Source organism: Lycorma delicatula, chromosome 3 (genome assembly GCF_047948215.1).
Source record: "Lycorma delicatula isolate Av1 chromosome 3, ASM4794821v1, whole genome shotgun sequence".
In the NCBI taxonomy this organism is placed as follows: domain Eukaryota; kingdom Metazoa; phylum Arthropoda; class Insecta; order Hemiptera; family Fulgoridae; genus Lycorma; species Lycorma delicatula.
In genome coordinates this window covers 203,808,586-203,866,363 of record NC_134457.1, presented here as the reverse complement: position 1 = coordinate 203,866,363, position 57,778 = coordinate 203,808,586, and the positions used below count along the sequence as shown (strand labels likewise).

General features: G+C 31.0%; 1 long non-coding RNA gene across 1 annotated transcript; it reads right to left on the bottom strand.

Moving 5' to 3' along the window:
- Positions 1-6,589: 6,589 nt before the first annotated feature.
- Positions 6,590-33,383, bottom strand: LOC142321070 (uncharacterized). The gene is made up of 3 exons (XR_012755565.1): positions 33,227-33,383; positions 21,035-21,093; positions 6,590-6,838 (listed from the first exon to the last, which is right to left on the bottom strand). It is a non-coding gene; the product is annotated as an uncharacterized LOC142321070 (long non-coding RNA).
- Between the last annotated feature and the right edge of the window lie 24,395 nt (positions 33,384-57,778).

Genomic DNA, 57,778 nt, shown 5'->3' with positions numbered 1-57,778 from the left:
TCTGATGTCTATTATTGAATTATTATTTATTGTAAAGCATTTTTTTACAATCAGAGGTTAATAATTATTAATAAATCAATATATTTAACCTGAAAAAAGGGGAGATGAAGTCGGATTTGAACCGATGTGCCTTTCTCTTGTAAGATCCAAATATTTCAATAATTAAAATTTTATTTGACTATAACTTTGGAACCAATGAAAATAAGTACCACTTATGATATATCGTTGAAAAGCTCCCAATGAGAGCTTATTATTGCAGAAAAAGCCCAAAATCCAAAGACTTTGGATTTTGGGATTTTTTTGGTCATTTTTGGTCCAGTCAATTGCAATCAAAAGGGGAGGTGCACAACTAGATGTTACATCCAAAATTTCAACATCCTACGGCTAATAGTATTTCAGTTATGGGATCGAGATACATACGCACATACGTTCGTACATACAGACGTAACGACAAAAGTATACAAAATGGATTCAGGGATGTTAAACATGGATACTTCCGTTGAAATCTGAAAACCGAAATTTTATTTATTAATTTTCTTTCTTAAAATTGTTTAAAATGTTTGGTTTTTATTAAACAAATCTCACTCACTTGGGGAAACACATATTTTTCGTTGGACTCGATTCCGTTCATGAATTTTTAAGCTTAAAAGTTAATTTCTATAAATATTTACTCTCAAAAATTTTTTAAATACTAAATGAAAATTCTCATTTTTATTTATTTTCTTGAATTGAATCTCAATGATGATTAAAAAACAATAAATCTCGTTTTCAATTCGTATTTAAAACAATTCTATCAACTCTATTCTATTGAAAATTTAAACACAAAATTAATATTAGAAGAAACTTTTTGATTCGAAACTTAGAGAATTGTGACTGAACAAGAAGTTCTAGAAGATGAATAAAAAACCAGCGGAGGAGAGACGTATATTAGAAATTAATTATTTAAATGACTTAAAATCTAATATCTACTTATTTGTATTTATTATTATGGAGCACCCTCTCTTTTTCTGTTTGGCCTCTGGAACTACCGTAAGGTATTACTTCAGAGGATGAATGAAAATGAAATGTATGAATGTAAATGAAGTGTAATCTTGTACAGTCTCAGGTCAACCGTTGCTGAGAAGTATGGTTAATTGAGACCCAACCACCAAAGAACACCGGTATTCACAATCTAGTATTCATATCCGTATAAAAGTAACTGCCTTTACTAGGATTTGAAGCTTAGAACTCTCGACTTCAATTTCAGCTGATTTGCGATGACGAATGAACCACTAGACCGGTTATTAAGGAGACCTGTTGCATAGTATATAACATAGGCCTTTTTTTCAATTCCACTGAAATGATATTACATAAATATGATTTTGCTAGATATTATTAATTCTCTGATGTGTAACTAAAATAAATAAAATAAGAGAAAAGAAAAACTTTAAAAACCTTTTTTAAATTTAATAAAACATTTATTGAAAAATAAAAATGATGAAAGCAGCAGCAAGATAAAAAGAATAACAAGGTGTTTTCAGTGTAACGTCTATGAAATATAAAATTTATTATAACAAACGATTTTCTTTTTCTTTTGGAACTTTCAACAATATTAATTTGGTTTGTTTTGAGTTTCTAAAGTAAAATAAAGAGAACTAGAAAAAGTAAAACATTGTCGGCTACGGGGAGTAAAGTTTCAAATCTTTGAAAGTCAGATCATTCATCCGTGAGCTTAACAACAGCTTTTAACGTATTACAGCAAAAAAACTAATTTTTTTATAAAGATCATATTAAATTGTTGACAAAATATATTTCACTATATTTTAAAAACAATAGAAAGGAATGATAAAATAAATTAAAATACTATTTTAAAAACTTTTAATAGACATGTCAATTTTAGGTAGATTTCATAAGAAAATTAAAAAATATTGTAATGGGTACCATGATTCGACTTCCGGAAAATTTTGATATATCTTCGCGTTTCACATTTCCCAGACCCAAAAACTACCGTCAGTTAAAAAGTTTATATGTGTATTTCACTTTCTTGTAGAGACGATAGCTACTGTAATTTTGCGTCAATCACTTCCAAATTGATACGTAAAATATAACGACCCAAAATCTCGGTCCAGTTCATTAATAAGCAAAATCAGTTCATGGGGTTGGTAATTGGAGGGGGGGTATGTTTTTAGAAAAAACAAAATGTCGCTATTAATTTCTTATTTAAAATATCGAATTCGTTTAAAGGTGCTACTATTATTTGGATAAGGGCCTACAATCTATCTAAGTAAAGATTTTTATATCACCAACCATTGGCCCAGAGGGTGGAAAAAATGGGATTTCGAAGGCAAAAAAATCATACCTCCCTTAATAGGCACAGCATCTAATCGGTTTAAAGTGATCGTTAGTCTCTAAACATTGCCTAAAACGTTTGTCAGAAACAATTTTTGATATAAATAACGCTTACGGCAAGGTATAACCAAAACGAAAAAAAACTGAAAAAACAAAATATCGGTATAACTTTCTTATTAAGTAAGCAATTTTAGACCTCAGATTAATAGTAGAAGGAAGATTGAAGAAACCAACATACTTGCCGTTTATAGACCTAGAAAAGGCATTCGATAATGTAGACTGGAATAAAATGTTCAGCATTTTAAAAAAGTTAGGGTTCAAATACAGAGATAGAAGAACAATTGCTAACATGTACAGGAACCAAACAGCAACAGTAATAATTGAAGAACATAAGAAAGAAGCCGTAATAAGAAAGGGAGTCCGACAAGGATGTTACCTATCACCGTTACTTTTTAATCTTTACATGGATCTAGCAGTTAATGATGATAAAAAACAATTTAGATTCGGAGTAACAGTACAAGGTGAAAAGATAAAGATGCTACGATTTGGTGATGATATAGTAATTCTAGCCGAGAGTAAAAAGGATTTAGAAGAAACAATGAACGGCATAGATGAAGTCCTATGCAAGAACTATCGCGTGAAAATAAACAAGAAGAAAACAAAAGTAATGAAATGTAGTAGAAATAACAAAGATGGACCGCTGAATTTGAAAATAGGAGGAGAAAAGATTATGGAGGTAGAAGAATTTTGTTATTTGGGAAGTAGAATTACAAAAAGATGGACGAAGCAGGAGCGATATAAAATGCCGAATATTCCGAAATACAGTAACGAATAATCTCTTGGCAATAACTGTAATTAAACAAAATGTTTAAAATTTAACTGGGCATCAATGTATTTTCCTTGTATTAAATCGACGAAAAATGGCGAATAAAGTATTTAGAAACCCTTTGCATGTACAAATAGAGAAAATATTTAAACTAAATTGACCGCTGTTGATGTTTTATTCAGTTAGCACTACTATCTTTTCAATATTGTGACTTATTTTGTGAAATCCTCTCCATGAATTTGGTTTTATAAATTGAAATGTTTTAAATCATTTTTAACCAGAACTACCTTACTTGCTTTATTTTCAAAGAGCTGGAACTAACTTTTTATTTTATTATCTGTCTATATTTGTAATATTTTACAAACATTTTATAGAAACAAAACAGCCAGTACATTAAATTTCCATAGTTAAAATACATTCAACTCTACTTTTTATTTAGATGCGAATAACCATGGTCCTGAAGAATTCTCCAAAAACCTAATAGCTGTTCATTAGTTAATCAAGTTTCATCCGTCTATAATGCCAATTATTTCAACACTTTATAAAATAATGCCAGTTTTTTGTTTCAAAATTCTGCTGAATATAGTCTATTTGCTCGTGATCTTTCGAGGACATAATCAGATGTAATCTTTCTCTTATGCATTACATTTGTGGTTAAACCAGAATACCATAGATTGTCCATAATTCCTATATAATCTAGATAAGCTATTGTTAAAAAATCTCATCTTCGTTAACCAATAATTGATTTTTCCATATACAGATAAATAATGCTTCATGGAAGTATACTTTTTTAGACAACATCTGAGAAATGAATGGAATGAAGCTTATCTTAAATCTATAAATAAGATTAGTGTTCTTCGTTTCCTGTCACGTCCCTATCCTATATCCCTAATAACTACTATACAGAGTGTTTCTAAAATGGTGAGCTGGCTATTATTTTTCGGATTCTATTTGTAAAACCAAACAAAAAATATCCTTAGGAAAAATGACAATTTCTCCTTCGTTCTACCACTCTCCGCCATTTTGTTGTTTTTATATAAAAATTCATATCTCAAGTTCGGATAGACGAATAACATTAATATTTGGTAAGCCTTATGGTAATAAAATTTAAAATTATCAAAAAAATCAGGACTTCAATAACTTCACAAATTACAAAATGGCGGCCATGTTTATTTTTCAATCCGTTATATCTTCGTAAATATTAGTTTTGTTAAAATATTAAGCCTTTTATTTTCAAAAAAATGACATTTTATTTTTGAAAATCGGTTAACAAATAGTCGAGTTACGGGAGAAAATTGATGTTGTGTCATAATTATTAGATCTATTATTGTGAGAAAATTATTACTTAATTTGATACTAATTTACAATACTAGAGTCAAAAATAAATGAAAAAAATTAATATTTCATCGAACTGAACGTAATTCAACTCTACTTTTTATTAAACGTGTTGTAAATTGAAAACCAACTTCCAAAGAACACCGGTATCCACAGGCTAGTATTCAAATCCATATAAAAGTAAATGCCTTTAAAAGGACTCGAATCTTACAATTCTCGACTTCGAGAATCAGCTGATTTTGCGATGACGAGTTTAAGCACTAGACTAACCACGCTGGTTTAATTGAAACAGTAAAATTTTAGGAAAATATATTGTTTTAAAGAGTCAGAGGTTTATTATCCCTAATATTTTGATAAATTTTTAAACTGTTCCCGTCCTAGTAATAGCTCATTTAGGAAAAGAAGCTAATTTAAAAAGCGTTAATTTAACAAGCTTAAACAATAAAAAGTTAATATAACTGCTATTTTTTTTCCGGCGGGGGGGAAGAGGTGATGTATTATCTCGTATACAACAACAGAAAATTGCTTGCCTTTTAACGAAATGTTTCGAGAAAAATAGATGTAATAAATGAAAATGCCAGTCTGTAAAATACTTTAACAAAGATAAAAGTAAGTAAAATTTTTAAGGTCGGGAGCTTTTTATAAACTTTTTTTAAAGCTTAGTCAATGTGTAAAAAATATGTTCGTTGATATTATTTTTGATAAAGAGATCTCTCAAGAAATATAACACAAAGTTCAATCACAGTTGTAATTTCCACCTGCCAATGTCTTTTCTATCCCCTTAATAGATGAATTTTTTTTTTAAATCTACCTCTCTAACACATACATAAATTTACTATTTTTATATATAACTGTTCTTGAGATATAAGTTTATTAGAGTCGAGAAGTACATACTTATTCGAACATAAGTGCATACAAAAACGCACACAATTTTATAATGTACTTTTACTGTTATACTTTCCTGTTACTATGCATTACATCCAGGGATATAATGACTGTTGTACTAGATAAAGAATTCACAATCATACCTATGTATCGTAATTACTAGAATCGGCTAAAAATTAGTGATTTATAAAATTAATAAAATTTTAATATTAAAAAAAATCGTTTATTTAAAATACTGTTTCTGTTTTTCCTCAATAGATTTACTGATATTATTCTTATTTTTTTTGTTAGTTATTTTAAATAATGAAATTAAAAAAGATTAATTTAAAAATAAACTTTATAACATCTACAACTATAACTATAACTATAACTTATAACTATACATCTGTATATTTTTTATTCTGCTAAGGGATGGTTTAATGAATTTATTTCATTAACTAACGATATTTAAGGGAAATATATACCTGATATAGGTTAGGGTTAATATTCAAAAGTAAGATTTCAATTGCAATTTATGCATATATTTGGTCGTCGATCACTAGGCAATATAAAACTGAATTCGTTTCAACTATTTGCAATTAACAAGCTGATGATCAAGCATTTTAATTAAATCGTGAACAAGATAAAAAAAAAACTAAAGCGGTTTTGTTGTTACAAATGCTTTGAAGTTATTATAAGGAGATTAACTGTATGTACTAATGAAATATTTTGTTGATATTTTACATTGGCTAGTTGGCAAAGCAAAGCAGTAAACGTGTAAAATATTTGGATTGTGCAGTAGAATTATTATTATAGAGAACAGATAAACTGAATGTAAGCGTAAATAAATGAACACTACTCTCATCGCCACGTTTAAATAATTCTAGTAATATTGGCGCAACCCGACTGAACAAATCGACTAATCTCTGTGTTCTAAAAACTTATTTTTCATATTATTAACGTAATAATTTTTGTAACCTGCAAATTTATTTATATGTATAAATTGTATTTAAATCATATACTTCATAAATTATGACAATTAACTAATAAGTTATGACTAAGCGCTGACTCATAACGCTGATTTTTTCTTGGGAATAGTTTAAACTGAACTGATTATAAATCTGCATTTTAGTAATAATCAATAAAAAACGTAACCGTAAATTGTAATTGATTTTATAAGTAATTTTTCATTACCAGATATTTTTTTACATCAAGAAAATATACCCTTAACTAAAATTCAAAATACGTTCTAATATTTTCCATAACAACACTCTACATTCATGTAAAGCAGTTTGATTTATATTCAGTTCATGAATTTGAACACTAGATCGTAGATACCGGTGTTCTTTGGTGATTGTTTCTTTCAATTAACTACACATTTCAGGATGGTCGACCTGAGACTGTACAAGACTCCACTTCATTTACATTCATACAAATCATCCTCATTCATCCTCTGAAGTAATACCTTACGGTGCCTTCCGGAGGCTAAACAGAAAAAGTAAAAAAAAACTCAATTCATGTATTTTCGTTACAGTCGATCATTTTTAGAAGAAATAAAATAAATTTAAATCATTTAAAAGTAAATAAACTGCCACATCAAGCACTCTAAGCAAACCAAAACTATTTATTTTTAAGTTAAACTACTTACTGTATTACTGTTTTGAATACATAATTTTATTTATTTATTTATTTTTTATACGTCTATTGAAATGATATTATCAAGTAATGTTAAAAGATTATCTAGCATGGCATTTGAAAAATAGTGTTTCAATACTCACGTTATAATTTAAATTTAAAATTTTCCAATTTTAAAATGACAAAAGACTGACTGATAAAGAATGTTCTGATGAACATCAACAGATATTTTTTTTATAAGGGTTAAATGGTTAAATATAGGAATTATTAAAACGAAATTTTAATAAAAGAAAATTTAATTTACGTGAAATAATTAAAAATTAATAATATAATAGAATAATACTTTTTCTGCCCGGCATGCGGCTTATTTTTATTAGAAATGAGTTTGCCATTTTATCAAGCAATTTGTATTTCGTGTCATCACCTGCAGTTTTTTGGTTGTAGTATAATCAATAATAAAATTAAGTTTTACTTACAAATTTTCAGCTGGAAATCTCTCTTTGGTACCTTGTTCTTCCTGTTTTATGGCAATGAATTTCAAATTAGTATCTGGCCAGGGAGGCAATCAGTCTTCCAAACTTTTTTTGCCAGGGAGACTAGATTCAGTGAAAAAAGTGATTTTATATTTCCAGTTAATATTGCGAAAGATGGTAATATTTAACAGAAGTATCATGTAAACAAAAAGACTTTAATATTAGATAGCCTTGCAAACGTTCCGTTTAAAATTTTTTTCAAATTTTCTTGACTGTACAAAGTGCGTATTAATAAAAGATACAAACAATTTTCTTGATATCAGAAGTTTAAAGACATTCAGAAGAGAGAGCTTAAAAATTCAGCATTTGACCGTGTAAAGAACGAATAATTTAGGCAGTTTATAAATTGTGTTTGGATAATGGACTTTTGCATCGTAATGGTTTTCAAATATTTAATTACAACTTTAAATAAATGTTACTTTGACCAAAAATACGTTGTTTTTTTATCAAGATAGATAAAAGCTATAAAAATTCTCTCAAAAAAAATTAAAGTAAATTGTATAATGTATAATGCAATGAAGAGAATGAATTAAACATCCTTTTTTATATAACCAAAGCGATCATTCATTGCAATTAATCATATCGCTTTGATTTTGCTACTTATGTGGAAATTACAATGGTTTTCACACCTATATCTAATCACACGATGTGTTGGAAGAAGTAAGCACAACTACCTCCTGGTATGCAAAAAGCAAAATTATTATACCTCATTGATTCTAGGACGTCACATTCATCAAATAAGGAAAGAAAATTAAATTACAAAATTTAAATAACCCGTCGGGTTAATCCAGTGTTTAAACTCGTCATCGCAAATTCAGCTGATTGTAAAGGCAGTTGCTTTTATATGGATTTGAACGCTAGATTGTGGATACCGGTGTTCTTTGGTGGTTGGGTTTTAATTAACACCACATGTCTCAGGAGTGGTCGACCTGTGGTTTTAATTAACACCACATGTCTCAGGAGTGGTCGACCTGTATCTATTTCAGACTACATATTTACCGGTACACTTACGCCTACATTATACTACATCTGCAGCTACTCGAAACCTGGCAAGCCGGTAGGTAGCAATAATTGCATTTGCCTATAAACACACATCCAGAGTTGGCAGTAGGAAAACTGGTAGAAGACAGACACATATATATATATATATATATATATAAAAGTTTAAATATTTTGAGAGTGGTATATTTCTGTATCACTGCAGGCCTTCTTTTACAAAGACAGCCGGAAATTTAGCCACCTATAATATACAAAATATTATTCGGCAGGTAAGTCACTTTATTATATCCAAATTAAATCTGAAAAAGCTGTACAGCAAGTGGGTAGAAATTAATGTACTACCATTTATAAGTTCTAATTAATTAGTAAGAATCAGCTTAGAATTTGATAATTTTTTTTTTGAAACAGTCTTCTAAGAAATCAGTCAATTATAAAATTACATTACGCGCATTTTCAGTAAAAAAATCTTCAAATGCTATTCAGTAGTACCATGGTGTTATATCTCACCTATTTTGCATAGACCGTCCCTAGTTTACCTTGGTAAAGCTAAAAGACTTTTCAAGTGATTTTTAATTCGCAAAAAAACTCTTAATACTTTTACGAAGTATTCTGCAAAGTTATTTAAAACCTTTTTTTGTTTTTCTTTTGAATTGGATACGAGATGAGAAACTCTACAGCTTTATCAAAGGAAATGAATGACTTGCGAAATAGTTGAATGACTTAAAAACTACTCTCCTATTATATAAATTAACTAGTAATTCCAAATGCTAATTTGTTAAAAGCATACTTCCTCAGTGTGCAGACCCTCAAGCAGACTAATCTTGTATCAAATACCGTTAGATAAAAAAAAAAACCATTACATGAACGAGTGAAGTATGATAGTTTTACTTCATTTGCTGTGTATGAGGCGTTTATTTTATTTTTTTTTTTTTTTTGAGATAACGGTCATCGACTGCTTTGATCATTTTCCGCTATGATAATGAAAATTTGTAGCGTATGAAAAATGTCATGCCTGATCGGGATTCAAATCCAGGACCTCCGGATGAAAGGCTGAGATATTACTACTCCGCCACTGAAATCGGCGGAGAATTTAATTCTTTATTTTATTTGCATGTAATTTTTCTTTTTCTGATGCGTTCTTTTGTTACATATGATATTTTTTTAAATAAATTAAATTAGGTCATTCCTTTGACGAAATTTACTATTCTATTCTATTCTATAATAAAGGTGCTAATATTTTCTAATCTCTCGTGTACCACAGCAGGATATCTAAAAAAAAAAATTTGAATTATAATAGGATATTAAGAATGTGACCTCCAATAAGTGGAAATATATTTTGGCTTAAAAGTTTTATTTGCAGTGCCTAAAGAAACATAACAAAATACTGATCGTATGTTCTCGAAATCATATATTTCTCCAATAAAATTATGATCTAATGATTTAATTTTGTTCATTAATATTTAACAAAAACTAAATAAAATTTTAAATTGTTTAAATTTTAAATTTTAAAATTATATACATAAAATTTAATTAGTCTTTACATAAAATTATTATCCGTATTATTATTATTATTATTATTAAACAACTCTTATTCTAAAGTTATAAAAAATTTATTTTATTCTCTGTCTATTTAATGTACATTTCATAAATAAATATAAAGTAAAGGAGTCGGTTTTCCAGAAGCTATTTTATGAAATACTACAGAGGGTAGACAGAGAATAGCGCAGAGAATTTTAGCTCTACTATATGAAGCTTCAGGGCTTTTAACTAAAGCTCGTTGAAGAAATTAACTTCCTTTAATAACAAGGGGTTGGAAAATTACATGTAAAACCTCATTAAGACATTGTTTTTTCGTCTTAATAAAAGCTCAGAGCATTTCAAAGTAACCTTTTTAAAACTTCTGGATGATTTAATTCCTTCTAGCAAATCAACAGATAGGTGGTAGATTTCCCCTTTATATATTCATAAAGATTACGTATAATTAATTATCTTCTTATATTTATTTGGAAACAAAAAGTAAAGAATCAGATTTTTATGACTTATTTTTTTTTTATGACGGTGAGTATTTAACAAATATTTTAAGTAAAACTCATATTGCAGAAAACGTCAATTGTAGAAGAGTTTATTTTTAAATAAAGTAAAATGGAAAATAAAAATAATCTCAGGCTTTTCATATATATGTATGCAATATGTAAAAATGATTAAAAATTGTTAGTTGGAATTTTGTTAAAATAAAAAAACAAATATATTCTATAAATTTATTCTAAAAATAGTAGTTTTGATCAAAACTACCGATCGACATCCGTAATACAAACATATCGATTTTGTATTTAGGAACCACGGAACGATTTGAACATAATTTTTTAATTCTGATTTTATTGAACACTGAAGATGATTTTGAAAATAAATAATTTAATTAATCTCAATTGCAAATCATCAGCGAGATTAAGCAGAGGAAGAGAGAGAGAGAGAAAGAGGTATGTTTTACGAGACAATATTTCGTATAGTCGTATTTTTTAAAATAGTTAGCTGAATCGCTTACACTTGAGAAATTAAAAAAAAATGATTGAATTTTATTATTGTAATTAATTTACAAAAAAATCCAAGTTAACTTAGATTAAGTTTGTGAAACTAGTTAATTTGGTTAGCCTTTCATCCAAAAGATCGGGAGATTTAATCCCGATCCGGTTTAAAGTATAATTCTAGTTCATGGTTTCATGCATAAGCTTCATGAAGGTGAACACATAGTTACAGAAAACATTCTCTTATGAATATATCAACAAATTTTTATATCGAAATAGTTCAGACTATATAATTTTTAATTTTAATGTAAAAAATAAAACGAACAAGTGGAAGAAATATACATTGTTGCAAGAGATGTAAGGATGCGATTTCCATAATCGAGTGCATAAAAGTGATCCATTTTGAGAAAAGTGATCCAATTTTATATTAATTTTTGAAAGACATGGGGGTGGGCAAAGAAATTACTTCATAGTATGTTTGTATTTGTAAAAATATGCTGCTCATTTTAATAAAAAATTCCTTTTAATCTTTTAAATATCATTATTTAACGTAAATTATATTAAATTTTACAGAACTGTCTTAGGGTCTTAGGGACACCATCACAACTGTTACTGAATAAAACTATTGATTAATTTTATTCATAGAACTACTCATGTGTGTAAGTATGTATATATAAATATATATATATATATATATATATATATATATAACCGGTCCAAAATTTTGAAAGAAAGCAAATTTCTTTTAAGAAAATTTTTAATTAGAAAGTTTGTTAAAAATTCTAAGTAACGTACACAATAAGACTTCGAAATAACTCTATACGTTATTCATCTCTACATAGATATAGATCTTCCACTTCTGTATCTACATTAACGTTACGGGCAAATGTTACGGGCAAATGTTTGTTGTAATAATAAACAACCAGATACCACATTTTACGTCTTAATTGGAATAATAAAATTTTCAATCGCTAAACGGCGATTAGCATGCAGAACTGAAACACACTACAGTAAATTAAATATTTGAGTATAAACGGACAGTCTTAAGAAATAACACCTGGTCTAGAGTTTCCTTATCGTTCCCCCAAGATCCGTCGAATGTTTCTGGGCAATTTATATTTAATACGCAAGGCAGCACAACATATGCAATCTACATGGATGTAGTGCACAGTCGAGGGGCTGTCGCATTGTACGCATAATGGAGCGTTTACATCAAAAACTCATGAGTAGCTCTTGTATGCCCTAACCGCTATCGGCAGAGAACCACTTCTTCTCGGCGATCTTTTCTGTATGAGAAGTCCCATGGCAACACAATATCAAAGATTTTGTGTACTTGTATTGTTTAATAAGTTGTTATTGTTTAATAAGTTGGAAGCAGTTGTTATAATATGGTTGGTGTAAAGTTGTTATTTCTAACAGCAGCAAAATCTGCCTTTCTATAACAAATTTATTACATAGCTGTAGTTCAAAGTTTCCGTCAATGAGCAGTATACAAATTTTAATTTTGGATTTTAGGTTAAAACCACGTCAGAAACATTAGTAAGCTTAAAAACTCGATTTAAATGGCAATGAAAATGGAAATAAAATGTATGACTCTTACAAGCATATCAGTGGAGCCGTACTGGTAGAGATGAACTTCGTAGTAAGTACCATCTACTACGATAAATAATGAAAAAAGTATTGAGCATATTCAAAGTGATAGAAAGAAATCTGTTGAAACAGCGTCAATGCGATCAGCACATCGATTTATGCTGATCAAAAATGCCTTGTCTAACAAAATGGAAACATAACTGAGTACCAGGTAACTTGCTATTTTGTAGCTGGGTATATATATATATATATATATATATATATATATATATATATATATATATATATATATATATATATAATGTATATATACATTATATAAATGGTACCATTAAGTATGAAATTTGTTGTTTCGAAAAACTATTAATATTATCAGTTACCAAAGGATATACTGTTGTTCGTATATTTAAAGTTAATAAAGGAAAACTGAAGATATAGGTATTTTCCGTGTATACTGTATATAGCTAATTTTCATAAATGAGTCACTAAGATAAGTACATAAAGCATATTGTGAAACTTAAATAGTCACTCGTTTCGTATCTAAATTGAAATTTAGACTAAGTAGTATGCAACCTTCAGTAAAGTATATTTTCTTGTTTATAACGCTTTCATTTGTTTAAAAAATATACAATAACATAAATTATGATAAATTTACATCATATTACACAAAAAGATTTTTAACCTTAATCTTTCGATCAGTGTAATAAAGGCAATTATAGGTCGAATATAATACACAACCATCGCATATACATATAAAATGAATTTAATTTAACAATAAAATTTAGTAATACAATGAAATAGAATGCCAGAAATATTACTTACGCAAAAGAACATCACTTTTTTTTATTAAAAATCTGCTAAGAATCACTTCGATTCATTATCAAACCCTTTATTAGATAACTTTAAAAAAAATTAATTGGAAACTCTGGTCCGAGGAAATAATTAATTTATGGTAAAAGTAATTTAAAAAAAAGGATGTCATGTTTGTAAGGTATAAAATAATGTTTTCCCGGAAAAACATATCATTATAAATCTAAAACAATAATAAAGAGCGAATACACCTTAAAGGTGACGAAAATTCTGGCTAGTTCTGGGTTTGGTTTTACCAACAAGAAAGAGATGAAGAGCTCGAAGACAACTAGAGGAAAATGACAGTTCCTGAAAAATCTTTCTACAGTAGTTAAATATTTGAATAGTTTGACTGGAATGGTGCTTTTGATTTAGATAAACTGATAGTACTATACGCATGTCATTACTGAGGGAGAGAGCTGGTCTAACAAAAAAGAATGAAATGCCAGAAATAAATGATGTTGTTGATGGAGCTGGTAGGCGATGAGGTGACCTCGGACCAAGGTGCAACTTCGTAGACTAGTAAAGGTAAATGAATATCATCGATTTTCTGCACGACCTCTACCCGTGGACCTCCCTCCATATTGCCACAGTCTCATAGTTGGAAGACAAATCAAGCTGCAGTCTGAAGCAGTTGAGACTTTGAAACGACACCATTCTGCAGATCAAGGTACTCCTAAGCATAATATATAGAAGCAGGAATCTAGAGAGGATGTGCGAAGGGGAAGCCAGTTATCTCTTTATTGTTATCGCATATCGATTCCTATTTAAACACTTTCAATTATAAATAAAACACTTTAAATAAACACTTTCGGGGAAGATCTGTTTTTCTATGACAACAAACAAGGGGCAAGTGTATTAAAGACTGTCAATTTGGTCTATTTCTCTCAAGATCAGTTATAAATGGCCTACTCCAGGGTCAGTTAGAGCGACAGTCCGACCATTTTTCAGCTGGAAGGATAAACAAAAAGTTGTTTATAATGAATACTTAAAAAACACCCTAGGTAATGTTCTATTGCGTATTTTGTTCATCCTGTCATTATTATACCTTAGAAACCACGTTGAGTATGTTATTTTTCACTGTTTGGTTATGTTAACTTGTTTTTTACTGTGCAATTAGAATCAAGACTATACATTATGAAACATTAAGACTATACTATTATGAAACAACAGTTAAGATTGTTTCTGCAATTAGTTATAAGAATTTACGTTTAATTAAAATTCATACATGTAAAATCCATCTCATATTGCTAAATATGAGATAGAACTAAGCTAAGAGTTAGAAATAGCTAAGAGTCTTTAGAACAGTGAAAATAAAAGTACATTATGTTATATACATAATAAAATATTGTTGTATTTCATTCTGGTACTTTATGGATATACTCAATTCTCAGGTATTTCTTTAATTTACGTGGTGTAAGATTAAAAAAAAGGACGTGTAATTAAATCAGGCTATTCGGCTTACTTTTACAAAATATATACAACTTAACATTTAACTTCTTTCATGAGAAGTTACGAATGAAAAAAATGTGAACTTAAAAATGCATTTAACGAGTAGAAGAATCATTTATCACAAATAAATATGTCATTATACAGATGATGTTGGATTTCAACTTTTTTCTCCCTACATTTATTCATATCATTGAGTAATACGTGTAAGTATATTGTGATGTTTTATACTTAGTTGAAAAATTAAATTTTTTTTAAAAAGAGATGAAATGAACCTGTTGATAATATACTGAAAAAAGCGATTTTTTCTCTTAATAATTCCTTTTGACTGCTTAGTTTATTGGTTTCTTTGAAAAGTATTTAAGATCAACAAGTTAGGTTAACAACCGCTTGTTATTTACAGTTGAATACGGTTTAAAGTGAAAAAAAGAAGAAAATAATACAGAATACTCGTAAAATCTTTATTTTGAGAAAATTAAAAAAAGCGTTAAGAATTCCATAAAACTGTTACATTAAAACATTAATTACAACTTATTTACTGTGATAAATAACTATTAAAACTATGTGTAATTTTATTGCAATGAAATTAAAAATTTCATAGCTGATGGATGAGCGAAAGAACTGTGCTAGTCGCATTTTAGGATTTCATAAAAAGGTTACCTAATGTAATGGGTACCATGATTCGACTTCCGGAAAATTTCAACATATCTTCGCGTTTCATATCCTCCAGACCCCAAAACCACAGTCAGCTCAAAAGGTTATATGTACAAGTATATATATTTCACTTTCTTGTGATCACGATAATTGTCGTAATTTTACACCAATCATTTTCAAAATGTTCCCAAAAAAAAAACTAGACCCAAAATCTCGATAGAGTTCGTTAACGGCCAAAATCGGACCATATGGGTGGAAAAAAAATCGCATAACTTTTTTATTAAGTAAAATATCGAATTCGTTTAAAGTTCCTATGATTCTAAACATCCGACCATGGGAATGGAAATGGGGGGGGGGGCTTTTTCGAAAACACAAAATATCGTTATAAATTTCTTATTAAGTAAAATATTGAATCGTTTAAAGTTCCTAATATTTTTTGGATAAGGGCCTAGAACTTATCAAAGTAAAGTTTGTTGATATCACCAACCATTGGCCCAAGGGATGGAGAAATGGGGTTTCGAAGACAAAAAAAAAATCATACCTTTCTTAATAGGCACAGTATCGAATCGGTTTAAAGTGGTCATTAGTCCTCTAAACATTACCTAAAACCTTTATATGAAACAAATTTTGATATGACCAGCCCTTACGGTAAGGGATGACTAAAGGTTTGCTGGAATTGTTGTTGGAATTGAAATATGAAAAATTAGAAAGGTAGAAAAGAAAAAATACATAATTGACTATTGAAGTGGGTACTAAATTACGGTTTTTATAGGGTAAAAAGATCGATTTTCCAATATTAAATAAAATTCACAAGATAATATCCAAACTGACAAGAGGAAACAAATATTTCATATTTCACGATCAAAGAAATACAACGGAAAATTTTATCTTAAAAAACTCAGAGTAATTCAATTTGTAAGAATTAAAGTTAGAATAAAGGATATACAATTTAAGGGATAATGTACAAGCGTACTCACGCTTAAATTTTTATGCTCTTGGACTGAATTTTCATAAACTTGCTAAGCGTGGATTAGATATTTCTATATAATATGTGTACATACGAGTATATATGTATATATATATTAACCACTATACAGTTTTAAGATTAGAACTAGAATGGTTACGTTAGATAAAATTACAAAGCAGTGGAATTAGATCCAAATAGTTCATTATTTTCTACCTGCTTTTAAAAAGGATGTAAAGGATACATGGTTTTATAAAGGATATATTCAAATATGAGTGGACAAGAGTACAGTATAAAATTTACAGGAGAATTTTATTTGGTGGTTTTTAACTTGAACACATTCACAATTCACTCTATACTAAACTTTTCCTAACACAGACCGTATCAGTCTATCTGCGATATATTTCTTGACGAGCCTGTAAAAGTAGTTCAATTATAAGCAAACAGAAAAACTGTAGATGTTGCCATATAATACTTCAGTCGAATTGTTGTTAAATATTTATAAAACCAAAACATTTATATTGAAAAATGTTAATACTAATATATTTTTACCGTCGTGTAGAAAGACCATTTTTCTAATACACCGAATAAAATTTACAAGACAATGTCTAAACTGACAAGAGGAAAAGAATATTTCATATCTCATAATCAAAGAAATACTAAAAGAATTCAAAGTAATATTTGAATTTCATACACGAGAAAACGAACATCTATGAAAGAATTTTATTGTTATTTAGTTGCAGCCACGAATTCTTCTTTAAACTTTCATAAGGTATTCATATATAAACATTTATCGGTAAATATCTAGTTATTTTCCATATAATAGAGTTAGACTACTGCAATTAGACAGTAACTTCAGCTATTTATTATCTAATAGTCCTTCAAACAAAGAATTTTCCACCTGATATTTTTGCTATACTCCTTAAATTCTGAGCTGTTCTTGCGTCTCAAATTGACATTTATCTAAAATTCTACCTACATATCATTAAATTTTTGGCGGATGTTTTTCTTCAACATCAAAATTTCAGTTTTATCCGTTACTCAAGTTTAAAAAGCAGACTGAAATACATAAATCCTTTTAAACATTAAAAAATATAAAATCACATTTTTATTTTAATTTGTAGGAGGAAGAAGCTAAAACATAACATTCAGAAAGTTTATATCATTGAATTACTTGTTTGATGATTATCAGAAAAATTTTTTATTTGTTCAGACCGAGAAGATAGAGACGAGGATGAAAGAAAAAGCCCAGCAGTCGCCGGACGGAAGAGGCCTGCCTGCACTTTCTTCTGCGTTGTCCCTTTTATGGGCTCACAGGTTTTTATAAGGTTACAGTCTATAATTATTTATAACCGAAAATACGGAAAGGCAGGCCAAAGAAGACGATAGAAGAAGGAACTACATCTCACGATACTGAACCCGGCCGATGCAAGACGAAGAAGATGGCGTGAGTGAAGAAGAGTCTACACAAAACCTAAATTCACCAACCGTCCTTCTTTCCTTCAATTTGTTTTCTTTATGGTCTTTCTTTCGGTGCAATTCCCCTTCAGCCCGTCCACTGAAGGCCCCTTGATACTTGTGTCTTTTGGTCCAGCAGGGATAAACTAGGGATTAAACCAAAGATAAACCAAAATTTGGTTTAACTTTAAAAATTGCGACTCCCTCCCGCAAACGGAGTGCATTGCATCCTCAAATAACTAGGTACATTCCTGTTGAACCAAAAGGCACAAGTACCAAGAGGCCATCGGTGGACGGACTGGGGAATCGCACCGGAAGAAAGAAACAAATCCGTTACTAGTCTCCCAAGGGTAACCCAAGTAATGATACTTCAATTTGATCTATAAGGATCGGAATGCAATCCACAATTTCAACCGTAAAGAAAACAAATATATAACCGACACTAAATAAACGAATACCCATCTGATAATAAGAAAGACCCAGCAGTAACGGAGTGTTGTTCAATTTTTGCGATTATTAGGGGGATATGTGTCTCCCGTTATTCTTGCTTTACATTATGTTTCGATTATTAGAAATTTAATATTGCAAATTAGAGATTTGGATTGTTTTTTCCATTAAAATGTTACGCTTAGTATTTTTGAATATTTTTTTTACACAGATTTCAGAGTTACCATTCTACAACCTTCTGATTTCAGTTCATCAATTACAGAGAGTTAACATTTAATGAGTGGAACTAAATATATTTTTTATCTTTTAAAATCAACTTGGGTACGATTTGTGATAAAAAAAAGTTGTAATTGGAAAAATGGAAATTTTACAAAGTAAAAAAAAAATTGTATTAAACTGAAAAAATAAGAAAATCATAAACAGATTGTATGAAAAAAGACAACATTCTTTCTTCTTCCTTCTGTTTTTAAATTTACTGTTTTAAATATTATCTCCTTGAATTAGATATTTTTTCGTTTCGTTTTAGAAACTGCTTTTTAAGTATTTTTACGCTTTTAAAGATAAACGAATAAGATGTTCAGTTTTATACGACATTTTTTATTTGCAAATTCTACAACAACGTCACCTATAATACAAACAACAGAGTCGCTGAATAATATTTCCGTAATGATCTGAGAACATATTTACATACAGTTACAAAGTGAATAGTTTTACTTTATTTGTTTTTCTCTTCTTTTTAATAACTTTAGCGACATTTCATCATCTGCGTGACTGAATATAGTATTTTCTATTATGTGGGCCAATTCATAACGTTACAAGAAATTATAAAAAAGAAAAAGAAAACACTCATATTTTAGTTTTTATGATTATCACACGATATATAAATCTTTTTGTTATCAATTGCAATGGCTTAAGCATCAAATTAGTTTAAAAAAATTCCTACGCATGAGTTTTTTTTTTAATTATTAATTTCGTAAACAAATTTATTAAAGTCTAAAGTAAAAGAGAAATTAATATTTTGTTAAGTCACAAGTCAGATACAATATCTGAAGCTGAAAAGTTAAAAGAAAATCTTAAAAAAGTAAATGGGTTGGGTTTATCCTAACTTAAATGGAAAGAAAAACAGATATAAAGGGAAAGATAAAATTTCTTAATTTTACTTGGTTAGCTTTAAAGATATAAGTTAGAAAATTACTAAGTCTTAACTAATTTTTGTATATGTTATTATTGATACTATTATTATATGTTATTATTTTTTTATTAATGCGTAATTAGGAATCTTACACCAGTTACTAAAATAAATATAAATGAAAAGTTACATTTTTATCAGAACTTAAAACAATTACAAATAAAATTAATTTCTGCGAGTTATTTTATCTCTTCATGAAATTTTACATTACTTGATCAAAGTCCGTCAAGTATTATTATTTATCTTAAATAAATAAAACACAAAATCAGTTTCTAAGTAGACTTTACAATACATCTACTTTGTTACGACTTAACTCAATTTATGAGAGTGACGGGTGATATGTACATAATTTAGAACTAAATTAAAAAAAATTACTACAAAATAAAAAAATTCAAAATAATAATTAAAATAAAAAATCCAAAAACAAAAATTAATAACCTTTAAATAACTGCATCTTGACCTAACATAAATCAAAAAAAAAAAAAAAATTTTCGGTTAAATGAAAACCGTAAATTCGCAGCCCAATAGCACTGAACCTCCTCTATTCTCCTCATTTTAATTCTCAACTGAAAATTTATATTTCGGTTCAAATTGATATACTTCTAATATTAATAATCATTACTAATTTTGCATTATCGTAACTCGATTGACCTTTCTGATATATATATATATACGAATATATATGTGTTTGTACAGCAACAACAGGCTGAGATCCAGTAATATTTACTGATAATAATAGTGAGTTTTTGTAGTATTTTAAAAGTGCTATGATCGGGAAACCACAGGTTCGAACCTCCGTTCTTTTTTATGAAAAGTAAAGATTCTACACGGATATTCGAGAGCAAGGGTATATTCCAGTAATATTGAGATAATACACGTGTGTACATTCGAGTGCTACACGGACATACGTAGATATTTATTTATAATTTACGTATTTGTATTTATTTATTATTTAATAACTATATGTTATGTATGTGCCCCGCATACATAAAAGTGGGACACATGATATTCAATAATATATTTAGCTCTTTGAAGAAAGTATTAATCGATACATCTTTACTCAAAATGTAATTGATAAATGTTATAAAAAGAAAAAAGTATGAATCTTATAAAAATTATTCCCTGAAAAAAAAACAATAATGTTTTCCAATAAATGTTTGGTCGGCTCCTTGAATCTCATTTTAACCATGTTTTACTGTATATTTAAGTCTACCTATATTATTTTTTTGAAATGGTTTGTTATCGCACAATTTGATGGTTTGGTACTTAATACAGATAAGAAAAAAAAATCTTTTTCTAAATATTTAATTTAAAATCTATCGGATATATTTACTTAAAAACTTATATAAGCATTATTCAGTAAAGTATCTGATTATAAATTAGTTAACAAACCGTGCTAAGGTATAAGGAACGTCCGTGTGGCGGTCTGTGTAATCATAAATGTTGTTTACCTGAAACAAATAATATATTGGTTATTTTTAAGAAAGTAAAATTAAATTAGATAAAATTAAATTTTAAAAGAATATTTAAAAGAAAATTACGTCATTCAATTTAGAGTGAATCTCATCTACGTTGGATTTTTATTTAGAATGTCCAAAATAAAATCTAGTTTATCAGGAATTCGTTTAACAGAAAGACGTTTATATTTAACAACTATAAATTAAATCTAGTCGGTTAATTTAAGCTATAAAGCTCAGCTTCATAAATTTAGTGACTATAGTTTAGAATTTTGTTTTACTTAGATAATAAAGTTATTACCATATTTAATTACTAACTAAAATAGTATTCTAAATTGTTACTGCATAGTTACTTTTTCAATTTAATATTGCTAAAAAGTATTTCATATAAGCCAAATATATATATAAAATAATTAAATAAAGCGACCTGCTTTCAGTGAAACTTATCAATACGTTTGGATTTTGTTTTAAGACAAGTAAACATAAATTAACATTATTTTAGATTAGATTAGATTTGAAAATAATTGGATTAATTTCATTTCGTGAACAATATAATGTGGAGACTATTGTACTGATGTTAACAGTATTTACACTTTGCTTCGGTTTAGTAAAAATTATTACAGGTTAGAAATTAGAAAAGTAAGAGAGTGGAACCGTTTAATATAATTAATATTAAGGTTTGGATGGTTAACGTTAGATCAAAGCATTAATCCTAATACGCTATGGAATTTAAGGGAGTAGTGTCAGAGACTGAATCTGCTACAACAGAAGTAATTTAAATACTATCTTCAATTTTGTGCTTCGTGAAATCTCATTATTTTCCGCCTGTAATTAAATAATTTTGGATTACTTAAATAAAAATAAAACAAAATAAAATAAAATAACATACAGTAAAATTTTCAAAATTTGTGAAACAGTAAAACAAATAAAATAATGGGTAGGTAGAATGGTTTACTAATTTTAAATTTAGTTTATAAAAATGTCTTACAACAGCCTGTTCTTAATGAACCCAACTAATAAAATAGGGCTGAATTAAAATGTTTTTTTTTTTATACTATGACATTATTTATTGGTTAAATTATTTGTTTCCTACCAGATTTAATGATTTTTGGGCATCTCGAGCCTTCATATTTTTTTTCTTCACCTTACCGCCGGGCCGAACCCACAACAAAGCACGGCACAGGGGTTGTCTGCTTTGTCAAAACAGCAATTCGCTGCCACGCCTACGTCGCTGAATGCCAGCAAGTACCTGTCCACCATATTAAAGCGCTTGGAATTCTTATTGGCTGTTAGTACGCCATATATCTCAAGGTTAGCTTCCCACAGCAGTGCGTTAGAAGTCTTTGCCTTAAGTAAACTACTGTACTGATTAGGGAAGGGAAAAGAAAAGACCGAGTCCCGGCCGGCGGTGTTGGTACCGGGGCTCTTCGGAGATTCTGGGGCCGGCATCGTCGGTTAGAGGCAGGCATCATGACCGAGTCCCGGTACCCCGTGGAGGGGGTGGGGGACGGCATAGCCGTACCTCGCCTTCGAAACGGGGAATTAGAGTCAGGCACTGAAAAAAAAAAAAAAGATCCGAGACCGGGGAGGCTAACCGGGGGGGGCGGGGGACGCCTCCTTAGAGTATATGGACACTCTCTCCGACTGAGTATACTTCATTGGATATCCGGTTGGGGAGGGAAAACAAAAAAAAAGAAAGTAAACTACTGATGTCGGTTGAACATAGCAATCGCATCAAGCAACTCCCACACGGTCCGACAATGCGGCTCTCGCCACATTAACTCGCCGCTTGTGAGTGGCCAATTTTCCCTTTGACCTGTAAGTTCCAGCCGGGTGGCCCGGTCTCTGGCCCCCCCAATAGCAGGGCAGTCAAACATCTGGTGTTCATTTGACTGGACCTCCCCGCAGACGCACAGCTCATCAGCTGCCAGGCGGAACCGAAACAGATATTGGTTCCAATTAACACGGTTGATTTGAACCGATTAAATCAATCATGTTAAATCACCCGATGGGTGATTTAATATGGGTACCCGTTACCCTTAATAACCGACTTTAAACCGGCGTCACGTAAGAGATCATGTTTTCGAAGACACCTCGGTACACCATGTACATTTGACCTTCCGAGCAATCCTCCTAAGTTTGTGCATCACTGAGACGGCGTCCGCTGCTACTTGCCTAATGTGGTTGCTAAACAGCAACTTCTCATCAAACAAAACACCAAGGTACTTATGAACTCTCACTCGGCTGATGATTACACAGCCTTTATACTTAATGTGGGGGTTTCAATTATACGATAATTTGTCTGCACCCTTGAGAAGCATAAACTTCGTCTTGGGCACAGAGATCTTTAAATTTTGATTGTCCATCCAGCCCTCCGCAGTCTACAAGGCCGCTTGCGCTCGATCTTCCAGCTGCGGTCGTGAATTACCACGAACTAAAAGGATACAGTCATCGGCGAAAGCCTAGGCCGTGACCCCTTCTGGAAATGTCAATTCCAGAAACCCATCAAACAGCAGCTCCACAACAGGGGACCGAGAACGGAACCCTGGGGGCTTCCCCTGGTGACGGATTTTTTGACAGCTAGGTGCGAATCTTTAAACAGAGCCGTACGATTAAACAAATAGTCACGTACTACAGCCTGCAGAGCTACGGAACACTGCGCCGTTCCAACTCATAGAGGACAGAACTTCAACACAAGGAAGGAAATGCTGCCTCTATGTCTATAAAAATTGCCAAAACATATTTACAGTCGGCGCTTTCCACCTCGGCAAGAGCATTTAAGATGCAATCCTCAGTGCCAACCCATTTTGTGAAGCCATTCTGCCCTCGATTTAGAAAACAGTTCACCTGAATTCTTTCCCAAAGCCGTTCCACAACCAGCCTTTCAAGAAACTTGCCGATTACCGGCAAGAGGCTGATGGGCCGATAACTGCCGACCTCACTAAGTTCCTTTCCTGGTTTTAAGAGCACCCTCACCAAGACCACCTTCCAACAAGTCGGGAAACACCTAAGATTTTGCATCACGCCCTCTAAAGATTAAAACTGGCAAATATTTGATCATATATAATACAAATATTTGGTTGTTGGTCAGACGGAGCATTTCCTCGAACGTCCCTGGTACATACTAGAGGTTATCTCATGTAATAATACAATATACGTTAAATGTATACATCAGTTACGATAAAAAGCTATAGATTATTATAGTTTATTTCAGATATTTTTAATATTTGTAAAAACGTATTTTATTAATTATTATTATTATTATTATAAAAAAAAAAAATAAATAATGGAGTAGTATGCGTGGATTTAAATTATATATATATATGTTTTTTTTTGGGAGGGGATGAAAGCGAATAATTTTCTTAAGAACGTATAACAGAATATTAACTAGTTTTTAATGGGACGTTCTTTTTAAAACTTCTAACAAATTATTTATTTTTTAATTAGCTTCATTCAAAACGTATAGAAAGGGAATACATTTTAGAAATGGTATTATACATCTATCAAAAATCAATTCATATAAAATTATAACTACTTCATTTTATATATTAATATCTTTTAAGCATGTATACAGAAGAAAACACTTAACGCCCAAAATGAAATCTATTTTTATAACAAAAGTGTGATTATTACCACTACAATCTGTTTACTGATATTAAATTGTTTTTGAAAGATGTACAGCGTACAAAACACAAGGTTGTATTTTATGAGTTTCAATAAATTGAGAAACTCTCTAAAACTTGGCAACAGTTGAAATATTTTCCTTCATTTGGCCAAGGAACATGGACTTATTTATCAGCTGTGCTTTGACGTCTATTAAGTGGTAAAATATTTTAGACATTAATACTTCTGTAGCAGCCGATGATTGTCTATGTTTTTGGGACAATTCTTATAAGAGAAGATTTTCAGAGTATAAGGTTCTTATTTTAACAAAGTTTATAATTTGAAAATATAAATAAAGATATTATTGACCTTTACTTTAAAAAAGACGTTAGACAATCTAACAAATTTTTTTTTTATTAATAAAAAAATTACGACATTTTTTTATTCTATATAATAACTATTGCATTAAACTTCTTGGAGATGTAATTATAATAATACTAGCCGCTCGTCTAACTGGTAGCTCTGCTCCCTGAATCACCGCTGTGTTCGTTATCCTTATGGTTGTGCTAATAATACTAATAAATAACAATTAAAATATTCAAACTTAAGAAATACCTGAAAAGAAACTAAATTACAAAAGACAGAAGAGTAGTAGTAATTATGGTAACTAAAGGTACCACTTTGCTTTGTAAATTTTGCTTTGACAAGAAAAATTTCAATTCCTAAGGGGGCTAGGGCCTCGATCTTTGAACTAAAAACACCTTCCCTGCGATAATACAAATTATCCTGAAAGTTTGAAAGTAATCGGTTCGTTTGCTCTCGCATGTTCCTGTTGTAAGTGGGCAGACAGAAACCGCCACAAACTATAGCATTTATCTAATATATAAATAATCTATAAATATAGAATATATATGTAATAAATAATATATAATCTAATAACAAATATATAATTAGAGAAAGTGCCAAACATCTATATATATATGCCTCAAAGACTTCTGTAGAAGTTTTACCCGCAAATATAAGTCTTTTTCTACAGCTAAGTTGCCGCCAATTATTAAATTATTATTTTTTATTCGAACAGTAAAACAGGTTGACGCCCAGTAATAGTTACTATGATGAATGTTAATCAACTTTTTTGCCAGTGATAAGTGCCATTCTGATCAGGATTAAAATCCGGTACCTCCGGATGAATGACAGAGATGGATACTCCCATGGATGAGAACGCAAATCACCAAATCCGTCCATAAATATAACTTAAAACCTATAATCGACATTAGAAGAAAACCCTTGAAACACGCCCGATTACAGAATCATACAGCAGCAAGGGACATTGTCCAGACTCTGCGATTCGTAGGGAGAAATTGTGACACTCCCGCCACTTTTACGTTCCGTTTCCCTTCCCCCATGGAGATTGCCATATACAGTACTAATACTAACATCTATAGTACTGTTTTGTTAAAAAAAAATGACGATCACTCTGCGATAGCTTGATCACATATCAGACATAATCCGCAATTGGGTTATGTCTGAAGAAAATTCATGAATGAGAATAAGGTACAACTAATACTAACGATGACGATGAAGATGATATAAACAACAAAAGCAATATTTCATTAAAAAAAAAATTAAAACTTAAGTCTTAATTCAAAACTTACTAATGGAAAAAATCTTGGAAAAGTTTTTTATTTTTTAATTTGTTTAAATCAAATCATCTAGTGATGAGAAGATAAGCTGATACATACACATTTTTGTTTAGATTTAATTCTTTTTTACAACATTATTGTTAAAATATGGTTCGTATTCATTTTAAAATCTTTGACTACATTTTGTATTTGTTAACAATGATTTAATTCTCTTATTTACTAAAATTAATATTGTAAAAATGGTTTGAGTGTCTATGTGAAGCGTGAAAAAAACATTAAAATAACTATTTTCATTAACTTTGAAATAACAGCATTTTGTAATATTATTTACTAATTTAATTTTTATCAAGGGACATATTAAATAAATAACCAGGACTTAAATATCATACTAAAAGTACTGGATAGAATACTGTTAAGGAAATTGGTTTTAAAAAGAATTGCAGCTATTTCAAGGGAAAATTGGTTTTGGCTCAGGGTTCCATGAATGAAGCTGATACAAGGGTCGAAAATTTGAAACGTAAGCACCTTATTTTGTTTAACATTATATGAAATTGAAGATTCTCATCGATTTCTATGATAGTCTTATTCAAAAAAAAAGGTTAAAGAATGAAAGATTTATTTCTTAAATCATATAAAAATACATTTAACATTAGTTTAGATTTATTGTGATAAAACAAGATCCATTTCTGATTAGATAATATATAAGAGAAATCTCTCTTGTTAATATTGAAGTAAAAAGCATGTATCTGTATTCTCACTCTCACGTTTAGGTTAGATATATATTTTGTTTAAATATGTAAGTGTATGTGTGTGTGTGTAATACGAAACACACACACACACACACACACACACACAACATTCACGCAATCTTCTATTTGTTAGTTAAATGTGTTTCTAACATATAAAATAATGAAATACAATTTTTTTTTTTTTAGAAAAAATAAAAATACAAAAACGATTTAAATAATCTGATATTAATTAATAATAAAAAAAGTGTATTTTGTACAAAGAAAGTTACAATTTACGGGCTTGGAGTTGTGATTATTACAACTCAACATAGAAACATTTACTTCACGCTTAATAACCCTTATTACTAAATAAATTATTTAACTTTTGCCAATTAACGTATTTATTTTGAAATGAAATAAATAATACATACTGTAAAATGTAATGATGGTTGATAAAATATTATCTTTTAATTATGAAAGGTGTAATAAGAGACAAGTTATGCTCGTTTAGAATCATTGTATAATAATTAATATACAATAATTAAATCAATAATATAATTACAAAATGTAATGTAAACCCAAGAAACTAAACATTATTTCCTCAATAAATTTAAGATATGACAATAAAACGTTTAAAAATTAAAAAAAAAAAACAATTAAACGCTAAAAATTAAAACAAAACTTTGAATATTGTGCAATTCTAATAAAAAAGATGAGAAATAGAGCTAAATGTAAAAATATAAAATTTAAATACGTTATAAACAAATTCGATATACGAACATGTGTAATTTTGTAAATCAATAAACTTTTTGACAAAGAGAAAGTAGTATCAAATAAAATAAATAATTTCAATTTCACTAAATTTTAATTTAATAGTAAATATAAGTTAAACCGGCCTCCGTGGCGCGGATGATAGCGCCTCGGCCTGTCATCCGGTGGTCCTGGGTTTGAATCCCGGCCAGGCATGGCATTTTTATACACTATATTTCCATATTCCACGCACGAGCTTCAAGCTTATGTAGAGATATCACCAAGCAAACAAAAAAAATTTCGTTACAATAAAATAAAAATTATTCATATTTAATTTATACTGTTAAAGAGTAAGAGGGTTATGTTTGTTCGGGATAAACAATAAAACTACTCGATCAATCGCAACCAAATTTTTACCCTTGTTTCTTGGCATAACTGAGAAGGTTTTTAGATATATTTCATTTCGAAAAAACACTATATATATATATATATATATATATATATATATTTATATAGTGTTTTATATATATATATATATATATATATTTATATATATACAGAATAAAATTTACGTTAAATAAAAAAAATGTTAAATAAATTAAAAATATTCCTGTTTAATAATAATGGGATTCCCGTGAGGACTGCGTGTGAGGCTAGAGTGGTGAGATATGCGAGCACTCGTGGGAGGTAAGACCAATTATCACCATCAACTAGTAACAAATGGGGTGCCCCTGAGGCGCTGTTTTGGGAGGTGCAAAGGGGTGTTCTTATATCTCTGTTAACAACAGTCCGATTTTCAAAATTCAAACGGGGTATTTGTTAGTAGGTTGAAGTCTAACTTTTGCATCGGATACACTCTATATATATATATATATATATATATGTATGTATATAAAGTTTGTTATCGCATCATGCGAGAACCAACCGACCGATTAATTTCAAATTTTGTAGGATACATTCGTGTTATCCCTGGGAAGGTTTTAAGCCATCGACCAAAGCCCTGGCTCCCTTGAAGGTTAAGCTATTAAAAATATTCATTATTTCTTCGCCCACCAGAAGGGTTGTGAATTAAAGCTATTCATTAAGGAAAAAATAGATTAATCCTTTTACTTCCACCATGCCACCGTGGCAAAGAAATAAGTTATGAGATTTTCGTCGTCAAAGTAGTGTGTACTTTAGTTACCATATTATTTTATCCTTTGTAATTTAGTTTCTTTTTCTGGTTTCTCATAAAGTCTGAATACTATAATTATTATTTATCAGTATTATTCTCACAACCATGAGGATAAAGTACGCAGTGCGCTATGATTCACACGGAATGATGAGATTCATGAATACCGGTAGCTTCCGACGGTTTGTGAGATTGTGAGGAAATACAGTATTAAATTTCAGCGACGTTTAGAAAATCACGTTAACCACTTAACGATCTATCTGCTTGATAACAGTCCGAAGGTTGAAACGTCTCCACGTGCTTGACTTAGTTTGCAGTTACTATCTCCAAATCTAGTGATGTTATTTTTGTTTACTTCTTTATTTTTTTTGTTTATAGATACAAATTTTGTTTTTTTGTTCGACTAGCTATCGCTTGATTATTTGTTTGGTTCTTTTATTGAATATTATTTTTTTATCGGGTTGTATCTGTTAATTGTTGTTTCTCTGGACTATGAAGTGTCGGCAGATATATTCTTTTATTAATGGCTACTTGCTTAAGATAAGATTATTGCTTACTGACAACTGTCGTTACGGACTGACTATTACGGAAATTCCTAAAGAACCATCTATCATGTGCTTATTGTTAAACGATTTACTTATGGTTCCACTTAAAGAGCCGGTTGTGAAAACAATATTAGTTGTGAAAAAAAATTTACTTTTTTAAAACAGTCCTTTACTTTGAAATGAAAATACTAGAAAACCATTTTTAAAAGCAAGATTTTTAACAACAAATTTAATGTGTAAAATAACGAACAGCTGCATCGATTCCTCTTGTCCATTACACAGCCAGTGGTTTTGTATTGTCTTTTCAAATGTACCTTGTAAATGTAATTTTTCTATTAACATGAGATTTTTAAGCTGTTTGAGTCTGTTAAATCTTTGGAAATTTAGCTTCGGGGTTATTTGTAAATATCTATTATTAATTAAACGTTTTACGTCAGAATAATTAGCAGGAAAACTACTCAAATAACAATAAATAGAGAAAGCATAACAAAATATATTATACTGATGATATACTTCTAATGAAAAGTAATTAAAAAGGCTTACACTATTTATCTTACACGTAAATACTGAAAGTAATAATTTTCATCTTAGACTAAGAATTAACAAAATAAAATTAACGGTAGGATAAAAAGTAGAAAAAATGTACACCGATTTAACAGTCTTTAGTACAGCAACTAACAGAATTATTTCATACATACAGTATATAAAAATCATGCATTATCAAAATAATGATCGATGATATAAATAGATAAACGAAGGTTTATTAAAATGAAAAGATTTCTATGTTGACGAAACAATGTAAAAGTTGTAGAACAGGAATGATAAAAAGTTTCCTTTATGTACTTATTTGAATGGAAGCGCGGACTTTTAAACAAGTAAATGGAATAAATTTGAGGTTTTTAAAATATATTGCTTTAGAATGGACACTTTTCTGGAAAGAAAATTAATTAATTATGAAATGCTGCCGAAGATGTTAAAAATGAGAATGAATTTATTAAATGAAAGAAATAACATTATCTAGGTCATGTTATGAGGGAAAAATATCATGATACAAGAGAAGATTAGAGGAACGAGATAAGAGTGGGTCGAAGAAGAATGTCTTGGTTAGGCGAACTGAGAAATTTGTTATGGATGTAGTTCAAATAGATTGTTTAAAGCTGTTGTCGATAAAATAAAATTGTGTTTATGATTTCAGCCACCGAAAGAAGCTGGAAGTAAAAAGACCTGTGTAGCCGTGTAACTCTGTGTATGTGTGCGCGCGCGCTTGATTTATAGTGTCTGTGCGTACAAGTACACATTTCTGTAGCTGGATTATGGGGGGTATCTGTATATCTGTATTTTGCCATGTTTATATGATATCATGTTTAGGTTCACTGGATTTCTATTTATTTTATGTATTTTATCGCTTACTACTAATATTTGGCTGGTTTTTTTTTTTTAGTGTCTGATGAATTTTAATGAAGAAATAATAATATATTGTTTCTGTTTGCTTCCAAGTTTTAAAAATAAATAAATATAATCTGTAAATTTATCTCTATATGTAACAATATGGTATTATAATAATCAATTTTTTACGCATAGTACACGATTTTAATAATCTTTAACGGTGGCTTGTTTTACAACGTACTTGTTTTCAACTCGTAACAAAATTTTACATTTTTACATTTCTTGTATTTTTTCAACGTAATAATAAGTTTATCTCTATTCGCAAAAAATCTGCATTACAATATTGTGTTTTCTTCTTTTTTTTTAGTTCAATTGACATACTAATTGGGTTGAAATCCATAAAGAGTTATGTAAATACAAAATGCATCAAACAAAATTTTGAAGAAAAATACAGTCGTTATTGAGATAAAGTGATAGAAACAAAAATGAACCCGAGATATAAAAGGTTTCTTTTTATGACTGATTTTATTACAAATTTATGCTATTACTTTGACCTTTATAATACTAAACCCGCCATGAAAAACTGATCTATCCAAAAAATCTGATGTGGACATCATATGACTTCATTGTACGCCTATTAAATTACATATAAACATTTTTTTTTAATGAAAAGTAAATAAAATTTTATTTCATTAATAACTTCTGATATTTTTGTTTTAATTTTTATTATTGAATTATTACTTATTGCACAAGTTTTCTACAATCAGGTATTAATGATTACCAATAAATCTATCTATTTAAATTTAAAAAAAAGTTAAAAAAAAGGAGATGAAATCAGATTTGAACCGATGTGCGTTCTCCTCGTAAGATCCAAATATTTTATTAATTAGAATTAACTATATAACTCTGGAACGAATGAAAATAAGTATCACTTATGACAAAATCCAATTTTTTTTTTTGGATTTTGGGCTTTTTTGAACACATTTAGTTCAGTCGATTGCAATCAAACGGGGAGGTTCACAAATTGATGTTACGACAATCCTAAAGCCAATATTTCAACATCTTACGGCTAATCGTTTTTGAGTTATGCGATCTACGTACGCACAGAAACTAGTCAAAATGGATAATATTTCCCTTAACATATGAAAACCAAAATCGTTCGCGATCACAATACTTCTTATACTTCGTACAAGGAAGTAAAAATGAAATGCGTTAACAGCTTAAAATAAAAACAAACAGAATATTACATTTGTTAAAGATGGGGTGTAAATTTATAAAAATTCTAAAAATATTCATTTATAGGTTAAGCTTTAATTCGATATTCTCTAAATCTAACATCCCGTCTAACAAAAGGTAAATAAAAACGTAAAAATTTTCAAAAAGCTTTTTTTTATTTAAGGTCCGGGGTTTATAATTTTGGAAAATTGTACACATTTTTTAATCGGCCTGTATAATATGATATACAAAATACTAAAATATTTAAAAAAGATATATTAAATCAAAGGGAGATTGACCAAAAAGACAAAAGAATAGATATATTTATAATATAATTTTAAAAGCCGGGGTTGATTATTTGAATAAAGGTTTTTTGAGCTAATAATACAATTTAGGTATGAAATCTGAAAATGTTTTTCTAAGGTGCCTCTGAAGAAAATCGAAATTGGTTTTTTCGCGATATCCCAATCCCATTAAAGAATTTTGAGAATAAATTGACATGATCAGTAACCCACATTTAGAATTTCTTGAGCCAAAATTTGGAGAAAATCTGTTCCGTCAATCTGAGATATAAGGCCAAAAGCGTGCGACACAAATTCCTACTTATGTATGCTTATACATCCTTTCATAAATAATTTTTTTTTTGTATAGACCAATTAGATAGACCCTAAAACAAAAGATTTGAAATACCAGTTACCCTATTTTTGATATGATCATCGTACTTTTCCTTTCAATATAGCTATTCTAGTTATATTCGCCGGGAAAGTAACACATATGCAAGAGAGTAAGTCAAAAAGTAAAGCGAAATTTAAAAAAAACCGTTTAATTTTATTTCCACTTAAAAAAATTATGCTTATTTTTCAATATAATTCTCTCTCCTTCTAAGCACTTCAGTCTATTTTTCAACAAGCATTTTCCCTCTTAGAGCCAAATCAGGAATGTACGACCGATAATCCAGCAGTTCAAAACTGAAAAGGAAAAATCTTCAAGGAAAAAATTCAAACCTTGAAGGAAAAAATTTTTTATGGGTTTATGAGGACAATCGTTACCGTGAAACAAAATCAAACCTTTTGAAAATTTACACACCTTTCGGTCTTGTTTTTTGATTTCGTAGATACTTCAGTGACACAATAGTTTTCACTTTTTATGGTTTCACTTTTAGGCATGAAGCAAATAAAAACTGATCTTACGTACCGCAGAATATTGTCATAATTAACCTTCAAGCTGATGGCCTTACTTTCAGTTGTTCATCGTATGCAAAAATTTAATATTTTTAACCGATCGATTCATTCAAGGATCATTGTTCCGTTGAAACAACTCTTCATATCGTTAAAACTAATTTACCGATTCCTTCTGGTTTCATATCTTCTGAAATGAGAAAACATTGCATTAATTTCTTTTAGTGCAATCACCAATGAGCACTCATCTTAAATTAATTTTTAAACACAACCACAAGTAGGTAAAAACGAAACGCTACTTCAAATCAGCGGATTCTAAATTATAATTTTCAATTAATATTAAATAATCAGATGTTTCACCAAATCTGATGTGGACACCATATGACTTCCTTGTACGCCTATTAAATTACATATGCACGATTTAATAATACGTAAGATTTTATTTCACTAATAATTTTCAATTTTTTCTTTTTTTTTATTGTCGCTATTGAATATTTTTTATTGTAAAGGTTAAAATCACGGGTTAATATTTTTTTTAAATCACATATATTAAATCAACATATTTAAATTAAAAAAAAAGTAAAAAAAAAAAAATTTAAATAAATAAAAAATTAAAGTTAAAAAAAGCAAAATGAGATGAAGTCTGATTAGAATCGATGTGCCAAACATTTAAGATCCAAATATTTCATTAATTAAAATTTTAATTCCGATTGCATTCAAAAAGGGAGGTGCACAACTAGATGTTACAACAGTGCTAAATCCAAAATTTCAACATCCCACGGCTAATCGTTTTTGAGTTATGCGAGATACATACGCACATACATACGTACGTACAGACGTCACGCCTAAACTAGCCAAACGGATTTAGGGATAGTCAAAATGGATATTTCCGTTGAAATATGAAAACTGAAATGTTTTGCGATTACAATACTTTCTTTACTTCGTACAAGGAAGTAAAAATACCTATAGCAACTTAAATGCAAAATATTATTGAATTCACATGTTATTAATTACATTTACATTATATTACAATAGCATTCTTAATACTTATTTACTTACCGATTACGTTCTGGAGTAAGGTATTACGTTTGGTGGATAGTTAACTTGCGGTAACTAGGAAGTCCCGGTTGTAATTAATTAATAAGTCCGCAGCACTCTAGTAAGTCCACATGAATATTAGGTATCAAATAATTATCTCAATCAACCGGTGTTGCGATTTCGCTTAGGGGTTATGTGTTTATAATTTACCTAATTTTCTTCCAGTTTTTGTAAACTTAGTTCCCGTTTCTAACATGTTGAATTTTTTCTACTTGCAATTAGGTCAAATTTCTAGAAAAAATCTGACGTATATCTCCTGTTATTACCATTACTTTACACGGCAATGAATTCTATATACTGAATTCTCTGGTAACACTCCCTTGAGCACCATCACTTCTGAATATTTGCATTCCTCGCTGTAGCATGCCGTTTGTTTGTTTGCCGCTATTTCCTATCTATTAAAATGTAGAATTATATCATAAATATAGTGCGGTCAACTTTATTTCTCACTAGTGATATAATTCAGTTTTTCTCTATGGATCTTTCATGTTTTACTTAAAAGTAACATTCTTTTTTAAATAGCACGCGTTAAATTGTTTAAGTAAAATGCAATTACTACAAGATGGACGCATAAAAGTTTTTATAACTGATTTTATTTCAAATTTGTGCTATAAATTTGACCTTTATTTGAACTAATTGATTAATATGTCTCTATTTATACTTAACGATAGGCTATCAAATTCTGGTAATTAAAAGCTTCATATTATACAAAGTAGCGATTAATAGTCTAATTTTAGGTTAAGCTTTACTCCTAGTTTGTAGTCTTGTCAGTTCTGCTTAATCTGCTTTTAGCTGGCTTATTAATTCACGCCTAAAACTTTGTTAATTTAATTACTTTCAGTGTAAGAATAATTATGCCTTTAAAATTTACATAATCTTATGCACATTTCGTGCTAATTAAAACATTTCTATAATACCTTAGGTAATACAATTTTTTTGAATTTGTTATTCAGGTAATGATAGTGAGTATCGTTGTCGTAATTTTTTTATTTAATTTATGAAACTAAAATTTATTTGAGATACTATTTTCTACATATAAGTTCTCAAAAAAATAAAAATATAAGACTTTTATTTTAATTACTTGTATAACTATCGAAGTAGGAATTTAGTATTAGATTTAAGTAAAACATTTTTAATAAAACGTTTTTGAGAATTTTCTTGTTTTCCAGTTACATCAACAACCGTTTAGCCCTTAAGTTTATTTACAAATACTATTTATTTAGTAAGACACTTTGGTATTAGCTTAAAGTGTTGAAAATAATTTATTAATTACATCGTTGAAAAGCTCTCGACGAAGGCTTACTTCGATTAAGAAAAAGTGAAAAATACTTATTTTTGATCGGTTCCAGAGTTATAGCCAAATAAAATTTTAATTAATGAAATATTTGGCGAGGGGGCGGAAAATCGCAATTTTTTTCGTTTTTAGGCCACATCTCTTGAACGGAGGGTCAAAACCTATGAAAAAAATCACATCGGCTAAAAAAGCTTAGATCTCGCCTTTAAACGCGTATATCCGGAGTCTGGCGAAATTTTCGTTTGCGCGATCGACCGCAGACTCGGTGTGGTGAAAGTAGAGATCGGAAATTGGACTTAGCCCGTATCGGGAATACGAGTGCTGTTATCCCTTCCCTATCGGGGCTCGCTTGTCTGTATTGAGTTTGGTCCGAATCGGTTTGTCCGATCGCGAGTAAATGGGTTTTTTAATTTTTTTGAAATTGTATAACCTTTTTTTCGGACTAACCCTAAGGTTTACGCAATAATGTTACGGACAAATGTTTTTGGGCTTGCAAAAAGAAAATTTTTGGTTTTTTGTTTGATCGCGATCGGACGAGCGGTTGTCTAGATACGCGTTTCCGACCGTATTCGGGCAGGGGCCCGATTGTGGGGGGGATAATTTTGTTACCGATCGGAAGCCGAGTCGAATCGGAACGGCAGATTTTTTCACGTATCGATAGGCCTAACGGTTGCCGAGTTATTGGCGGTGAAAAATCGGCAAAAAAGCTCCCTTAGCCTAGAAAAACGCCCTTACCGCGTCGAAGCGATTTTTCCAAAATCGTTGTTACAGTTAAAAAGTCGAAAAAAACCCAAAAAATACTAGATTTTCTGCTGAATTTTTTGACGGCAGGCACGTTTTTGTCGCGCGACGAGGGTTCGGGCAGTTAAGTTTTGAAAAACGGCCTTAAGGGCTGATTTATAAAAAAAATCGTAAACGAACGAACCGAGCGTCAGAGTAAGAAAAGGAAGCTACCCAGTAGGTAAAATCGACTCGGAAATCCGATTTTTCAACTATAAATAGATTATCTCTAACCGTTATCGGTATAGAACAATGCCGTTAACTGAACCAAAACCGATAGTAGGATCGAGTTGAAAATACGGTAGACTGTTGAAAGCGATCGGTCGGCCGGTTTTTCGGAAATTCAAGTACGAAATCCGATTTCACGTTGTCTCAGGCGAAATGCAAACTTACAGCGTTTCCGTATACCCGACATATACATTATGACGGAGAGAAACCGTGTACGACTAAAAACGAGATTCGCCCAAGATAGGGTCAGGAAAGATGAACTAAAAAAGAATTCTCAGCCGGCAAGACAGACAGCCTCGCTCTGTCCCTGTCTCTCGCTCTCTCAGAGAGAGAGAGAGAGAGCAAGTGTGTGTGTGTGTGTGTGTGTGTGTGTGTGTGTTGTGTTGTGTGTGTACTTTAAATAGTCAATTGTCAATGTCTCTCTCACACACTTTCTCGCTCTCTCTCTCTATCTGTGTCTATGCGTGCGCGCGTGCGCGTGTATGTGTATGTGTTAATGTGTATGTACACTATATATATATATATGTATATATATGTATATATGTATATATGTACACTATATATATATATATATATATAGTGTACATATGTACTCTGTTGTCATATTCACTCACTCTCTCACTCAATCTTTCTCTCTCTCTCTCTCTCTGTGTGTGTTTGTGTGCGCGCGTATTTCTATTGTAAATATGCTTACTGTAAACTTAGTAATCGGGAGTGTGTGCGTTGGTGTGAGGTTGATGGTATGTTGCCGGGCTAGACGCACATTCTTACTCTGTTATTATTGGCGTGGAGGGGATAACGTGATGCGCACTGCTGCTCTGCGCACCTCGCTGCAGACCGCTTAGCAACCGCAGCCGCTAACAACGCCTCTCCTTGTAATCTCCAGCTGTTCCGTTGAAACGGCTTTTCTATAATTACCACCCTTTTCTGTTAATGTAATAAGATTAAATATTATTTAAATTAAATTATCATAATTCCCTATACGTAATCTACAGTATCTTATTATAATAAATAAATAAAAATATACATATAATCCTCATTCATTCTCTGAAGTATTATCTGAACGGTAATTACCGGAGACTAAAACACGAAAAAGAAAGTATACATAATAACATATGTTTTACATCAAAAATTACAGTTTATTATATATATACTAGGACATCATTAGTCGTAATAAAATAAATATGTAAAAATAATAAATAAATAAAAACAGCATTATTTTATGTGAAATTGCAAAACCGGCAACGAGTTAAGTGTAATCTAAGATACTGAAGAGCGAATCTCTGTTATCATCGGCTTAATTTTTATCGAATTTCCTATTCTGATTAGAAAGGTACTGAAGGAATTTGTGAGGGCGGTGTATGGTAACGCTTTACCGGACTATGACGGATGATAATTAGAGAAAACAAATTTAATTCACACACACACACACACACACACACGCACCCACAGTGTTAAGATGGTCGAAGTATACTAATAAATTTCATTTTTCTCCCGCGCAACTTATATACAACATTTTTCACTACCATGTGTAGTTGCTGTAGCCGAGTGGTCTAAGGCGTTAGTCAACCCTGTCTCACGGTAACATAGTTCGATTCTTGGTGAACTCTTTTTTTTTTTACTTTAAAATCATTTATTTTTTTAATTCAAACCAGCAGCTGCTCATCAGCGGTAACAAACTTTGAATTAATTATTATAAATAATATTTAAAACGAAAATATTACCCAAGTTGACGCCCCTGCGGAATTACAAACTCCCGCCAAGGGAATAGGGAATTTCCAACAGGGATTTCCTAATAAATTACATATTTACATTTTTAGAGACAATAATTTAGAAAATTATTAAAACGTTTACTGATATAAATTTAATATATAAATCGTTGTCTTTTTTTTAATCGTTTTCAGGCAAAGTAAGTTTTTTTAATATTCAAATATAAGTAAATGTAATACAGCGGCTGAAATTTTTACTACAGTATTAGCAATGGGTAACAGATTATTGATAAATGAGAAAACACCATTAAGGGGAAAAATTCTGTTAATATCGGCAATTATTTCATTATTTTGACGGAAGTTCCGTCAGCCTTCAAAAAAAGGGTTATAGTCATGATACCAAAGAAAGCAGGAGCAGATAAATGTGAAGAATACCGAACAATTAGTTTAACTAGTCGTGCATCAAAATTCTTAACTATAATTCTGTACAGAAGAATTGAGAGGAGAGTGGAAGAAGTGTTAGCATAAGACCGATTTGGTTTCAGGAAAAGTATAGGGACAAAGGAAGATATTTGAGACCTCAGATTAATAGTAGAAGGAAGATTAAAGAAAAAAACAGACATACTTGGCATTTATAGACCTAGAAAAGGCATTCGATAACGTAGACTGGAGTAAAATGTTCAGCGTTTTAAAAAAATTACGGTTCAAATACAGAAATAGAAGAACAATTGCTAACATTTACAGGAACCAAACAGCAACAGTAATAATCGAAGAACATAAGAAAGACGTCGTAATAAGAAAGGGAGTTCGACAAGGATGTTCCCTATCTCCGTTACTTTTTAATCTTTACATTGAAGTAGCAGTTAATGATGTTAAAGAACAATTTAGATTCGGAGTAACAGTACAAGGTGAAAAGATAAAGATGCTACTATTTGCCGATGATATAGTAATTCTAACCGAGAGAAAAAGGATTTAGAAGAAACAATGAACGGCACGGATGAAGTCCTACGCATGAACTATCGCGTGAAAATAAACAAGAACAAAACGAAAGTAATGAAATGTAGCAGAAATAACGAAGATGGAGAACTGAATGTGAAAATAGGAGGAGAAAAGATTACGGAGGTAGAAGAATTTTGTTATTTGGGAAGTAGAATTACTAAAGATGGACGAAGCAGGAGCGACATAAAATGCCGAGTAGCACAGGCGAAACGAGCCTTCAGTCAGAAATATAATTTGTTTACATTAAAATTAATTTAAACGTCAGGAAAGGACTTTTGAAAGTAACTGTTTGGAGTGTCGCTTTATATGGAAGTGAAACTTGGACGATCGGAGTATCTGAGAAGAAAATATTAGAAGCTTATGAAATGCGGTACTATAGGAGAATGTTAAAAATCCGGTGAGTGGATAAAGCGACAAATGAAGAGGTGTTGCGGTAAATCGAAGAAGAAAGAAGCATTTGGAAAAATATAGCTAAAATAAGAGACAGACTTATAGGCCACATATTAAGGCGTCCTGGAATAGTCGCCTTAATATTGGAGGGACAAGTAGAAGGAAAAAATTGTACAGGCAGGCAACGTTTGGAGTATGTAAAACAAATTGTTAGGGATTTCGGATGTAGGGGGTATACCGAAATGAAACAACTAGTTCTAGATACGGAATGTCGGACAGCTGCATCAAACCAGTCAAATGACTGAAGACAAAAAAAAATGCATTATTTTGTAGTATTATCAGTATTTATGTACATCGGAACGATTCAAAATACAGGCAAGCAATATTTGAAGATACTGTAACACTTTCCATAAATTCATTATTGACGCACGATTTCATTTTTATGACAAATAAATGTAAAACAATAATCGGTTTAACGAAACGTTCTGCGTTTAAAAAATATAAATATATGACTGCGGCATAAGTAAGTCTTTACATTGAGTCACCGATTTCAGAAAATATTTCACGCAACGGTGAACCGGTTTTCTCATTCTGCAGCGAAGAATTCTGGCAATCTTGCTTAGATCCGCAATTTCGCTGCAGCTTTCAGTTCGTCACTCGTGATGGTGTTAACGTTTTGAATGTTATGTAATTAAGAAAATAAACTGTAAACTTAGTATTAGTACTCATACTTAAACAAATGTATTTTAAACGTAACCTAAACGGATTGTAATTAAACTTAACACGTGTATTTTAATTAAACGTTTTATGTTATCTCAAGCTTTTTGTTATATTAATAACGAACGTAAACTGCGGATCTTATTCCATATTGCCAATTTACTAACATTTTTTGGTGACCCCGACGTGATACTTTTAAACGTTCAGTTTGATTATCAGTGACAATTAAACGTGACTATTGTAAAAAATGGTCTTTTAAACTTAATTAATCCTGATAAGTGAATTAATTAAACAATATATTAAGCGTTAAACAAATCGAGTGAATTAGCGATTACTAAACGAAAGCTTCATCGTATGCAGCGAAACCTTATATTATGGAGCGATTTACAAATATTTTGTGACAAACTTATGACTGTGAGTATTGTACATTATTTTATTAAACATTTTAACACCGTAAACTTTAACGATCTACCAATTTAAACTAGCAATTATGCATATGAGATCAGCTGAAACCATCTGTATCGACTTTTAATACGCACACATGAGATCGTTTCAACATTTTACACGAGTGTCTTCCTGATTCGTCTGTGTCTTTTAGCGTCAACAACAGTTTCCTCGTTGGGATTCAGATATCATCTTTCCACAACGTATCCTTTATACTTTAGCTTTTAGTATTGTTAATAAACAGTTACACATTACCTTGTGGATCGAGCATTAATAAAAATAAACTTTTTATATAACAATATTTACAACTAGTTAAACATATTTTCAGTAAATGTTCAGTTCGATTTCATTCTTATGTTTTGATTTTTTAGAATTTAAATTCAAGGTTATGATCGAATCTTGTTATTACAGGCTATAATAAATTTATTTTGCACTATCGTAGAGCTTATCGTATGTGTATTTTTAAAATAAGTTGTTTGGGTTTGTTTTCGATAACATTTTCTCTCGGCGCCAGCTTGTCTGACTGTTGCGTCATTTTTAATAGTATCAGCGGTATTTCTATCACGCGTTAATTATTGTTGTTTAATCTATGAAATTTGAGTTCTTGTATTTTTTTCTTTATAACGATAACGAATATTATATATTATTTTATATTCCACTATTTAAAGTTAATTTGCTTATGTGTCTGAATTTTATCAAATTATTGATTAATTATTTGACTACTTTAAATCAGGACGATCTGCACGGACGCTGAATACGAAATTGAAGAAAACCATTTGGCATCTTTCGAAGATAATTACTATGAAATCGAATCTAAAATTAACAACATCCTTGCAAATCAATCCTCACCCTCTCTTCCCCAACCCATCTCCTTCTACTACTGAACAATCGAACATGGCTAACATTAAATTCCCTGAAATTTCCTTGCCTTCATTTTCTGGAAAATATGAAGACCGGATTGACTTTCACGACGTTTTCGAGTCTATGATTCATAATTCCTCCAATTTAACATATATTCAAAAATTTTATTATCTACGCTCTTGCTTAAAAGCCGAAGCTTTAAACACTATTAAGGAAATAAAGGTTTCTGCCGGTAATTATGAATCAGCGTGGACACTTCTTAAGCAGCGATTTAAAAATACTAGATTAATAATAAAAGTTCATATACAAGGGATATTAACTTTCAAACGACTTGACAAACCTCAATCTACCGCGCTAAAAAACTTATACAATACTATTAATAACCATTTGACTGCCTTAAAAAACTTAGTTGAACCAACTATCCATCAATGGAGTATGCTTTTAGTATTTTTAATTACAAATAAATTAGACCCCGAAACTAGAGATCGCTGGGAGGCTTATCACGCTAAGAATATACTAAGCTATAATGATGAAGTCTTCTGACTGCGAATCCAAACCGTATTCTTTTGAAAATTTAATGCGATTCTTATACAAACAAACAACGATCCAAGAAGTCCGGGAAGAAAATCGAACGATAAACACCAAAGGCCCGTCCTATAAAAATTTCCAGTCTAAACCGCATATTAATCGAAATGTAAATAATATTTCATGTCGTGTTAGCAATATCAAAATTTCCAAATCTAAATGTGCAATCTGTAATGACAATCGTACATTTTTTACCTGTAAACAGCTCACTAATCTTAACTCCTCTCAAAGATACTTAAAGGTTCGCGAACTCAAGCTACGTATAAATTGTCTAAGGTCAGGACACAAGACTCTGCGATATAAGTCCGCGTTGTTGCAAACTTTGCGATAAGCGTCATCACAGTATTCTTCACGTTGAAAACACTTCTCAAGCTTCAACAAATTAGTTACCTAAGACTGATGTTAAAGAGTCTTCCACTCCGCAACAGTCTGTATCCGCCTTTTCCAATAGCGGTGATGAAGTTATTCTAGCTACCGCCATTATCCTTATTAAGGACTCTCAGGGCGTTGCTTACCCTTGTCGCGCACTTTTAGACAGCGGTAGTCGATCAAATTTTATTAGTCGATCACTAGTATCAGCTTTAGGTCTCAAACAATGTAAAACCCTGGCATCAGTCACCGAAATCGGAAATACGGGAACGTCAACAAATGCCTTTGTAAACGCTACAATTAAATCAAGATTAAACGATTACGAGGAAGATATATCTCTGTCGGTTTTAAGGAAAATTGTTAACGATTTGCCGACTTCCTCCTTCAACTTAAACTTAAACGTAACTAATGACATTCAGTTAGCCGATGACGGGTTCTTTCAATCTAAACGAATCGACGTACTTCTGGGTGCAAGCATGTTTTTCGATATTCTGAGAGACGGCCGATTTAAACTAGGAAAGGATTTACCTACATTACAAAATTCAGTTTTTGGCTTGATCGCGAGTGGCAAGATCGCGTCCAACCACGCATTACAGAAAACGTCTCTGGCTCTTACCACGACTTGTAATACTTGAGATGAGAATTTGCACGATCTTCTTTCTTCATTCTGGAAAACCGAAGAGATTTCAAATAACGATGACAAATCCCTTGCCGAACAAGCATGCGAGCAACACTATATATCAAACGTAAAACGCCAGTCAGACGGCAAATTCGTTGTAAAATTACCTTTTTCGGATGATCCCACGAAATCATTAGGAAGGTCCAAGGAATATTTGGTGGTCGGATTTAAATTAACCGCACATCTCGGGAACGGTCGAACTGAGACTGTTCCGAGACTACACTTCATTTACACGTTCATACATGTCATCCTCATTCATCCTCTGAAGTAATACCTTACGGTGGTTCCGAAGGCTAAACAGTAAAAGACAGAGAGGTCGACCGTTCCTGAGATATGTGATTAATTGAAACCCAACCGCCAAAGGAAACTAGAATCCACGATCTATATAGTATTTAAAACTATATAAAAGTAACCTTTACTACGATTTGAAACTTAGAATTTTCGACTTAGATATCAGCAGATTTGCCGTGACGAGTTCACCGCTACACCGATCCGGTGGGTCGATTCAAAGACGACATGCTAATATATAACAGTGTATTTGGTTAAATGAAGAAGGCATAGGGAAATCGCTTCATTCGTTATCTTTATTAAGCCTGGCACGGGATGCTTATTATTTAAGAACGGTCATTTCATTTTTGTAGTATGCTTACGATTATTACAGTTACGACTTCTAACATATGTGCAAGTAAAGCTTTTCCTTCGACTTCAGACTGTCTATCTGTATTCTATTTGTTCAAAACCAGAATATATACTTGTAAGTTGCAAAGAAAAAATGCAGTAATAATATTTATTATATAATAATAATAATTATTATGCGTTTCATATACGTTGCTCATTTGTTTGTAATTTTTATTTTATTATGTTTTTGAATTTGTATATATTTATTTTGTATTAATTTCATTATATCTACCGATGATAATAGTTTAATAATATGTTAAAAATCGATAATCCCTCCGACTATAAATATTATTTGATTACGTTTACCATTCCCTGAGGTACAACTAGAGCTTAAAATGATTGCACTGCAAAATTTTCTAGCGATGCCGACTATTCGCCGGCTTTTTTATTACTTCCTTGTATGAAGTAAAGGACGTATTGTAATCGCGAAAAATGCGGTTTTCAGATTTCAACGGAAATATCCATTTTGGTCAACCGTGAAACCATTTTGAGTAGTTTCTGCGTGACGTCTCTACGTACGAATGTATGTACGTATGTAAGTACAAACATACCTCGTGTAACTTAAAAACGATTAGCCTTAGCGTGTTAAAATTTTCGATTTAGGACTGTTGTAACATGCAGTTGTGCTCCAATCCTTTTGATTGCAATCGACTTGACCCAAAAAAGCGCAAAACGCAAGCAATTTGGATTTTGGACTTTTTCTTAACTGCAGTAATAAGTGCACATCGGGAGCTTTTCAAGGATATGTCATAATTGGTACTTATGATATTTTTTAGCAATATATTTCATTTTAGTTAATGAAATATTTTGATCTTACAAGGGTAATACACATCGGTTCGAATTTGACTTCGTTCCTTTTTTAACTTTTCTTTTTTAATTCAGATATATTCATTTATTAATAATTATTAAAAGATTATTAGGAAAAAGATGTTTACAATAAATAATAATTCATTGTATAACAAAAAGCAATGTTCACAACACACGACAGAGAATAACACGCCCAACGCACACAGACAGCAGACTGGCGACCGCTGATGACGACATTCGTACACAGCGCAGAACAATAATAATAAACAACTTGGATTGATAAGCCCAGTCCTAATGCGAAATCAGCAACACTGTGGTTTCTCTTAATAGTAATATTTTTAACTATTTCTCATACATTTATATAAAACAAAAAAAATAGAATGCTTAAAAAAGCCTTTTTTTACTTCAATGCTGTAATATTGTAAAGAAATATTTTTTATTACGAGTATATTGTAATATACTCACGGGAAAATAATTTTATACAAAAATGTTTTACGTATTTTTTGTTTGTTTTAAAAATTTAATAAAGTTTCTTTCATTTCCAAATGTACACAAGGGGTTGTTTTTATTTATGTTGTAAAAAATAAGGTGACTTTACCAGCCATATGGTGACTCAACCATAATTTTCCATCGGATTGTCTTTGATTAGAGGGATATTACTTCAAATTACATTCAACGTAACGTCACCATTTCTTATCTGTTAAATACACACACACACATATATATATATGTATATAGTACAGTATGTGGTTTTATTTATTTGTAACTGCTAATATAAAAAAAATGTTCAATACTACAAAAAATGTAAAATATATTTCATAGGTATCCCGCTTTAACTTCTGTTTGCTATATTTTAAAAAAGGGCGTTATACATTATTTATATTTATTTTTTAGCTTGAGCGTGTAGTTAACATTCCTTCTTTTTTTTTAAATTACGTGCTTCTGGCATACATTAGTACATAGATAACAGGAAAGTCAGCCGGTAATAAAAGATCCCGCTAAATCTCTCTCGGCTAATCCAAGAAAATGAAAAAATAAATAAATATAAAAAAAGACAATATATCGAGTAATATAAAACGTTTTATATTACCCGACCGGGGGAAAAATATCACACAGACAAATCCCAAATATACGTGTGTTCATCGCATTATAAATTTTTGCGCAGTTTTTACGAATACGATAGTAAAATATGTGCCTGAATGTTAAAGATGTTACTAGGTAAACATAAATTTGAAGATAAAAAATTACGAACCAATAATTCAGTTTATTTTCAAATTAAAAAAATCCGAATCGACGTTGTATAACTTTCTCGGCATCTTCATCGACAGCGTTTTATTTCAAATACGCTATTGCGTATTTACATATTAATGGCTGTTATTTATTCTTAAACTCGGTCTTTCTACCGTTTAAAAATGTTAGAAAGATTAGAAAAGACCGAATGACAAATTTTGAAGCAGGAGAAAACCTACGATATAAAACGGAACTGGAAAAATGGAACTTGGCAAAGCAAGCAAACTTGAGTTTTTACAGACTACGTCGATGAAAAAGTAGCAAAAGAAATCTTTCATTTTAAATGTCGGATGAACAACATAAAAAACGAATCGATCCGGATCGAAATACAGTCATTCGTGTTAACTTTAACGCCGCTACTGTTAGCGTCACTATTGGCGGGTACGTTACCGCTCTCGTCTATTATCTTCAGTGGTAAACTGTTAAAACGCCTTATTCGATCGAGGAAAGCGTTGCTATAGTGAAAATTTATGTGCGTTTTAGATCCTAAGCGGTCCCATGTTCAAAATCTAAATTTTTAAAGTACAAAAAAATGTTATTTCACTAATAACTTCCGATTTTTTTCATATATACATTTTTTTAAATTTAACTGTTGTGTTGACCGTTTATCCTTTTTTGCTCTCTATTCAATACTTGTTGATTTATGTATATCTTGTAAAGGACTTTGCGTGCATTTTTAGCAAGCGTGCTTTCTAGAAATGCTTTTTTATAAATGAAACAGTATAACAAAAAAAATAATAAATATATATATATATATGTAATAAAATATGACTTAGAAAATTACAATTTTTCAACTTTATTTCATAATTTAATTTTTATTAAATATTTGTTAATACCAAATCCTCGCCCGGAAGACCACAAACGCATGTAAAGTCATTACAGCTAGGATGGACTGTATGAAATGAAATGAAAACAACCGTATTCCGCGCCAGACGGGATTCTTCACTCTAATGAATGTGTAAAAAAACTGAATCGCAGGCCCAGCGCTAATAGAAACTAGGGCGTGGCACTAGCTGGCTCAAACTAGGAACGGAATAATATTAAAAACATAATCTTTAATTTAAAAAAAAAATGTTTTTCTTAACACACACACACACACACACACACACACACACACACACACACACACACACACACACACACACACACACACACACACACACACACACACAAACACACACACACACATATATATATATATATATATATACATCGTTGCCAATGTTCTCTTAATACAGAAAAAAGTATCCTTCTTCTACCTTTTAACTTTTCCTAAAATATATTTTTTTTACGTAACTTTAGGTACTGTTCAAACCGTCTATCTCTCCCTAAAAGTATTCTTAATGTAAAGGTATATGATCATATTGCATAGGCAAATAAATGTAACCAAAAATTAATTTTGAATTTACAATTTTTACCGTCACGTTTAGATAATTACATGTTACTTACGATTTGTAAAGTAAATCTTAATGCGACTTCCGGTTTATAGATAAGTTACTTAGTATGGAATATCAAGATTTAAGAATATTTATATGAAAGTTTAACGCGTTTATTTTTTATTAAAAATAATAACAGATACTTTAGGTGGAAAACCAGAAACAATATTTGAAGAAATCTGGGTTACTGAGAAAATACCAGACGCCTGGAAAAATGCTCTGAGACATCGGCTTCATAAAAACGGCGATAAGGCAGATGTGAATAACTACACAGGGATTTCTCTTCTTTCAATACCGTTCAAAATTCTAAGCAAAGTTCTATTAAGCGGAATTAATGCGATCCGTGAAAATTACTTAGTAGAATATCAGAACTGTTTTCGATCAGGAAGAAGTTGTCCCGAACAAATTTTCAGTCTTAAAACAAATCTGCAGGGCAATAAATTTGAAATAAAAAATTTACGAGCAATTTTTGTCGACTTTAAAAAAAGTTTACGATTTAATTCACAGAGAATCGCTTTTCAAAATTCTCTAAGAATTTAAATTCGATCAAAAAACCGTAAACGTTATTAAAGAAACGTTTAGAAGAACCTTTTTTCAAATAAAATTTCTAGGAGCGGTTTCTTATCCTTTTGAAATTACAACTGGTGTACGTTAGGGAAATGGTCTCTCCCCGATATTGTTTAATTGTACTTTGGAAAAGGTTATAAGAGAATGGATTAAGAATTAAGAAGCTCAAACAGTTAAACATCTACGATTCTGTAAAATTTGGTACTAAAAATAAATTTCTGTCGACCGATCATTTCGCTTTTGAGGATGATTTAGTAATCTTTGAAAACAACTCAAAAGAATGAAAAAATAAACTATTAGAATTATAAAAATGTGAAAGTAAAATAGGATAACTAATATCACATGAAAAAATGGAGTGGATTTCCAACAACAAAAGCTCAATCGGTATAATTAAATTATCTTCTAATAAAAATATTAAAACGTCTAAATTTAAATACCGTAGTGAAGTTTTTTTTTTGTGTTCAGTCATTTGACCGGTTTGATGCAGCTCTCCGAGATTCCCTATCTAGTGCTAGTCGTTTCATTTCAGTATACCCTCTACATCCTACATCCCTAACAATTTGTTTTACATCGTAGTGACGTAATCGCTCTTAATTTTCTGGAAATAGAAAGCGTGTAAACAAGATTACAAAAAACGTAAAAATCAAATCATGTAACGGCACAAATTTATAATAAAAAAAAATATCAAGTATTAGAATTAGGCTATATAAGACAGTAATTTTACCCGCATACCCTTCATATGCACACGAATGCTTGAATTTCTTTACAACCAACAAAAAAATTGGAAAAGTGGAAAGCAAAGATACTACGAAAAATTCAAGGTCCGATTCTAGAGAAAGAAATCCAGAATATATTTGACTTGGAAATCGATACTCTTTTTTCGTAAGATATTAGTAACTCTGTATTACTTTTACGATTTTCAAATTCTACTAATTTAAATTCTAGAGGAAAAAGGGGAAAATCTTTGCAAAAACTAGGAGAGAATTGATCATCTTTTGAGGAAAAAAAGATTAAAATTATACATTCATCTTTATAGAATGGGAAAAAGTAAATTAACGACACAAATATTTAACTTTTTTGAAAACAGGAAAAATAAACCCTTACGGCAAGGAATGACCAAAATGTTACTGGTATTGTAAAAGATGAGGCTTGTCGTACGCTAAACATGTGAAACTTTTTTCTCATGCAACCGTTGTCGTATTGACTAAACTGAAGTTTTTCTTAACCTTAGGTTGAAATCTTTTTTATCCCTTACTTAACACCTGTGAAATCTACCTCCGCCTTCCGGCGTGCCGAAAGGGATCTTTTTTAATTAACAAAGCCGTTAGGTTATAGAAACGATGGGGCATTACGTGATCATCTGGTTTCAGTTCCAGAATGATCTGAGATCTGTACGGATGGTAAATTAAGTCCTACGTCAGTATTCTTCAAAAGTTTTAAGCGTGCGACTTTAAAGACGGTGAACTTCTTACGACAGCAACTCACACAGTTTCATTACTGTCTGAGTGGAGGGTTTTTAAATCGATTTCCTCAAAATCGCTTATCCATATGTGTTAATTGCACGTACTGAAGGTACAAGATAGCGGTGTCGTAAATTAAACTGTCGTCAAAATTCTCTAGGAATGCCTTCAAACCATCATTTTTACAAAAAGCTTTGATGGAATAATCACGTCGCACACCGCTACAAGTATCCATGATACGTAAATAGCAAGATAGTTTAAGCCGGCTTATACATAAGTTATTCGGTGCTGACACTTTCCCGGGCATACAAACACAAATTTCAAAATTTCCCGTTTCCCTGAATCATTCTGTATTTCATATTCATAATAAATAAAGACAACTCCAAAAACGGGTTATTTAAAAATATATATATATATATATATACAAAACTGAACATGCATTTCAATTTTCAAATAATAATTATTATAGCTAACAAAAATAAATGTAAATTTCCAAAACAAAAAAATAATAACCTTACAAAAACATTACGATAATTTGTATTTTTAAAATAAAAAAAATAAAACGAAAACTACGAAAATAATACAGTAAGCTGTGATCAGTTCAAGCTGAACGCAATTTGTTAATTTATAATATAGTTTATACTACCAAACATTTCTACAACAGTCAGTTTGGGTGGAGAGTTTAGACTGTTTAGTTAGAAGATAGTACAGACTGTATTATACAGAGTGATCTTTTAGTCCTGTTACCCAATTGTTAATGGCTGGAAATTTTTTTCTAAGAAAGGGAAACTTTGTTCTGCGACACGAAGTTGGTACCGATATAGATACGGCAGCCGGTATAGATACGGCAGTGTGAGTTGATTCTCCTTGAGCTGTGTAAACTTTTGTACCGTTTCCGGTCGTGTTACGAACAGAATGTCTTTTACCACAGAACAACGAGTTTTCATTCTCGAACGATATTTTGTTACGAAATCGTACGCGAGTGTAAAAGAATCATTTCAAATTAAATTTGTCGGTGTTCCTCCGCCAGAAAAAATGTCAATTTCTAGGCTAGCAAACAGATTTCGAGAGACAGGTAGTGTTTGCGACAGAAAACGTAGCGGTCGACCGACTCGCTTGACAGATGACGTTTTAGAGAAAGTGAAAACAAGATCGCTCAATTATCCACGGAAAAGTTTACGAAAACTTTCCACGCAAGTCGGTTTGTCATATTTGAGTGTTCAGAAAGCCGCTAAAAAATCGAAATTGTATCCGTATCGCGTACGATTAGTCCAAGATTTTCAGCCTCCAGATTTTAAGCGATTGCAATATTGCCGTCGGTTTAGGTCTCTCGTATACGATAACGGAGTCGAATTTTTAAACGCAGTATTCTTTAGCGATGAAGCTTGGATCCACCTCGACGGTTATGCGAACAGTCAAAACTGTCAAATTTGGGCGGTTGAAAATCCTAACGCTTTACAAGACAAATCTTTTGCATCCTGAAAAAATTGGTGTGTGGTGTGCGATATCTCGTCATCGTATAGTCGGGCCCGTATTCTTCGAACAGACAGTAAACGGTGAAGTATACAGGAATATTGTGCGCCAATTTTGGTCCCTCCTGGAACCTCAAGAACGGTATTGCTGGTTTCAGCAAGACGGCGCTACATGCCACAAGTCCGAGAAACCGTGGATTTTCTGCAAGAGTTCTTTGATGATCGAATAATAAGCATGGACTTATGGCCTCCAAGGTCTCCAGACTTCACATCTGGCTACTTTTTGTGGGGCTATATTAAGTCCGAGGCCTTCAAAAACAATCCTCACACTATCGATGAACTTAAAGTCAATATTACAAACTTAATCACGAATATTTCCGAATATGCTGAAAAGAGTCCGTGCGTGTATAACCGCAAGTGGTGGGCATTTTGAGCATATTCTTTAACAATTATGTAAGTAATAGCTTTTTATTAAATCTCTTTTGTAAGTTACAAATACATTTTTTATTCCACCTAAATTTCCCTTTCTTAAATTACATTTAAAATCGGGTAACAGGATCAAAAAATCACTCTGTACTATACACTCATATATACGTATATATATTCTCACTCTATGCCTTTTTCTCTTTCATATATATGCGCTTAGCGTCTTTAATTACGTTACAGATTTTGATTACGAATCACCGATTTTTTTTCCACGTTCCCCTGTAAATCGTATGTACAAAAAAGTCTGACCCAACGCGCCTAAAGAAGTTTTCACTTCAGAAATTTCAACATCCTACGGCTAATCGTTTTTGAGTTATGCGGGATACATATATGTACGTACAGACGTCACGCTGAAACTAGTCAAAATGGTTTCAGAGATGGTCAAAACTGATATTATCGTCGAAATCTGAAAACCGAAATTTTTCGCGATCACAATACTTCCTTTACTTCGTATAAGGAAGTAGTAATGTTAAATTTTTTATTAAATGTTTGTTCGAAATATCCTTATTTAAATTTTATGAATTCTATAAAAAATGATTTACAAATATTGCAGCAATAAAGTATATAACATAAAAATTTATTTTAAGTATATTTTTTTATCGTCTCGGTATTATCTTTCATTTTAATGAAACTACGGAAATAAATTATTAAAACTACCTGTAAAATATTACGGTTTTTGATTTATAAAATATGACTTTATTACAGAAATAGTAGAAATAAATTCAAAAATTTTCAAATTGCAGTCGACAGAGATAAATTAACACTCATTAATTTCATGTATTAATGAAACTAATGCTTTTATTTACATATTATATATGCATTATACAGTGCGATTATTTTATCGCACAAACATCTAACGGGATGGGTATAACGGGTAATGTGTTATTTTAGTAAAACAGCATATTTTCACTTAAGCGGTTACATCAGTAGTCAGTACAACAGATATTGGTCAACGTCAATTAATTTAATGCAATCTGAATTTGAGCCGACGTTTCGTCAGCTACACTGTGTCTAGGTAACGAAAGAAGAACCCACCGGGTCGGTCTAGTGGTGAACCCCTCTTCCCAAATCAGTTGATTTGGAAGCCGAGAGTTCTAGCATTCAACTCCTAGTAAAGGCAACTACTTTTATATGGATTTGAACACTAGATCGTGGATAGCGGTGTCCCTTGGTGGTCGGGTTTCAATTAACCACACATCTCAGGAACGGTCGAACTGAGAATGTACAAGACTACACTTCATTTACACTCATACATATTATTCTCATTCATCCTCTGAATTAATACCTGAACGGTAATTCCCAGAGGCAAACAGGAAAAAGAAAGAAAGTTAACGAATTAATTCCCTTAAACTGCTATAATTCTACTAATTCTTTTATCTTCGTGTAATTTTAAACTAGATTTTTTTTTTAATACTTTTCCTCAATTATTTGATCATTTGGTTCTAATTTGACACAAACCAATTTCTGAAGTAATACCTTACGGTGGTTCCGGAGGTAAAACAAGGAAAGAGCAACATATTTATTTTGTTGAAGTTATAGAGGTAAAAAAATTCATGTATCCGGAAAAGAGCGTAAATCTAGGTTTTCTAAAGATTTAACCGACATTTTTCTTAGAGTTTTAAAAAGTACTTATTCTATTTCAGAAAAACCCCTGAAACCTAATGATAATCTTTTTTAATTATAGAGTTTCGTAGATATGAAATGAAAATTAAAAAAAAAACAACGTGGTTACGGGATCCGGATTTATTTGACGGGGACTTTAGCGTTTAAATTTGCTGTAGAGTAAGCAGACAAGAAACGGAAGAGGGAGAAGATGAAGATGAAGAAGAAGGAAGACCAGCCACTCGTCTCAACATCACGGACTGGAGTCCGGAACAGAGCCCAGCAGAGATGCGTCCTGAAGGGCAGCCATACCAGAAGCGGATGAAGAGCTTCTACACAACCTCTCCTTTTTAAAAAACTTACAGTAAGACAAAATAACCCAGCAATCGCGACTCCTCCGGAAAAGGGGACGCATTGCTCCCTCCTTATAGCTAGTGCCCCGTTATGGCGTATTCCTGCTAGCCTATTAAGAGTTAGCACCGAAAGGACTTCAGTGGACGGTCTGAAGGGGAATTACGTCGGGAGGACAGGCTTTATAAGCCTAGCCTTCCGCGGTCGGCCCATGAAATGGGTTCGATAACGCTGGTTTAACAACGGATTGGAATGCAATTAAATCCGTCCTTAAAACACTAAATAATAATAAACAAAACTTGGAAAAAATTAGACCCGCTATTTAAAATTAACCCTTTTAAAAAACAAGCCCGATTAGAATGATCCAGCAGCAAGGGACTCTGTCCAGGTTCTGCGATGGAGTAGGGAGTAATAAACTCCTGCCAACTTTGCATTCCATTCCATTCCACAAGAAACGGAATCTTTGTAAAACCTCCCGAACAGATTTCAAGAATCCGTTAGACTTTCAGATTTCGATGTACTCATTTCATTATAAAGAATCTAATCGGTTCAAAACAAACGTAGAATCGATAATGAGAAAGAAGGGATTGAGTAAAAAAAAAACTGTGATGGGTAGCGAGGAAAAAACAATCGAACCTAAGAAAAACCACAATAAAAAAAACCAACTACTCGGAGTAATGTTGAAGGTTTTGCTCAGGTTGTAGACACCCATTTCCTTAATTATTACTTTGGATATTGAAGAACTTCTTCCGAGATGGTTTGATTTTGCGTCGACCGGTTGAAACGCATGCTACAGGAAAATATTATAATCAAGGATATAAACCGTTCTTTATGATAAACGATAACATCTACTGTAAGCCGGCACTCTATTCTCCATAATTTTTATATATGATTTTGATTATAATCTGGATCTAATAAATATACTAAATATATACTAAATATATCTAATATATTTCACTCAAAATTACTGAATAAACTAGGACGGTGGTTCCCAAACTTTTCGGAGTCGCGGCACCCTTTTTCGATTAACATTTTTCCACGATGCCCTACCCCTAAGTAAAAGTACGACTACTCGTAAGTAAGGGATAAAAATAAATAAAACGTCTGAATTTTCATTATTTTTTTACCTTATTAACATTAAATTAATAATTTTAAATGTCTCGATTCAATTAATTATGAAGCTTTTACAATATTTCGCGGCGCCCCTTTTAAGAGGCCGTGGCTCCTCGGAGCGTCGCGGCGCACAGTTTGGCAATCACCGAACTAGGATATTATGGTATAAGGATATTAAGGTCGCATATCTTAAAAATAAATTCCGATTCCGTTAACAATGTAGTTAAATTATATTACGATTTACCACAGGGAACTGTACTGTCACTTATTTTCTTCAAAATATATGTAAACGATCTTCTAAATCTTGATGTATAAAACGGTATAATTATTTCGTTTCGGTGGTAATTTTTTCAGAATATTTATAAAAGAAAGTTTACTCTTCGGCTAAGAATAGTCGATTAACGATAACGGATTAGTCGAACGGTAGTAGTTTGGGATTGAACGTGAAGAAAACAAAATATATCACGCTTAGTCTTTATTAAGACAAGGCGACCAAATTTAAATAAACCTCTAAAATTGCGTATTAATTACATTAATTTCTTAGGTAATAACATATGTAATTGTTCCGCGTTAGAGAAGATAAACGCAAATAAAATATCTTGGAATAATGATAAATCGAAACCGAAATGGGATCTCTATAAAAATAAAATAGAAAACCAATATATATAAAAGATAAAATTCATCAATCGGTTCTGCAAATACGGTTTGGTAATACGAGTTGGAGCATTTCACTTTCATTTAGTGGACTTATTTACACCGCTGAAACTAATTATAAAAACAATATCTAAATAAACCAAGAACGAATCCGACTTGAGGTCTTTTCTGTTTTTCCCCCGGAACGGTATTTTTTTCACATTGCGTATTACGTATTGTATTTCATATCTTTTTCTTTCAAATCGGTGCATATTTGAAGGTATTTGTAGAGAAATTATAAATATAATCTAACCTAACTTAAAAAACGCTCGCTAACCTATTTTTTATTATTTCAACTCGACAATTTTTTTCAAATATAGGTCTTCAAATGTACCTAAGAGAGACCGATATAAGCATTACGTTAATAATTATTATAAATATAATTTTTTTCCTGTTTAGCCTTCGAGAATTACCGTTCAGATATTACTTCAGCGGATGAATGAGGATGATATATATGAGTGTAATCTTGTACAGCCTCAGTTCGACCGTTTCAAAATGTGTGGTTAATTGAAACCCAACCGCCAAATAACACCGGTATCCACGATCTAGCATTCAAATCCGTATAAAAGTAACTAACTTTACTAAAACTTGAACGTTGGAACTCTCGACTTCCAAATCGGCTGATTTGGGAAGACGCGTTCACTACTAGGTCAACCCGAAGGATTTATAAATATAATCTAACTAAACTTAACCTACGCTCGCAAACCTTGGAGCGTAGCTTAAATTTGGTTAGATTACTATCTAATTTTTAATGTCAATATGTATGCAAGTTACTGAAAAATAACAATTATTATTTTCTTAATGCGTTTAGATAGTTATTCTTAAAAAAATCATTGTAGGGGTGAAATAGAAAAGATGCATAATATTTAATAATAAATTATAATAATAAAAAAAAAAAAACATTTAATCCAATATCATTCATGCTATTAACTAATTTTTTTTTTCAACTTGTTTTGATATGAATCTGTTGCATCATAATTCTTTTACTTTTTGTATTCTATTATTTTAATCTGTTGTAATAATAATTAATATAGTAATTAATTAGTTATACGCTGGCAAAATTTTAAACAGGCGTGATTAAAAATATAACGACTTCAACCAACGAACGAGTTTTTCTTTTGTTGGATGTCGTCTTATTTATTTATAAACATTGTGATTGTAATGATTTTAACCTCCTTGTACAAAATAAAGAAAGTATTGTGATCGCGAAAAATTTCGGTTTTCAGATTTCAACGGAAATATCCATTTTGACCATTCCTGAATCCATTTTGATTAGTTTCGGCGTGATGTCTGTACGTACTACGTATGTATCTAGCGTTACTTAAAAACGATTAGCCGTAACACGTTGAACATTTTCATCTCTATTTTTTTAACATTTTTTTAAAAATTTAAATATACTGATTTATTAATTAATTAACCTCTAATTGTAAAATAACGTTTTACAATAAATAATGATTCAGTAACAATAAAAAAAAAGAAAATATCAGAAGTTATTAATGAAGTAAAATTTTATGCACTTTTCATTTAAAAAAAAAAATGTATATATAATTTAATAGGCGTACAAGGAAGTGATATGGTGTCCACATCAGATTTTTAAATTTATAGTTAAGTAGTAATTATAAATAAAAAAATTTATTAATAATCTGTTATTGAAATAAATGATTAGACAGATTATTTACGATTAAACAGATTTACTATGGAAAAGTGAATTATTTATTTCGCTTCTACGTGAGAACAAACAAAACGGGTGCGTATACGTGCGAGCGCGTACGCACACACCCATACACAGTAGCAATACCCATACCAAACGCTAAAATCTTCTCGCTTGTAAACTATCACAGCATAAATTTTAATCTTTAGCCTTCTAAAAGATAATGCTTGTCGATGTATTTAAGGATTATTTTATATCGGAGCACTTAAAATGAACAAAACAAATTAATTACGTGGACGGGCGCGTGTAAACACATATATATCCGTACAAACAGATGCGTTTTCATAATCCTTTCTCTTTCATTTTTATACTAATATTTACAATACAAAAATTAAAATTATTTTTTATGACCGACAAGAAAGGATGTCTGTTGTAGATTTTCAGGCGATTAAAAAAATACATTACGTTTATCTTCATTCTTTTCTATTTAATTAAAATAAACATTTACTTAGTAATTGTAAAATACATAATAATTAAATATCACGATAACTTCTGAAATGTTTTTTAACCGGTCACCAGTGTAAGCTCAATAGAAAAAAGCTAGAACTCTATCCTTACTTTTAATTTCAATTTTACTAATTGTAATACTTAAAACGATAGTTTCATTTAAAAAAAAAAACATTTGCAATAAAACCCAGAAA